The following is a 72,089-nucleotide window of genomic DNA, read 5'->3' on the forward strand; positions in this document are numbered from 1 at the left end:
TCATTTCTGTGTAGTTGTATGTTGGATGGTTTCGACACTTAGTCTTTTAGCAATTTGTTTACTATCATTAACTAGTATTATGTGGGTATTATATTAAATTAAAATACTGTAGACTTTTGTTTTAGGTTGTAGAAGTTATTTTAGGACCTTAATTTAATTGTTTTATGATTTTTGAGAAGAAACTTTTTAACATATGAAAAAGTTCATTGTCATTCTAGTATTTAAATGTTTTATATTATTCCCCAACATTGAAGAGTATTTCTTGAAATCCTCTTGAGTAGAAATTCTAATTTTCCTTAGGTTGGGAATTTTAGTGGAAATTATTTTGTGGATGCTTTTCAAAGGAGTTACTAGAATTGATATAATCTTTTGATCACATTTTTTGTGTCATTGGGTGGAGAATTTATCTATTTATTGGTGTTTCTTGGTTTATGCATAAAAAGTACAAAGGAGAGAGAGAGAGAGAGAGAGAGAGAGAGAGAGAGAGAGAGAGAGAGAGAGAGAGAGAGAGAGATCCTAGCCCCCAATAACCACACAATCGACACATAACAACAAAGCAAGATTTTATACCAAATCACAACACTTTATTCATAGATATAACTCTTTACATGCAATGTGCCACATTGTAAGGCTTTCACGGTTATGACCAATTACAAAGCAAGTAATAATATTTTTGCAAGATCTCTCAAGATCTAATCCAAACCTTAAATCCCAAACCTTGCCTAGTCCAGATCCACAAGTGGATAAGAACACCAAGAAGAATCTACACTTGTACCCTCAGGTTCACCAAGCAATCCTCTGGTTCTCAAGCCTCATCTACTAGCCCTGCTCAGAAACTTACAAGTCCACCACAATCCTGTTGTAAATTGCCTCACATTTGACGCATTTTCCATAGACTCGGGAAAACTCATCCTTCAACTACTCCACGTTGAACTCAAGATCCACTTGATTTAAATGAAACAATGAATCAATGACCAAGACTCCACAAAACACCCCTTACTTATACCCAACTAAGCCACAAGTTGGCCCAGTTCATTACAAATTAAATTAAAACCCTTACATTAAATATATGTTGAGCCTTGTGTTAGATACAACACAAATTAAAATACCCAAAGTCAGCTACAACATGAATTAAATGCCAAAAGTTGGCTTATTGACAACTTGGGACCACAAGAACCAAGACCAAGCTAAACCATGTCGAGGATCAGCCAAACCACAAGCATTGTTGAGCTCCCAATGCATGTTGAGCTCCCAGTGCATGTTGAGCTCCTAGTGCATGTCAAGCTCCTAGTACATGTCAAGCTCCTAGTGTGTGCCGAGCACTACAGTATCTATCAAGCTCCTTCAATGACTGAGCTCCTTGACCAACACCACACTAGTAGCAACCGAGCACCACTCCCTCAATCAAGCTCCAAGCTTATCCACCAAGACCATTTGGTCAAGCCTCCAACCAAAAAACACCATAGAGATGACCAAGAACCTTCATCTTTCCATAAAAATGCCCGAATCCTTAGGAACTTCAGATGCCCCTGCATTAGACTCCCAAGATACAAAGAAAAGTGTGTCCCACACTTTGATGGCCAATGAAAAATTCACAACTATCTTCATCTTCACCAATGGCTTCCACTCCAATAGGGACAAAAGATAAACAACATGCAAATCATTCACATCTGCATCCATCTATCAAACACCAGAATCTCAACCATCCAATCAACATTCTCACTCCCAAGAAAAAATTGAACATCATGCTTCATCAACAAATCCACATCCACAGCCGCAAGTAATGAATCCATACCATCAGCAACAAACTACACATCAACAACATTATGTAGATCTCCATCAACACATTCCAAACTCACAATACCATCGATCTCATTGCTCACAACAAGATGGTCTGCAACATACAATTCACCACCACCAACAATCAAATGATACACGACCAAGTGCTCTGCAATCTCCATGTCAAGCTCAACCGACTGATCATGAAAACCAATCTCCATCCCAGCATCAACAAGGTCAGGAATCTTCTCAGCAACAACCTCAAGTTTCTCTACAAGTTTTGTATCACACTCCACTAACTGATCAACAAAACCAACCTCTTCCACCTTGACCTTACCATGCCATCTTCTCTCTTGAACAAGTCTTCTAACCAACTAGACAAATCTCTTCCAGATTGGTAGACTCCAACTCCACAAACATCTACAAAATGCCTTCCTCATCTCATCCTTAACTTGATCAACCAAACTAGCTTCAAACCGATCAAACACCTCCTTAGTTTGATCTACCAAACTAGCTTCAAATCGAGTAGATACCTCAGAAAGCCCCCTCTCCACCACATCACAAAGATTCATAATCATCCCAGTGTCCAATCCTCTTAGAGCCATCCTCTAAGATCTTCATAAACCCTCTGCAATAAATCCTTCTCACACTCCTTGTGATAAAACCAAATTGTTTGCAAGTCAGGTCACAACCTACCACCTCATGTGAACAATCAGGAACCAAATCACAAGTCTAGGAACACAAATTTGCAATACAAAAACTCTCTATGATCATGCCTCAACAAGATCAATCTTCATTTGCAAGTCCTCTACAATTGCAAGTAAAAACCACTATCTGCCACCTCACAACCAAGAGATCTAGGACTCTAGAAAGAAGAATCTACCACCAGATCAAGATCTTCTTAGATCAACTCCTCTCAACCCAAGTCCTAGTTCAAACTACCTCAACTTCGGCAATCGATCTACACACATAGGAACATCTTCACTCTAATACCACTTGATGTAGTACAAGGCAGGAGAATCCCTAAAAGAGATGTCCTAGCCCCTAATGAATAACCACACAATGGAAACACATTAACAAAGCAAGACCTGATACCAAATCACAACACTTTATTCATAAATATAATTGTTTACATGCAATATGTCACGCTATAAGGCCTTCTTGGTTACAACCAGTTATAAATTAGCAAGTAATAACAATTCTGCAAAATCCCTCAAGATCCAATCCAAACCCTAATCCCAAATCCCAGCTAGTCCAGATCCACAACTACATAAGAAAACCAAGAAGAATCTACACTTGTACCCTCAGGTCCACTAAGAAATCCTTTGGTTCTCAAGCCTCAGCTACTAGCTCTACTCAGAAACTTACAACTCCACCATAATCCTACTATAAACTACCTCAGATTTGGCACTTTGTCCACATACTCAGGAAAAATCACCCTTCAAATACTCCACGCTGAACTCAAGATCCACTCCATCTGAATGAATCAATTAATCAATGACCAAGACCCTACAAAATACCCATAGCTTATACCCAACTAAGCCACAAGTTGGCCCAATTCATTACAAATTAAATTAAAACCCTTACATTAAATATATGTTGAGCCACAAGTTTTCTACAACATGAATTAAATGCCAAAAGTCAGCTCATTGACAACTCGGCACCACAGGAACCAAGACCTAGCCAAGTGTCAAAGAAACCAAGCCAAGCATTAGCCAAACCACAAGAATTATCAAGCTCCCAGTGCATGCCAAGCTCCTTCAAAGACTGAGCTCCTTAGCCAACACCACATCAAGTAGCAACAGAGCACCAAGCTTATCCACCAAGCCCATTCGGTCAAGCCTCCAATCCAGAAAAACCATAGAGATAATCGAGAACCTCCAACTTTCTATAAAAAATTCCTAAATTCTTCGGAACCTCAGAGACCCCTGCATCACAGAGAGAGAGAGAGAGAGAGAGAGAGAGAGAGAGAGAGAGAGAGAGAGAGAGAGAGAGAGAGAGAGAGAGAGAGAGAGAGAGAGAGAGATGAAACATTAGGGAAGATATACATACCATTCATGTGAGAGAGAGAGGGAGATGAAACATTAGGGAAGATATACATACCATGTATAAAATGCATTTTAAAATGAACTCAATATTCAAAAACTTGTTTATTAAATTGAACAATTAATAAAGCTTTGCATAGTAAGTATGATTGATTTGTTGGATTTTCTAGAGCTTAGTATTATACATACATATGATATTCACACTCAAACATATTATGTGGAGACATCACTTACTTGTAATCAATGCAACCAAATCATATGAATTAAAATATGTTAGAGTAAATCAAGAGTTTGAAAGCATATAAACAATCTTCCACTATTGAAACAATAAAATATTAGGACAATCTACCATGTGAATATTGCAAAATATGTATAGTGATACACCTTGCACTTATAAAAAATGATAGTGAGGTGATAAAGTAGGAGTGGAGCTCTAACAACCAATCTAAAAAATTGATACTTCTGAGTTCACTTCAGTAGTGTGTGTGGAATTATCAATCATGAATACAATAGGTGTCTCTAGTGATGAAGGCATGTGACTTGATTAGATAAAGAGAGAATAAAAATACACTAACCTTAATAAACTTACACTAGGTGTGAATAGGTTAATACTAGAAAGGTGATTGGCTAAATATATGGAAAATGTCATTATTTACACTAACAAGCCTGCTAGAGCAGAACTATGGGGGTAATGTATGGATTATGATGAGTATCAACTACTAGGCCATGTAAGGTACTTGTGTACAAAGTTCTCATTAAGCAACGATAAAAGGAGGAAATTTTGAGTGGAAAAAAATATTAAGGAAAAGGTTGTCATTGATGTCAAAGTTGTTGTTTCGTATTGTCGTTAATATCAAGGTTTCCAAAATATTAAAATTATTATCACATCTTGTTAGAGACTTCAATGAAGATAGACTAATCCTCAAATACAACATTTAAAGTTGCAAACAAAAAATTAATAATTATATTTACACATAAGTTTTTTTAAACATACTACAAAAGTATGGAATAAAATACATATATGGTCTTTCATGGCTTCTTAATATTCATCCTTCTTCTCTCCATTTTATTCACCAAATCTATGGAGCTTCTTCTTCCTTCGAATCTACACTTTCTCTCTACATTTCCATTCTCAATATTGTTGTGTACATTTTAATTGCATTCCTTTTATATTTAAAATTCTAGTTGTTTTTGGAGCCCAAAATGGTCCCCTTCTCTTTACATTTGACTCTATTACCTACCCTAACATTTTCTTTAAAAAAATCCATATTTCCTTTATCATTTAAATACACTTTTCTATTTGAAAATAATATTGAGGATCAAATTTTGAATTGATATATTTTTCTAAACAATGCTTAAGAACCTTTTTAAACTATCATAATTTTTTTCCCTTTCCAAATTCAAATGCCCCAATGTTTATATGTAATAAAAAGATAAAACTTAAAGGAGAAAACCCCAATAATTTAATTTTTGCAATCTTTTATAATATGTTACCAAAACTATATGACTGATTCGATGTTGACTTTTAATGTAACTTTTACTCAAAATATTTAACCATTTCTATCCTTTTTAAAAATATTCAATTTTTTTTCGAAAACTTTTTGAGCACATGGAAAATTGTGATTCAACAAAAGTATTGAGTTTTTAAATTCTAGTCATATCAATGGTTGCTTGGTGTTGAGATGCTAATAACTATCATAACAAACTAAAATTGAGTCAAAATAAACCATTCTTTTGGTTAATGCTAGATCACTTATGGATCAAGATGCTCCTGCATTAGACATACCAACTAAGAAGGTTGATCATAACTTTTAAAATGTTGTTTAGAGATTAAACCACTCTTTTTGGTTGTAAATAACCTATAATAATGTCTAGCACTAAAATAGGTACATTATGACACTTCCTTCTTGTTCCAACATTTGGCTTGAATAACTCCACACTTCTTCAAATCCCCTTCTCACTTCGTCTTTTTATATGTACCCATATCCACCATTGGCCAACCTCCTCCAATAAAGTTTCCTTTTTTCATACTCCATCTAATTTAATTAAAGAAAGAATTGCATAATATCGATTAATCATGAAGACCAAACAATCGATATCTAGATGACATGCTAAAAAAGGGAAGTTACATGCATTGACCATTTTAAAGTTTATATGAATATATAAAAGAAATAAATAGTAGGTACACAATGATAGAAGATAGGGGGATAACAGAAAAAAGTCCCACATTTACAAAATGACATATAATCTATTAATATATCTATCTATGTAGAAATACTTCCACATATTTTAACTACCATTATCTTTAAACATGTTCTAAATAATATCCTCAAATTATATACCTTCATTGTTTTCATGGTGGATACTCTATGGAAAAAAAAATCCTATTATTTCTTTCTCTAGTTTCTACATTGTGATATTGAGAGAGTTCATAGGGTGCCTTGACCTTGTGTCAAGTTTTAAGCCTATGATGATTAGTGAGGTAGTTGTTCGAGATCAGTTGAACAACTTTTTGATTCGTAGAATTGTAGTTGAAGTGATTCTTGAGGTGTTTGTTGGTCATTCTTGGTCTCTAATATTTGGAAGATCAGAGAAAGGTTGGTCTCTGAGGATTCCTCAAATTAGTATTAGAGAAGGAAGATGTAATTATATTATGAATCCTTTTTTAATGTACTTGGGTGTGAAGGTTCGTTGTAGTACTGCTAATAAGAAGGAATGATGTCAAATGAAGTTAATGAATTGGTTCTCCATGTAGAGGCTTTGATTTTGATTGTTCCTTTGTTTGGAATCATTGAGTTTAGGATGTTGTTTCTTTATGGGTCTGTGAAAGAAGCTTTGGTGAGTTTTTTCTCCTTTACTGTTGTATGACCTTGTGTGAATTTAGAGAAGATGGATTCCTAGCTTGAAGCCTTTCAACTTTGTTATTGGTTTTCTTAGCTATGGGGAGGTTGTTTTGAATGTTTCCCAACCTTCAGAGTTGGATGATTTCAGGGTTGGCAAAGGAGTGCAATCTTTAGACACCTTTAGTAGATCTATAGCTTTTATCGAGTCTTTTTTAGTGCTCCACTATGTTCTTTCTAGTGTTTTTTGTTGGTTTTTTGTAGGTTTGAAGTTTTAGTGCGATGGAGGTTGCATGGTTGTTGGTGGGTGTTTCATGTCAGATGCAAAGAGAGGTCACCGTTTGTCATCCTAAGCACATTCAAATGGTTTTGGGGACCTGAAAAATTCCACACTGCATTGTAATTTATTATTTGAGAGGTGACAAGTCTTTGTATTTTCATCGAAGGTTTAGGGTCCTTTTGAAATCCCTTGGAAGGTTTTGGGTCCTTATGGAAACCCTTGAAGGTTTTGGGTTCCTTTCAAAAACCCTTTTGATATTTGGCTTTGGTGACTTTGTCTCCTTGGCTTTGCTAGTGTTGTTGTTGGTTTATGTTGCACAGTAAATGGGTTCAGGGCCTTGCCAACTTTCTTGCTATCCTAATCAAAACAAAAGATCCAAAGGCCTGCCTTTACAAAGTATTGCATTGCTACCATTAAGTTGTTATTTTTAAATGATAGAGAAAAGACTAGATCTCCCTCACATAAAAATAAGTTCAAGCATATATGCATAATAAACAAATGGGTAATGCAAATATATAGAAGCAAGTGAAAATATTGATTATAAATGCAACCGTAATGATATAAGATAAATAGACCACAGAATAAAAACAAAATATCAATTCTTTCTATAAAATAGTTTATCAAAATATTTTATATAAAATAACACACCTAAATAAAATTTACCATTTTGAAAACACATTCCCCATAAACTGCCCTCTGATACCATTACTTAAAGTGTGACTAAAATTACTTTGACAAAGCGTGGAAATAATGCTTTGAGTCGCCCAATCTCCCCTTCGATTTGGAAAAATAATCCTCGGATTCTATAGGCTGCAGAGCACAGCCAATAAGCATCTCCAAACATGGAAGCTTTATGCAAGCTGAAAATTTGGCTTTCGGTTTTCCACAAACCTTTAAGCTGTCAATGGTGCGTTGATGACCTTCCTTACAAAAGTAAAAGAACGAGCCATGTGGCAATTGGCTACTTGAATGAATACCTGAAAAGACAGCAAATAGAATCTTGTGTGTGGCAAATGCCGATTCGAAGTGCCCCACAATAACAACACTTCAATTCTCAAATACTCTCCACCAGTTCATTCATTCATTAATTCATACCCATTTCGGTGCTCTTCCTTCTTTCCTTTCTCCATCCCACTGTTAGAACGCCGTCAATTTAGAGCTCCCCAGATGACGCACTCACTCGTAACAACTTGTCGCTTCCTTTTGTGTACCCTCATATTTCCACCGTTCATCCATGATCTCGCTCACCATCGTATCCTATTTTTGTTCCCCGTTTCCCTTTTTCATCTTGCAAAACCAAAACTAGATCTGACGGCAAAAGGGAAAACTGCGATGATGGGTCGCGAAGACCCTGCTTTGCAATACAAGGAAATCAGCAACATTCTGCCGCCTCAAAGGCTGACCAGATAATGGCAAAGTACAGGCCTATTGCTCCCAAACCCCCTCTTCAAACGACTTCCAGTTTAGGTAAGCCGGCCTCTGACTCTACTTTCTCTGCCTTGGATTTTCTTTCTACTTTCAACACTACCCACAAGAGCAATGGCGGCCACAACGGAAGTGGGTATAAGAGGACGGCCTCTGATTGTTTAGGTATCCCAAACCATTCACCCAGAGTCCTGAAGAAGCCCAGAGGAGTATCCCCCCAGTCAACCAAGATATTCTATTTTATAGGGTACAAGTTGATGGCCATACGCCACCTCCTGCTGAAGAGTTGGAGACCATGGAGAGAAGAGAGACGAAAGATGTGGTGGATCTGATGAATGGGTGAGTGTGAAAATGGTGATGGAGTCAATTGGGGAGGTGGGTGTGGGTATGATGATTTGAGTGTGGCTACAGTGGCAGAGACTCATTGTGGTTGTGGATCTTCTGATTTTCTTGTTTCCCCAATTGCTGGTGTAGAGGAAAAGAATGATCTGGTTACTCTTCCACTCCTTCCAAAGACACCACCGTTGCATAATGTTTCATCTCATAAAGAGGACAGTGCTGCTTCTAATAATAATAATAGATCATCTCATAAGGAGGGTATTCCATTGAGACCCTTTGATAGAGATCTACGCCATAGAGAATTTGGGTCATGCCAAATTAGTAGTAATGAAAGCCTAAAGCTTGAAAAGGTTTTATCCATTGTTGGCATTTCGTTCATCTTACTCTGATGTATTGTACCGTAAGTCATTTATTTGTCTTACTGTGTAAAAGTTCTATGGTTCAGTTTTGTCTGGTAGATTAGAGAGGATACCTTAAACCTGTCGAGGCGAAGAGTTTGTACTAGAAATATCATCCTTTGGTCGTCTCTTCCCTTTGTAAAGATGCCTAGATTTGGAGTAAACATGTAGAAACCACTAGGAATGACCAAAGCAAAAGAAAACATGTAGATACATAGATCATGCCTTGCTGTTCATAAAAACATCTGTCTATATCTGTCTATAGACATTATGTAAATATCTGGATCATATCTGACTAGCGTCCATAAGCCTATGCAAGTATTGTTAAATACCAATGTTTCATAATGTTAATTATTGTTAGTTGGACAGCTGTTATTTCTAACCCGGAAATAGCAATAGTATTTATGGGTAGCTTGGACAGTTGTTCGTCCTTATCTATGTATAGCAGTATTAGTTATGGGTAGTTTGGACAGTTGTTTGTCCACTTGCCGAGAATTAGTAAATGGTTATTACAAGGATAATTATTTACTAGTTTTAGTGATTCCCTTTTGGACACCTTGCAACCAATTCTATTATTGGCTGTCGAGTTGTCTTAATCTCAGCCGTTGGTTTTTCCAATAGGGTAGTATAAAAAGGGGTCATTGGGTCATTTGGAAACACAAGTTTTGGAGAAGCATTTTGCAGTTATAGCAAATTGTCTTGCAGTGTTAGCAAGGGCGTAGTGTTAGCGTGGGGATAGTAGTGGGGAATATCAGCAGGAGAAATTAGGAGGTTGTCAGAGTTCTGCCAGTGAGAGGCAAGGAATTTTGTATCTCTTGATTTGTTGAAGTTTAATATAATTTCTCATCTGTAGAACTGGTTTTCCCTTAGGGGTTTTTCCAGGGACAATTTGTCCAAAAATATTGTGTTCATTGTGTTGCTCATTTCTTTCCATATTATATAAGTGAAGTTGTAGTTGTGTTATTTTTCAATATTAGCTGGGAATTTGTTTTCAGTAGTTTAATAATTGTTTACGATAGGAGATTAATAATCAGTGACTGCAATAGTTGAATTTTCACATGGTATCAGAGCATTGTTAAGGGTAGAAGAGTTTTGCCCTAGGAAAGAAATTTTGATCTTTTTAGATTGGATGGTGCCTCAAATTTTGGTGTCTGGAAGGCCAGAATTTCTTTATTGTTGGAAGAGAATGGTATCAAGGATTATGCTACTAGTGTTGTACCTGTACCAACGGATGCAACCCAGCTTGCAGCATATAGAAAGGACGATGCCAAAGCAAGGAGGATTATCCTTGATGGTGTCGAGGATCATATTGTTCCACATATCGCAGAGTTAGATATGGCGAAGAAGATGTGGAACGCCATTCTGAATCTATACCAGAATGCTACCACCAACAGGAAGTTGATTATCAGAGAGAAGCTAAAGAATACCCGAATGAATCAGGGAGAAGACGTCACAAGTTACCTCACCAGGCTCAGACTTGTCAAGGACGAGTTAGCAGCTGTTGGAGATAGCCCTAGTGATGACGAGCTAGTTATAATAGCCCTAAACAGGTTTACTAAACAATGGAGTGTCTTTGTTCAAGTTGTCAATGGACGAGATACTTTACCGAGTTGGGATCGACTATGGATTGATTTCACTCAGGAGGAGTTTAAAGTAAGTCTTGTCAATGGGGCCAACAAGAGTTAGAAAAATGAGGTGGAACAAGAGAACGTTGCCCTAGCGGGTAAAGGGAAAGCAAAGAAGGGATCTAGCAAAGGATCAAATTCACAAAGTGAGAAGAAGAAGAAGGACCTTTCTAAGGTCAAGTGCTTTGGATGTCATGAGTCTGGCCACTATGTCAGTGATTGCTCAGAGAGGAAGAAGGGTAAGAAGTAGGTGGTAGCTTCAGCAAGTGCGAAAGAACTCTCCAGTAGAATGGAAGATGAGTTTGCACTCATAGCTTGTATGGTTAGCTCAACCTCATAGTGTGTTTAGTATATAGATAGTGGGGTGTCATTTCATATGATAGGAGTTAGAGAGTACTTCTCTAGTTACAAGGAGGAGGACACCAACATCCAGATTTCTATGGGAAACTTGTCCAAACTCAACCCTATTGGGAAAGGGACTGTTCAGTTTCAGAGGGAGAATGGAAAGATAATTCCACTTCATGATGTGTTATATGTGCCAGGCTTAGGTATGAATTTGATTTCTATATCTGTTCTTCAGGATAGGGGGTATAATGTACTCTTTAGAGGGACAAATCTGTTGATTAAGCACAAGGATTGGAAATCACCCATAACTATTGGAATTAGGAGTGGTCTCCTTTATAGATTGTAGTTTGATACTCCTAAGGCACTCATGAGCAACAGTAATCCTACAGATCTTGGAGAGCTATGGCATAGGAGGATGGGCCATATTCATCATGGAGCACTTAGATTTCTTCGTGAGACGGTGAGAAGGTGTTCCAAAGGTGAGCACAGAGCATGACGATGTATGTAAGGGATGTGTGTTGGGGAAGTTTGTGAAAGCATCTTTTCCAAGGAGTGACACAGATCTAAGGGTGTTCTTGATCTAGTACATTCAGATGTTTGTTGACCGATGTCAATGAAATCTCTTAGAGGATATGAGTACTATGTTAACTTTTATTGATGATTTCTCTAGAAAGACCTGGATATACTTCTTGAAGACTAAGGATGAGGTTTTCAGTCAATTCGAAGAGTTCAAGGCTCTTGTGGAGAATTTGATAGGAAGGAAGATAAAGGTTCTTTAGTTAGACAATGGAGGCGAGTATAAAGGAAATGCCTTCCAGGAGTTCTGTACCAGAGAAGGAATCAAGAGAGAATGGACTGTTCCTTACAATCCACAGTAGAATGAAGTTACTGAGAGGAAGAACCGTTCTATATTAGAGGCAGCAAGAGCTATGCTACATGACCAGGACATGCCCCGTTACTTATGGGCATAGGCATGTAATACAACAGTCTACATTCAGAATAGAGTTCCACACAAGGTGCTAGAGAAGATGACAATAGAGGAGGCTTTCACAGGAAAGAAGCCAGATTTTAGTCACTTTAGGATATTCGGGAGTTTAGCATATTGCCATATTCTTTGAGATACATGTACAAAGTTAGATCAGACTATAGAGAGGGGATACTTTGTTGGGTACAATGAGACCTCAAAGGCATATAGGATTTTCATTCCAGGGACTAAAAGAATTATTGCCAGACGGGATGTCAAGTTCATGGAGGACAAGGCATTTAGGAGATCCAGAGATTTGCCAGCAAATGATCAGAGTGAGCAACCAGCAAAAGCTCCAAGACCAAGTCAAGGGCAACAAAGCTCAAGTACAGTTACCAGTACGAGTGTAGACTCAGTTAGTGAAGATTCACAGAGTATGGAGCAATAGGTGCAACAGGAAATGCATCTAGAAGACTTAGAGGTTGACATTTCATCCTCTACAGTTGGCAGCGGGAACCATGTGGTTCCAGATGCACAAAGGGATACTCAGGAGTTTGTGGGAGCTCCTAGGAAGAGTACTAGACAGTGAAGACAACCGGCCAAGTTCAATGACTATGTGGCATTAGTTAGTCAGTTGGTAGATAGTGAGCCTTCTAGCTATCAGGAAGCTGCAGAACATCAGGTATGGCAAGATGCTATGGTTGAGGAATATTCTTCAATAATGCAGAATGATGTGTGGGAGGTAGTACCTAGACCAATAGATAGGGATGTAGTTGGATCACGCTGGATCTATAAGATAAAGCACGGTGCAGACGGTAGCATCAAGAAATACAAGGCGAGGTTTGTGGCAAAGGGGTTCTCTCAGAAGGAGGGAATAGACTATGAGGAAACATTTGCTCCAATTGCCAGGTATACTTCTATACGAGCTGTAATCTCACTTGTAGCACAGATGGGATGGCAAATCCATCAAATGGATGTCAAGACAACATTCCTTAATGGTGAGTTGAAGGAGGAGGTATACATAGAACAACCAGAAGGCTTTGTAGCACATAGCAAAGAGACCCATGTGTGCAGATTGAAGAAAGCATTGTACGAACTTAAGCAGGCTCCTAGAGCGTGGTATGAGCACATTGATACATACTTGCAGAAAATGGGCTTTGTGAAGAGTGAAGCAAATGCTAACCTCTACTACTTGGTGGTTGGGGGTGAGATTCTCATTCTTGTTCTTTATGTGGATGACCTGTTTCTTACAAGTTCACTAGGGCTCATAGTGGATTACAAGAGGAACCTTGCAGAAGAGTTCGAGATGAAAGATTTAGGACTTATGCACTACTTTCTAGGCATGGAAGTGTGGCAGACAGATGGGGAGATTTTCCTTGGTCAAGGGAAATATTGCATTGAAATCTTGAAGAAATTCGGGATGGAGGATTGCAAAGCCATGTCTACACCCATGATTACAAATTGGAGGAAGGTAGATACAACTAAAGAGAAGGATGTAGATTCCACTTTATATAGACAATTTATTGGTTCGCTTATATATTTGGTCAACACTAGACCGTATATAGCATTTGCAGTAAACTCTCTTAGTTAGTTAATGGTTGAACCAAAGAGAATGCATTGGATAGCGGCCAAACATATATTGCGTTACTTGCGTGGTATAGTTAAGTATGGGATCAGATATGTCCGAGGTGAAGGTATCAAGTTGATAGGCTATACTGATACAGATTGGGAAGGAAGTACAACAGACAAAAGGAGCACTTCAGGGTGTTGTTTCAGTTTGGGGTCAGGAGTTGTATCTTGGTTCAGTAGGAAGCAAAAGTCTGTGGCTCTAAGTTCAGCAGAAGCAGAATACATAGCGGCTAGCATGGCGACATGTGAAGCTATATGGCTTCGAAAGTTGTTAGTAGCCTTGTTTGGTCATAAGGTTGAGACTACTGTGATACATTGTGACAATCAGAGTTGCATCAAGTTGTTTGAGAATCCAGTGTTTCATGATAGGTCTAAACATATAGATATCAGATATCACTTCATCAGGGATTGTGTACAATGAGGTATTGTTCGACTACAATACATACCTACAGATGAGCAGGTAGCAGACATTCTGACGAAGGCTTTGGGAAAGGCCAAATTTATCTTTTTCAGAGATAAGATGGGTGTCATGCAGAACAACTTCCTCACTAAGAGGGAGTGTTCATTATTGTTAGTTGGACAGCTGTTATTTCTGACCCAAAAATAGCAGTAGTATTTATGGGTAGCTTGGACAGCTGTTCGTCCTTATCTATGTATAGCAGCATTAGTTATGGGTAGTTTGGACAGTTGTTTGTCCACTTGCCGAGAATTAGTAAATGGTTATTGCAAGGATAATTATTTACTAATTTTAGTGATTCCCTTTTGGACACCTTGCAACCAATTCTATTATTGGCTGTCGAGTTGTCTTAATCTCAGCCGTTGGTTTGATTTAATCTCGGTCATTGGTTTTTCCAATAGGGTAGTATAAAAAGGGGTCATTGGGTCATTTGGAGACACAAGTTTTGGAGAAGCATTTTGCAGTTATAGCAAATTGTCTTGCAGTATTAGCAAGGGCACAATGTTAGCATGGGGATAGCAGTGGGGAATATCAGTGGGAGAAGTTAGGAGGTTGTCGGAGTTCTACCAGTGAGAGGCAAGGAATTTTGTATCTCTTGATTTGTTGAAGTAAATTTAATATAATTTCTCATCTGTAGAACTGGTTTTCCCTTAGGGGTTTTTCCAGGGACAATTTGTCCGAAAATGTTGTGTTCATTGTGTTGCTCATTTATTTCCATATTATATAAGTGAAGTTGTAGTTGTGTTATTTTTCAATATTAGCTGGGAATTTGTTTTCAGCAATTTAATAATCGTTTATGATAGGAGATTAATAATCAGTAACTGCAATAGTTGATTTTTCACACATAATAATATGATACCATGTTGTTCGTGCATATGTAGAGAATAGTAGAGGACGATAGAGCATACTTTCAGTCACTCTTATCGTACTGGTCTCTTAGTCTCCCATGTTTTGGGTATCGTGTAATTTTGGTTTACTCTGTTGTGTTTCTAGATTTGAAAGTTTGTATAGAATCTAATAGTAATATGAAATATGTTGTTTTTTTAATATCAATTTTGTATAGTTCAATTTTTAAACAATGTGCTGAATTTTTAGATTTGAAAGTGTGTAGAATTATATATATATATATATATATATATGAAAAATGTAGTTGAGTTTTTAAGCATTGTGATGATCATTATGGACTTCGAAAACTAATATTTAGAGTTAAATTTTGATCTAGTTATTATTATTTTATATACTATTTAATTTAATTCTACAATTAGATTGGTTAAGGTAGGTAGTTTTTATCTTTTTTGATCAAATTTTTATTACATTTCTTCCCTTGAGTAAAATTATGCAATACATAACTATTACTCATCCAAAATACTTTTAGCAAGTCCTCCAATCTTATATTTGATGATAAAACTTAAGGTGTTATTGATTTATCATTGATTATTGAAAGATTCTTATAAAGAATATTATACAATGCTTGCATCTTCATAAATTAATACTACATCATATTCAAAGATATTTTTCTTCTCACTTCAATTTGCCTTCAATATACCACATATTAAAAAAACATTTTAACTTCTAACAAGAGGAGTTTCCTTGTGTATTCTTAGGTGGAGGTAGGGGTATAATAGTATAATGTATAAAGGTGGATGTAACTATCAACATGCAATACAAATCACTCAAGTTAGTTATACTCTATAATACTAATAATTTTTGTAATTAACTATATCAAGTGATGACTAGAATCTAACATTAATATGAAATATGCTATTTTTTTATATCAATTTTATATAGTTCAGTTTTTAAACATTGTGCTAAATTTTTAGATTTGAAAGTGTGTAGAATATATATATATATATATGAAAAATGTAGTTGAGTTTTGAAACATTGTGATGATCATTATGGACTTGGAAAACTAATATTTAGAGTTAAATTTTGATCTAGTTATTATTATTTTATATACTATTTAATTTAATTCTACAATCAAATTGGTTAAGGTCGTTATTTTTTATCTTTTTTGATTAAATTTTTGTTACATTTCTTCCCTTGAATAGAATTATGCATACAAAATTGTATTTCACTCTTTAAGATACAATTAATCAATACATAACTATTACTCATCCAAAATACTTTTAGCAAGTCCTCCAATCTTGTATTTGATGATAAATCTTAAGGTGTTATTGATTTATCATTGATTATTGAAAGATTCTTATAAAGAATATTATACAATACTTGCATCTCCATAGATTAATACTACATCATATTCAAAGGTATTTTGCTTCTCACTTCAATGTGCCTTCAATATACCACATATTAAAAAATGGTTTAACTTCTAACAAGAGGATTTTCATTGTGTATTCTTAGGTGGAGGTAGGGGTACATAATAGTATAATGTATAAAGGTGGATGTAACTATCAACATGCAATACAAATCAATCGAGTTAGTTATACTCTATAATATTAATAATTTTTGTAATTAACTATATCAAGTGATGGCTAGACTTTCATTGGGATTACTTCTTGATTATATTAGTAGGTGGTGGTCTATGTAAAGAAGGTGATTATCACTACATGTCTTGAGTGTTGGGTGTGGGTGTGAAATTATTTTTGCACACTTTTTGAGTTGAATTTATTTTTCTATTCATAGATATAAATCTTGTAATGTGCAATGAAAATAGAGCGTACTTTCAATCACTTTTTGTGGTCTCTTAATGTTTAGTCTCTTATGTTTTCTATGCAATATTATTTTGATTTAAGTTATATTGTGTTTATAGATTTGAAAGTGTCTAAAATGTATTTGCATCATAGAGTGTGATTGATTTTTTGTTTGTTTTTATGTATATCAATTCTATGTACAATTTAGTCCAAAACCATAGTGATGATCATTATAGGCTCTGGAAATTAGTATCTCAGGTCAAATTTTGATTCAATTTATTATTATTCTATATACACTCTTTAATTTAATAATATAATTGGAATGGTTAAGGTCTTTATATGTTATCTCTTTTGTTACATTTCTTCTTTTGAATAGAAACATATATAAAAAATTGTATTCTACTCTTCAAAATATAAATAATCAACACCTAACTAATTATTGCTTGTCCAAAATACTTTCCATAAGTGATATGGTCATTTATTTGATGACAAGACTTAATGTACTATTGATATGTCTTTTATTGTCAAAATATTCTTAATAAAGTTATTACTGAATTCTTGCATTTTTCATAGTTTATCATTAGGTTTATATAAGGGTGCCATATTATAATATATGTAGGTGGATAGTGTATATGAGTAATGTTAGTATGCTAATAGAAACCAAATTTAAATAAAGCTTCTACAAACTAAACAAAATTCATAAACTTCAAGATAGACTAAGATGAACTCTCAATTGAGAATATGAGCCATTAATGGGCTCTCTCAATGAGAAGCTCTCTTGTTGAGTAGCTTTGTCTAAATAGATAGGATGTATGCTCAATATGCTTCCAAAAGCTTCAATGGATGATTGTGGATTTTTGGTGTGGATATATGGCTTTAGTATGGATTTGGCTCTCAAAATAGCATTATAACTTTACTTCATGGATTGTGTTATTTGCAAAGGGGAAGGATCCAATTTATAGGCAAGAGGCTTGAGGGTTTGAGGGCTAAGATGCAAGGATGGGAAAAAGCTTATGGAGGGCTCAGATTGCATGAGAGGAGAGCACATGAATTGTGCTTCCTTACAACCAATCAAGGAGTGACACATGTCACATGGTGAGAGGATGGAGGAAAGGGGAAGGATGAGTCAACAAAGGAGGCTCAAGGGATAAAATCTTCATAAAGACCCTCATAATGACTTGTAAGAGCAATAAAAGGGCTTGTAAGAGTCATTTATGACCTAGTGGACTTCATAAAGTTTTATGGTTGAGATATTTTGAGGGTGATGAGAGCAAATTTGACTTGGACTTGATTAGGAAGGTTTTAAGCTTGCTTAGGCTTGTGCAAATGATTAGAGGATGGATTAGGATGGTTTAGGATTAGCTTAGGGATAGGCAAGTGGATGGCATTTAATGAGGGTGGGTGAAGGAGGAGATATTTGTTAACTTTGGCTTGGGTTAGTAAGTTTTAACCCATGTTTAGGGAATGTGACAAGGTTAGGAGGGGATTAGGATTAGGTTTAAAGACATCTTCTAGAAGAGTCTAGATTTTGGAGGAGGATAAAGACTTTCTAGAATAGTCTAGAATTTCCTAGGATGAGGATGAAGACTTTCTAGAAGAGTCTAGAACTTCTTAGGATGAGGATAAATTAGATTTTTAGAAAATAAATAAAGTTTTATTTATTTCAAGGGTTTGGGTTGAGGAGATATTTATTAAAACTTATTTAATAAACATGAGGATTAATATTTAATCTTAATTAAATATTTTGAGTTGGGATTAGGGGTAGGAAATGATGAGATTAGCCTTTAATCGAAATTAAAGAAGGATTAGAAGATTTTGGAAGAGGTTATTGGTCATAAGGAAATTGGCCAAGTTTTGGGCAAAAAATAAATTTTTTATTTATTTTAGGATTTTTGGTCAATTTATTAATTAAATAATTAATAAATAAGGAAATAATGTTTAAATAAGATTTAAACATTTTTGGGAGGGATTCCTTAATTAAATATTTTTAATTAAGATAAAGGGATTTAATGGAATTAAAATTAATTAATTAATTAATTAAATAATTAATTAATAAATGATGATGTCATCAGGACTTTTTCAGAAAATAAAAATACTTTATTTTCTAAAGGATTTTTTAGGTGTCTACATTTTGCCCCTCTTTGATGTGATGCCGCAAGTGGCATGACATCAAAGATAAGAAAATAAGATGCCCAAGGCTAGAGCAGAAGAGGAGAGAATGGACTATGAGATGCCCCCTCAAGAAGGCAGCAGGGAGAGAAAGCGAGCCTTGGTGGCTTCTTGAAAAATACAAGAATCTCGGATGAGCAAGGAAACTCAGATTGGCAAAGAGAAGGGGCTGAATTAGCTCAAACTCTCACTATGGGAGAATGATAAAGGAGAATCAGATGCACAAGAGGAAGCAAGCTTAAGACTTTAGGGAAGGTGGAGGATGAAGGAGCGGAGCGCTATAAAAAAGAATCCAGGATAGGGATATGGATGAGGGGATTATAAAGCTGATGCAACAGGATTTCAAAGAGTCAGATTGGTGGAAGATGGGTTTCGGAGATCCCTAGGACTAGGATTGTGGATCTCGAAAGATGAGGCTTGGTGGATTGATTTGGATTGGTGGATCCCTAAGACTAGGATTGTGGATCCCTAAAGCTAAGAGTGATGAGTGATTCAAAGAGATACTGATGCATAAGCTAGGGTAGGAGAGACGGATGCTGGATATGGATGGGGGATAATGGAGATGAAGGAAAACCATTGAAGCTTTTTGAGCGGGGGGGATACTTCAAAGAGAAGTACCACCACGTAGTTGAGCACTAGATTTGCTATAGGACTGTTGGTTAATTGCCAAGGTTACCAAGAACATCAAGGCCTTTTCACCAACTATCTAGAGGACTGATGGACTGACTCAAAACAAACACGCAAGGATTGCCCCAGCATCACACATGAGTCCTAGAGGAAGCAGCGTGGAAACGACACTGGAGAACCCACAAGCAGAAAAGAAAAATAGATGAAAGACCTGATCAAGACCTTACGCTCTAATTGCCCCATTCACAGTATACCATGATATGGAAGATCGTGGCAACCTTGAGGAGGGAACAAGGAGATTGCTTGGAAAAGATACTTCAAGACCCAAAAGGGAAGATCCCAAATCAAAAGAAAGTGAAAATCCAAAAGAGAACCATTTGCCAATGAGATGGGTAGGACGAGGTACTAATAGACCAAGATCAGACATGAGGAAAGCTATATCCTGCAAGGACCGATCGGAGAGCACCTAAGCTGGTGGATTTGGATGAGTGATGCGTCTGGCAAGCTGAACTAAGAAAGATAACACTTTGGTGATAGGAAATCTAGCTAAAGGATGCATTGGAATAGCTAACCAAGGGTTGTGCGATGTGTGCAAGATGCTAATCAAGGAGGAATGAACACGAAAGTTGGATAGATACAACGGTACTAAGCTAAAGAGGATGTACAGGTTGATAGACCAAGATATTTACAAGCGGGCTAATCAAGATATGGTACAAGCTAACAGACCAATGATAGGTATGATACAGATGGATAAAAAGCTCAGGATGAGAGGATAGCGGGATGGTTCGATGTTGTGCAAGATGTGAAAGCTAAGGGTGGGGTGATAGCAAAAGATATGGATTTGGCAGGATGCATCCAATGATGATGAGAGATTTTGTGACCAAGGATAACTAGAGGAGCAGGATGAGATGGCTGGATAGGATGGTAGATAGCTAGGATTATGATGGATATAAAGAGATGACATTGGGTTTGGATGAGGATAGCCTAGAGCTAGATACCAATGACAAGGGAGGATGGACAAGACAAGATCTCCAAGGAATATAGTGCCCCCAATTAGAAGGTAACATGCGGAAGGAGGTCTTATGATGGATGTGATAGGATTGAAGCTAGGATGGAAAAAGCTGAAGGGGCTAGGGAGATGGATGATAGCTGAGATGATTGGCTGAAACTGCATGAGATTAGTGGATGGTGTGAGATGGAAGCTGGAGGATGGAGGATAGGTGGATAGATTGGAAGATGGAGCTGGATGGCAAGATGTGACCAAAAGCATGAGGATGATAGGCTAAGCTGGGGATGGCTAGATTACGCATGATGCTGGTTTGCCAAGTTTTCATCATGGTACTTGTCCAAGGCGCTTGAATTGCCAAGTTTTCACCAGTGGACGATTTTTTTTTTTTTTTTTTTTTTTTTGACTTTGGACTTAGCTGGAGTGATTTTGGCTTTCTTCAGCTATTTTGGCTTTTTTGGGAATTTTCACTGGCTGTTGGAATGTTCAATTTTGTTGCTAGCTGTTGGTACACCAGATGTGTGATTTATGCAATAGATCGGATTAGATGGGATTGATGGTAGGAGATGGAGGGATGAAAATGCTTGAAAGGAGCATGAGATGGGGATGCTTGCAAGAGCAACATTGGCACATGTAGGGACGGGTGTGAAAAGAGCATATGGGGGATAGATGGTAGATGCGGGCGTGATGGAGGATTTTTGGAAGCGTGCTTGGGGATATAGGCACCCAAGATGGAGTTAGGAGATGGGGGACATGAGTCACTAGATGGGGGATTAGCAATGGTGGATGCCATTATGCATTGGGTTTCAACTTTTTTCTTGGGGATTCACATGGTTTTGGATTTTCTTTTCATAGGCTGTTGCATTGTTTTGCATTCTTTGATTGGATTTTTCCTTTTTGGAGTATGTCTTTTAGAATAGACATATGATTGCCTAGGATGTGGATTTTTAGCTTTATGCATTTTGAAGTTGGCATTTACATTGTTGTGGTAAGCTTTGGGAAGATGGTTAGGAGAAGCCTTGTGAGATGGAAAGGATATGAAAGAGCATGTAGGGGGATGATGATGGATGATGTGCCCTGATATGTGCCTTTGTTGATCTTGCATAGAAATGGATGGAATAGGATTTTTATGATGGCTGATAGGAGGATGGAGGATGGTAGATTTTGGGACATAGGGACCCAAAATGGATTTAGCGGATGAAGGGGGGATATGGTAGGTTGTTTTGGGTTGCAAAGATGGTGGAGGGGGGATGACATAAGATTTCTTGAAGGAGTGATGGGAGGCTAGCATGGTGGGCTTGGAGATAGGCTTGGTTTGGGGGTGTGGTGTACCAACACCTTTAGATGGTGAGCCTTTGGATACATATCCAAGACCATGAAATCCTAGATTTTTTTGTGCAATAATAGGCTCTTTGATTCCTTGCTCTTGTGGTCCTAAACCTTGACCTTGATAATGCCATCGATTGAGCATTTGAACAAGCTGGGGAAACTTTTTGCTTGCAGAAAATGGTAGAAGTGATTTATTAGGTGTATTGTAATGGGGAGATATTGTTCTTAATTCTTCTGCTGAGAGAGGGCCACCGTGGATGAATGTAAGTGAACCAAGAGGGTAGATTATAGATGGTGGAATAGCTTGGATAGGTGGTAAGATGGAAGCATGGAGCGGGGGAGATGGAAGGATAGGATCTTGATGTAGCTGGTGGGATGACAAGATATCTTGTAGTGGAGGAGATATGGCTCGAGGTTTTGGAGATGGAGGAGATGGTGACTGCACTATGGATGGAATACATGGTACAATGATATCTTCATTTATGCTTTGGGGGATGTCAACATGCTTTTGGGCAGGATCTTGATAGGATTGGTTTGGAGTGGGTGGTGCAATAGGAGGTGAAGGGATGGATTCTTCAAAGGCAGCGGATGGATAGATGGGAGATTTAGTAGTGGAGATGGGTGAGTAGAAGATGGATGCATAAGGGTCATTACGAGAGATTTGGGAAATGCTTGGAGGCGATGTGGATAGGATTTGGAGGGATTTGAGAGGTGGTGGGATTTTGATGCTTGTGGGAAGTGGAAGGATTTTAAGCAATTTGATGGATGGTATGGGGATGATAGCTATGGGAGATGGAGGTGATATTATAGATGGGGAAGCTTCATCACTGACTACTTCACATGGTTGGATTATATGACATGGCTTATCGACTGTTGGAGGCAACTTTTCTTGTATTTCCTCTAGGAGATTCCTTGGAGACTCGTGTGTCGAAGGTGGAGGTGGATTGACAGGAATAGCTAGTGTGATGGGGGTGGAAGATTGGAAGCTTGGTTGATGGGGTGATGGAGGGGAAGCTGGAATATCAGATGGCATGACTAGATAGTTTGGAATAACTCTTGGATTTTGGGGGATGCTTGGGGGAATGTTTCTAAGGCTTTCAATATACCCGTCATAGTCAACAAGATTTTCATCATCATTGGAATAAGAGGTGGCAGGAGCAAGGACAATGCGACCAAACACATCATGATAGGATTGGTACTTCATGCTTTGATGATGAGTTTGATGGGGATGGGGTCTTGCATATGGATGAACACGGAAGCTCATGGTTGGATTTGGATTAAGCATAGATTTTTGATTGGTTGATGAAGGATTTCCTAGGGAGAGTCAAAGCTGTATGACAGACCTAAGGAGGATTGGCTGGAGATTTTTGGCTTTCCTATGGATGGAAGATTTCAAGGGCATGTTGTCAAAAGGTGAGAGTTTTGCTTTCCTATGCGCTAGATTTGGTGGTGGCTGTGTCAACTTGAGGATAGACTAATGATCCTATGGGCATGACACGAGATTGACCACTTGTGGATCCCAACATTTAGCTCAAGGTGATGAGGGATACAAGTGACAAAGCTAGATTACCCTAGACAAAGCTCTATCAAAGGGATAACCTTGGTGAGGCTGGTGGATTGGTTGGATTGATTAGATAGCAAATTCTAGCAGAATGACAACAACTCTTTAAAGGCTTGGGTGTGATTTTGGATTGGGTTGCTAGCTGGCTGGGGGGGATGATTTGGATGGACTTTGGATTTGAGATTGTTCTAAAGCAAAGAACTAGATAGATTTGGTTGCAATGGGGGAGCTTGGATGATTTTCTGATAAGGCAGTGACTACGCTAAGTATGCCTTGAGCTGGGAGATTTCTACTTTTTCGGGATTTCGACCAAAATTGGCAAACATTCATTCAAAAGCTATGAACAAACAAGTAGACAAAAGTTTTGAGCAAGCACGTCAAATACACAAACATCCTAGGAAGCTTTCTACAAGGATGAAATTTGGTTTAGCTAGGGAGTCCTCGATATACGACAGGTACGTGAGGCCCAAATCCGTAGATGAAACCAAAAAGATGTCACACAGCCGAGAGGAGGGGTAACCCACTTCACCTCTTTCACTTCTCAAGGGTATAAAGTTCCTTGAGGCTTAGCCCGAGTGACAAAATTTTGATCCCAAGAGAGGTGTCTTTGGATTCACCTCCCGATCTTTATACTCCACCGGAACGCTGGAGTTGAGGTCGTCCCAAGGGGTGATGAAATCCCCAAGCAGGCCTCCTAAAAAGCTAAGACAAGATTTTTGATCCTAATCTTATGCACCCAAGATGGCCTCGAAAGACGACAAGGGGAGAGAAGACTTGGATGATCTTGGGCTAAAAAACATGCTTGTTCTTTTACCAACTGGCACTTAAGTTTTCTGATCTAGACTTTGCAAGCACTCATGTTTAAGATACAATGTTTATTCCAACTTTGAAGCGTCGACAAAAAGAAAATTGATCGAAGAATGCAAACAAGAAGAAGAGTTAGGGTCAACAAGAAGGTAAACCCGTGCGCCCGGAGGCCCTCCACGTCAAGTATCGATTGATTTTTATTTAAGGCATTCAAGATTGAGTGTGAGTTTATTTTAAGCCCAAAACAAAGGTGTGTGAGATTTGATTTCAAGCGCGCACCCGGAGGCCCTCCACGTCAAGATTTGTCCAATTTTTATGCCCAAATGAAGTGTGAGCGAGATTAATGTGCATTCAAGGAAAATTTGATTTTAATCCATGGCATTCAAGAGTGATTTTAGCAACATGCATTCAAAGACAAGTGGTTAAACATTCAAGTGTTTTCTTTTGAGCATTCAAGATTGAGATTTTGTGTGTTGTTTTAAGAACTTTGAAGTTCTTTGTTTTAACCTTAGATCATTCAAGATTGTTTTTGGACTCAAAAGTGAAAATGACTCTTTGGACTTTGCTTTTCATTCAAGATTTTGTGTTCTAGTTTGCATGTTTTAAGCTCAAAAATGATATTCCTAGATTGTTTTGATGCATAAAAAACCTAAGAAACATTCAAGATTTTGCAACAAGACATTTGTTTGGAACAAATAACAAAGCTTTTAGGACAATTTTTGGCAACCATTTAGGACTCTTAGTTTTCATGAGATTTTTTAAAAGAACTTTAGTGTGCACTTAGTGTTGATTTTGAACCTTTTGAAATGGAAACTTGAAGTTCTTTTTAAATTCCCAAAAATGAAGTGTTCCTAATTTTGCATGAATGTATCTAAAACCTTGATGTTGCAAGGATGCAAATGATTAGATTGGTTTAGTTTCACTTGTTAAAAGATTTTTTCTTTTTTGCAAATTTTTAATTTTTCAATGGATTTAAGTATGATTTGGGGGTTCATTTTAAGCACTAAAAAGAAGTGTGTATGATTTTTCTTTCTTAAAAAAAAATGGCCAAGATCTCCCACAAGAAGAAGAAGAAGAAGTAGATGGAATAAGAAGAATATAGACAAGAAGAAGAAGAAGAATTTCAAGTTCTTTGTCCACCTATAAGCTTGAAAAATCTGCAAACACTATGAGATAGATTATGAGTTCCTTTGTCTTCTTCATGCTCATGTGGACCTACAAAACCAATTTATACAATCCTACCAATCACAAAAACAAGAAAAATTAGCCAAAATCAGCAAATGACATAAAAAACTTGACTAAAAAAGCTAATGAAGATGACCCATGCGGGGTCCCACTGGGCGTGCCAAAATGTATATGAGTAATGTTAGTATGCTAATAGAAACCAAATTTAAATAAAGCTTCTACAAACTAAACAAAATTCATAAACTTCAAGATAGACTAAGATGAACTCTCAATTGAGAATATGAGCCATTAATGGGCTCTCTCAATGAGAAGCTCTCTTGTTGAGTAGCTTTGTCTAAATAGATAGGATGTATGCTCAATATGCTTCCAAAAGCTTCAATGGATGATTGTGGATTTTTGGTGTGGATATATGGCTTTAGTATGGATTTGGCTCTCAAAATAGCATTATAACTTTACTTCATGGATTGTGTTATTTTGCAAAGGGGAAGGATCCAATTTATAGGCAAGAGGCTTGAGGGTTTGAGGGCTAAGATGCAAGGATGGGAAAAAGCTTATGGAGGGCTCAGATTGCATGAGAGGAGAGCACATGGATTGTGCTTCCTTACAACCAATCAAGGAGTGACACATGTCACATGGTGAGAGGATGGAGGAAAGGGGAAGGATGAGTCAACAAAGGAGGCTCAAGGGATAAAATCTTCATAAAGACCCTCATAATGACTTGTAAGAGCAATAAAAGGGCTTGTAAGAGTCATTTATGACCTAGTGGACTTCATAAAGTTTTATGGTTGAGATATTTTGAGGGTGATGAGAGCAAATTCGACTTGGACTTGATTAGGAAGGTTTTAAGCTTGCTTAGGCTTGTGCAAATGATTAGAGGATGGATTAGGATGGTTTAGGATTAGCTTAGGGATAGGCAAGTGGATGGCATTTAATGAGGGTGGGTGAAGGAGGAGATATTTGTTAACTTTGGCTTGGGTTAGTAAGTTTTAACCCATGTTTAGGGAATGTGACAAGGTTAGGAGGGGATTAGGATTAGGTTTAAAGACATCTTCTAGAAGAGTCTAGATTTTGGAGGAGGATAAAGACTTTCTAGAATAGTCTAGAATTTCCTAGGATGAGGATGAAGACTTTCTAGAAGAGTCTAGAACTTCTTAGGATGAGGATAAATTAGATTTTTAGGAAATAAATAAAGTTTTATTTATTTCAAGGGTTTGGGTTGAGGAGATATTTATTAAAACTTATTTAATAAACATGAGGATTAATATTTAATCTTAATTAAATATTTTGAGTTGGGATTAGGGGTAGGAAATGATGAGATTAGCCTTTAATCGAAATTAAAGAAGGATTAGAAGATTTTGGAAGAGGTTATTGGTCATAAGGAAATTGGCCAAGTTTTGGGCAAAAAATAAATTTTTTATTTATTTTAGGATTTTTGGTCAATTTATTAATTAAATAATTAATAAATAAGGAAATAATGTTTAAATAAGATTTAAACATTTTTGGGAGGGATTCCTTAATTAAATATTTTTAATTAAGATAAAGGGATTTAATGGAATTAAAATTAATTAATTAATTAAATAAATAATTAATTAATAAATGATGATGTCATCAGGACTTTTTCAGAAAATAAAAATACTTTATTTTCTAAAGGATTTTTTAGGTGTCTACAGATAGAACTGACAGTTTTTTTGTAATTAATTGTATCAATTGATAACTAAACTCTCATTGATATTATTTCTCCATTATATTAGTAGTTTAACACCACTCCAAACCCGTTCCAATAATGAGGTAACATTATTTTGGAGCTTGTCTTGAATGTGATGTAAAGTAGGTATAGTTGATTTTAAATGCTAATTATTGTAGCTATAAGTGTATTCACTATACTACAAATTATTACAATATTAATTGGTGGTGGGATAATTTGATTTATGAGAAGTAATTAGATATTTCATTGGATTATTGTTGTATCTTTTTATGTATTGTGGTATTCGTGGTTTGATTAGGATGATAGGTTAATGTAGGTAAAACATGGTATGTTGATTACTTAAATGTTTATGTAATGATCATATACGCAATGTGTTTATTAATAAGCATTATGATGTTTCATGAGGATGGTTTATTGCATGCATCTACTAATGGTTTATCATGATTATGTTTATTATAATGGTTATGGTTAATCCTATCTGATGTGCTTGTATGAAGAGATTTGAAGTTGTAGTAACTCATTTATGAGATCACACAATGCATTGATCTTCATTATTTGATATTGTATATATACACATGTACTTTGACTACATTAGTACCCTGGACAAGTATCATGAATTGACTTCACTTAATTGGCGGGGATGAATGTGCCTAAAAAGATATGAATATCAACATCAAAAGTGGTTAAAATTGGAGTTAATCATATGGCCAAAACATTCCCCTATCTACAATTGTTATTTCAAGTTTGGTCAACAATTGCCATATTATTTGTTTTGGCCAGTCAGTTACTGAGTGGTAACAACTAGTTGCCTTCCTTGGTATGTTGAAACATGCGATTTTGTTTTGTGGTTTAATTTGTGATGTTCATTATGATCTCCAATTAGTGTATGAGACAATTTATGTATAGTTGTATGTTCGATGGTTTCGACAGTTAGTGTTTTAGCAATTTGTTTAGTATCATTGAGAAGTATTATGTGGATATTATATTAAATTACAATATTATGGACTTTGGTTTTAGGTTTTAGAAGTTATTTTAGGATTTTAATTTAATGTTTTAAAGTTTTTTTTTTGTTTTTTGAAAAGAGCCTTTTTAATATATGAAAATTTTCATTTTCATTTTAGTCTTTATGCTTTATACTATACCCAACATTGAAGAGTATTTCTTGAAATCCTTGAGTATAAATTCTAATTTTCATTGGGTTGGGAATTTGAGTGGACATTATTTTTCCAATTATTACTAGCATTGAGAGAATCTTTTCGTCATATTTTTGTGCCACTGTTTGCATAATTTATCTATTTATTGGTACTTCTTGGTTTTATGGATACCAAGGAAAGTATCTTAATTTTTTTGCAAATCTTGATTGGATTTTGTTTTTAATAAATGTGAATTTGTTAAGTTAGTTATGGTGGATTTCATTCCATTATGAATTGTTTTGATGGATTTTGATGAAGATTTAGTTATTTCCTGTGCATGGGTTTATAGGTGAATGGGGGTTTAACACTCATATGGCAATAAAAACAAAAAAGTACACAAACAAAAAAATGAGCACACACGCGTGTGTGCACATGCACACGCACACATGCAAATGCACACACACACACCTACGCATGCACAACACACACACACACACACACACACATACACACACACACACACACACACGTACACACCCACATGCACACATGCACACACACACGTACACATGTGCACACACACACACACAAACACACACATAGACACCCATACATCCACACACACACACACACATCCACACATGCACACACGTGCATATGTACACACAAACACACATGTACATGCCCACATGCACACATGCACACATGCACACACACACACACACACACACACACACACACACACACACACACACACACACACACACACACACACACGTATACGCACACACACATGCCCACACGTACAAGCACATGCACACACACATACTCACATACATGCATGCACAAACGCACAAACACGCACACACTCACACACATACATGTACACAAACACATGTAGGTGCACATAGACACATGCATGTACAATACGCACAGACACACCCACACCCACACACATGTATAACACACATAGGCACACACACAACACAAATACCCAAATGCATACACAACACACATACACACCTGCATGCATGCACAACACACACACACCCCACATGCACACACAACACACATGCATGCACACATGTGCGTGTGCGCCCAAATGCACATGCCCACACACATGCACACATGCACACATACATGCCCATTCGCACACACACACACATGCACACACATAAAACACACACACAAATACTTGCACGCATATGCACAAACACTCACACACACACACACACACACACACACACACACACACACACACACACACACACACACACACAGGTGCACATATGCACACATGTGTGCGTGCAAATTGACTGAATTCATTAGATATATAATATAGACATGTATTCTTATTAGATGTAGAGAATAAGAATGTATGATAGGGAGGATACAAGTTATCTCCCACATAATGTAGAATCACATGTCCATCAAAGGTGGATCATACTCTATTATGCAATGAATTATGTGCAATGTGTGGACGATGATAATGTGTTAAGTTGATGCAGGAGCATCATGTGTGTAAGAACAATCTTGCATCATGCAAAAATATTTTCTTTTTGGTCTTTTCTATTTTAATAAGGACTAGTAGATAGGTTGGTTACTATTTATGGGAACTTGCTATTTTTAGTACGTTTTTCATATGAGTTCAGAATGTTCTCATTTTCTACAGGAAGGTTCATTTTAGAGTTATAAGCCTACAATAAAAATCACATTGGTCAAGCTTAAGTATTGGAGAAGTCATCGTTGATTTTTGGTGGAAATATTTGCAAAAAAATCTTTAGGCTCACCATTGGAGGCCTTAGAGTGCTCGGATGAGGTCCAAAAACTTGATAAAAGGGGACTTGCACTATTTTAAGCTTGTAGATTACGAGATGGAATTTCCAAAAAGTGGTTATAATAGCCAATCAGAGTAATAGTTTGAGAGTTATGGCCTTCTGAAGTTGGGCTACCTGAAATATCTAAAATAATTGTCAAAGATGTATTTGGCTGACTCTATATGTATTGTTAGGGTTTGTCAGCCCTAGGTATTATGTTTTATTTTCTAGAACCTTCTCTGGTGACATAAAATTTCCTATTTAAGAAAGTCCCAAACATTGTCTAGGACAGCTCTAGGTGGTAGTTCACAACTTAGTCTTGCAGATTACCATAATGAAGGCGCCCATGTGGGTTAGCATTTTGTACTTGTGAATTTTGTAATTCCACATTTGTAGTGCAAATAAGAATTCCATATTTTTTTCTCACATTTTTTGTTGTTTCTTTGTTTCTATTATGAGTTTATGGTTTTTAGGGGAGCACCCTTCATCAAGTGGTATCAAAGCTAGGGTTCTTGATTGTATGGATAGATCACCAACTGTGAGGCAGTTTGCACCAGGACCATGGTTTAGGCTGAGTGTGTAGACAGATTACTGATTGTGAGGCAATTTGCACTAGGGTTTTAGTGGAAGCGTGAAAATGCCTCCATGAAGAAAGCATGGTAGAAGAGCTATAGGTATTACACCTAAGGGTTTCCTAGCCCTCCAAAAAAAAAATGCAAGCATTGGAAGAACAAATGCACAGAGTAATAAATCTTCCCATAAGAGATGAAAGCGAGGATGAGGATGAAGTAGAAGAAAATGTTGAAGCATAGGTAGTTCTAAACCCAGAGGAAGAAAGGCTTTTTAGGGCCATCTCCAAGATTGGAAAAAGACCTAAGTTTGAGGTTCCCATATTTTTAGGAAATCTTAACCTAGAGGAGCTAATCGATTGGATCAATGAACTGGAGGAATAGTTTGAGTATGAACATATTGAGAAGGCAAAACTGAAGGGACATGCGAAGATCTAGTGGTAGGAGGATCAGCTGGAGAAAAATAGAAAGGGAAGGGACAAAATCACTAGATGGGAACGGATGGTAGGTAAACTAAAGTGACAATTCATTCTCATGGATTATGAGCTTGATCTTTTGGAGAAAATGCAAGGGTTGAAGCAAGAAAAAAAAATTGTTCACGAGTATACCGAAGAGTTCTACTGAATTCTAATTAGAACTGGCCATGTAGAAGCTAATAAGGAAAAAGTGGCCCATTATCTTCGTGGGTTAAGGCCAAGCATATTAGTATTGAGGAGGCAAACTAGTTTTCCCTAAAAGTTGAGGAGAAATTGAGCAAGAAGTCTGACAACAAGATTAGCGGAAGAGGTCCCAATGGAAGATCTAACGGACAATCTTATGGTGGCCATAATGATGATCAAAAGAACAAGGATGAGGCTAGAAATAGTAGTGAGAATTAGAGGAGAAACAATTCCAATCATTTGCATGATTAAAACAATAGAGATCAAAGAGGAAGAGGCATAGGACAAGGATCTGGAAGAGGAGGCTTCCATGGGAAATGTTTTCACTGCGAAGAAGAAGGGCATAGGGCATTTTAATGTACCCAACACCAAGGATGGATAGATCAAAGAATAGAAGGCCAGGCCAGAGTTGCACATGTTGATGAAGATGCCATATCCTCACATTCTAAAGATGCTAAAAGAGGAGAAGTCCTAGTTAATAGAACAGTCATGCTGAGTGGTGAGAATGAACCTAATCAAAGAAGGAGCTTGTTTTGCACAAGGTGCAGATGCGAAGATAAGTGTTGTGATGTGATCATTGATGGTGGAAGTACTGACAATCACTTGTAGAAATGATGGTAACCAAGTTGAAGTTGAAGAGATAGAATTATCTACATCCATATTGTATTTCTTGGGTGCAAGATGACCACAAGATCAAGATCATGGTAAATGAATATTGCTCAGTGAAGTTCAAGATTGGAAGCTACCAAGATGAGGTACTATGTGATATCATACCTATGGACATATGACATATGTTTTTGGGTAGGTCATGGTAGTTTGACAGGCATGTTGTGTTAGAAATACTTTAGAATAATTGAGAAGGGGAGTGAATCAGTTATTCAAGGTCCAAATGTCCAATTCAAACTTTTCATCAAGCAAAGTGTGCCCATCAAACTATTCATTCATCCAAGCTTTAAACTTTCCTACTTAGAAAGTTACTGTATATCAACATGCAAGCATAACACATCAAAGATCAACACATAACACAGTGATTTATGTGGAAACCCAATTTGGGAAAAGCCACCAGTAACATGCTACTCAATTCTCACTCGTCTGAAGTGATGCCCTATTAAAGGCTACAACACACTGTTAAATGTGACCTAGTTAAAGGATTTAACCAGCTTGTTAGAAGTGGGCCTGGTTAGAGGACTTTAGAATAGTCACTTGGAATGCCACCCTGTTAAAGATTTACAAATGGCTATTAAACCGACCTCAGTCCATAGGATTTAACCCTAACTGACACAATTTCTAGAGAGTAACAATAAGGGGTTTTGACTTAATTACAATTCACAACTTATCTTGCAAATTTTAGATCACTCTTCAGCTCATAACACTTTGCCTAGCTTTTAGTCTCTGCAACTCTGACAACTTGTCCTCCCCTCAAGCTTTGTCTCCTTGAGTCTTCATGCTCAATGTACCAGTGCAATCATCTCTCTTTGATCACTCATTGAAGTAGAGTCTATATGCTATGTTCTTCCTTCTCTTTGATGTCTTCTCCTTGACACCCTTCAACTACTTCACAATTTTGGCACACCAACAACTCTTGCTTCTTGGCCTACGACTTCTTAAATAGAAGTCTAGAATCCTCTTTCCCACTCGATTCTTCCAACCTTTAATTTCAGTTCAAATGGATTAGGTAGGATTCATTGAATCTAACCCATATCTTGTTCCTTCTATAAACATCTTGAAGAATCCTTTTGAATTTGCTCAAAAATGGTTTACATAAATTTTGTGCCTCTATCTCATCATCCTTATCCTCCAAATAGTTCACAAAATTCAATGTAACAACCATATCGGCTCAAATTTGGTGAATCTTAGACTTTTCCAATAATGCAGTAGCTTGGTACTATTGAAATTCTGGTGCTCGACACATACTATGTTGCTCGGCATCAACTACGTTTTACTGATGCTCGACACCTACTGTGGATTCACTCGGCATCCATGAAGTTTTTCATTTACTCAATACCTTCTATATTAGTCGGCACTTGAACTTCACTCGGCACACACTAGATTTTTCATTTGTTCGGCTCTAATTAAAAATTTTCTTGGATCTAACTAGCTTACTCAGCACTCACTAATGAACTTAGTTAAGCTTTACATTCAATCTTGTTACAACTTATTCTTCTAAAGTTTCTAAGTGTGGCCAACCTCTATATTTTCAAATATATTATCAATACATCATTTTATCATTGTCTTAACTGATCCTTACACTTCGTTACAAAACTATAACTTAAACTTTCCCTTAGGTGCTCTTGTTACATCTTGTTGATTAAATCCTCTTCATCAATCAACTAAGTGATAGTACTTGGATCTTATAAGCAATTGTCATTCCAACAAATAGCAGGTTTGGCATCAATGCCAAAACAATGTTTGAAAACATTCTTTATCAACCAACTTCCTTCTTTACAAAAATCTCCCTCTTTGATCTTCAACATTGATCTTTTCAAGCAGATTTCCAACAATCCCCCTCTTTGGCATTGATGGAAAACCAAACTGATTGACCATCAAACCAAACTATTCAACCAACTTTATCAAGATGCTAACTAGAATAGAATAGTAAGTCAAATGTCAAAAAGAAAAATTTGTTACCATCAATTTTCACATCTCTCAACTTTGATCTGCTATCTTGATTACTTTACTTCTGCTTCTCCCTCTTAGCTGTTGTTTCCTTTCTCTTTTTCTGTTCACTTTGATCTTGTACTTCTCCTGACTTTCTCTTACATTATTTCTCCCTCTGTCCATTTGATCCTATAGATTTGGTCAGTTTCTTGCTACTTCTCCCTCTATCCAATTGAATTCTATTGATCAGTACTTCTCCCTCTATCCAATTGAATGCTATTGATCAGTTTCTGATATTTCTCCCTCTTTCACAACAATGCCAAAGTCATATTATTTCAGCATTTTATCATGCAAGTGTAGCATCTTATGGAACTTCAACTTTCTCCCTCTATCACCTTGCTTATGACTAATTTTGAATTTCAACACTTTAATTACTTCAGGCATGATCCTAAAGTAAATATCCTCTTCATCAATTTGTAGTACTTCAACAATCAACTTATTTGATGTAGGGAAATCTTTGTTTTTGCCTCAAACAACCTTGGATAGGGGTATCACCCCTAATTTACCTCTAAGATACTCAAAAGCATATTTAGGTAGTGCTTTTATGAAGATGTCAATAATTTGTTCCTTTGAGCTAACATATTCCATCCTCACTTGCTTATCTTCCACCAATTCTCTTACATAGTGATACTTAATTGCAATATGCTTTGTTTTGGCATGCATCACAGGATTCTTTGATATGTTGATGGCACTTGTGTTATCACAATAGAGTATCACAGGCTCATTTACCTCTTCCTTCATACTTTGTAATAGATGTTTAATCCATACAATATTAGTGCAATTGATAGTAGTTGCAACATATTCAGCTTTTGCTATGGACTGTGAGGTACAACTTTGCTTTTTGTTGGTCCAAGTAATCAATCTTTTTCCTGAGAAAAGTGCTCCTCCATTGGTGGTCTTTCTATCATCAATGTTACCTCCCCAATCTACATCAATGTAGGCTCTCAACTCAAACTTTTCACTCCTCTTGTAGTATAAACCAAAGTCATCAGTTCCTTTTAGATACCTCAGTATTCTCTTTACTGCCATCAAATGATTTTTTCTTGGATTTGCAAAAAATCTTGCTACTATTCCAACTACTAATGCAATGTCTAGTCTACTATGTACAACATACTGCAACTTTCCAATCATTGATCTATACAATGTTTGATTCACTTTAGCTAACTCATCATTCTTGGATAACTTATGTGTTGTTACCATTGGTGTGCTGACTGATTTTGAGTCTTCTAATCCAAATGTCTTGAGTATCTCCTTGATATATTTGGATTGGGTTACAAATATGTCATGCTTCAATTGATGTACTTGCAATCCAACAAATAATTTGATTTCTCCAAATATTGACATCTCAAACTCATGTTTCATTTGATCAGCAAAATCTTTGCATAGAACATCTTTTCCTCCAAATATTATATCATCAACAAAGATTTTAGATATCAAAATGTCTTTACCTTTTTCTACCTTGATGTACAAGTTGCTATTTCCATCTGTTCTTTCAAATCCTATCTTGTCATGTCCCCTTTTCAAATAATTAAAAGTAATAATTTTTGCTAAGGCGGGCAGGCCCAAAAAGGTGAAGTTTCGGCAAAAGGGGCTAATCTTTGGAAACCAATGGACTAATAAATGAAAATTATAATTAAAATATATTTTATTAACCCCTCTTGGACATGAGTTAGAGTTATGCCCTCTTTTAAGGGATTTGGAGGCATTTTGGGCTTATTCTAGAACTTGATTTTTGCTCATTGCTTTGTTGTTCTATAGAGGTTTCCAAACCTGTGGAGAAAGAGACCCAAGGATGGGAGTTTGTAGGTTTCCAAGAAGGCTAAGGATGGGAGTTTAAATCTATTCCATGTGCAAGCTCATGTAGATTTTTTCCTTGTGCTGAACAGTGTAAATTTGTGGGTTTTCGGGTGTTTTTTTTGCAAGAGTTTGGTGTTTTTGGTTGAGTATTTCATATCAGTTTGGTTTGCTGCTATATTTCAGACTTTTAGATGTTAAAATAGAGCTAAATATATGTATTGGGTCATGGTTGAACTTCTGTGATAGATTATTAGTGTTTTCTGGTGTTTTTGAGCTATTTTGTGTTATTTTCGAGAGCCCAATGAGCATTGTTTTTGTCCTCCGTTTGGGAGCTGTTGTGTAAATGTTATAAAAATCTAGAAATTTCATTTTGTAGGCTATTATGCTGCTAAAATTTCTATAAAAATGTCCACTTTCAGATTTATTAATAATATGTGAAGCTGTGAAGTTTTTGGCACTATTTCGGGCATACCCGATTTGGGGTTTATTGAGAAATCGGTGGATCTTTGAAATATTGGTTGTTTGATTTTAAAAATCTGATTAGAGGCTTGAAATATCATATAAAATTAGAGAAAGGGACATTTCAGTGGTATCAGAGCTATGATCTTGCCAGCCTGAGGGTTTGTAGAAGTTTGCATGCAACTAAGTGAAAGAGAAAAGAGATATTTGCAGTGATAAAAGAATAAAGAAATTTTGATCAAACCTCCAGTTGAAAGTAAAAGTACAAAATCCAAGGAAAGAAAAAGTATGGCTGATCCAGATGAGATGGCAAAGAAATTCTTCCAAGACATGCAAAATACTCAGAAGCAAACAGTGGATAGTTTGGCAGAAACTAGAGAGGCTTTGTGAATATTGACAGAAAAATTGCAAGGAGTTGCATCTATTAATGAGAAAGGGAGCACTTTAGAGGAGGCAAGAAATTTGAAATTCACACCCTCTAAATCAACAAAAACTATTTTTCTGCATGCAGATGAGCCACCAGTGCCAAATCTATCCCTTAATTCCATGGAATAGGTTACAAGTAACTTGATTGCATTAAGAGCTACTTACAATGGCTTAGATGATGACTTTCGCAGTTCGGTTCCTTTTAGAGAATATGTGGATATGATGAACACTTTGATTCCCAAGAAAGAGTACATGAGGGAGCATGACATAAGTGAAAGAGAGCTCAAAAATAAAATGAGCAAGTTTACAACACCTACTTTTGATGGAACAAATAAAATTTCAGCTAGAGCATGGCTACAAAAATTATAGACCTTCTTCACACTTAACCCCATGAAGGAGAGTGATGCTATTCAATTTGCAAGTCTACTCTTGGAAGATGCAACCTATGATTGGTGGTATCATGGAATGACTACTCAAGGTCATGATCAGGTAACTACATTTGATTATTTCAGTCAAAGAGTGATAGATAGATTTGACCTCAAGGATGATGAAGAGTATTTTAAAGAATTGTCAAAGTTGAAGAAAACCAAATCAGTTAATGAGTTTATAGAAGAGTTTCAAAAAGTGGTTGTTATGGTACCTGATATGAGTGAAAAGTGGATTGTTTATCTTTTTCTTGATGGTTTGGAAGATTTTGTTAAGGGTTTGGTTAAGGCTTTCTCACCCTCAACCTTACAAGAAGCTATCAAAAGAAGCTTGCAACTTGAAACTTGCATGCCTATGAGACTAGTCACTAATCAAAAACCCCCAAATCTTTGGCAACATAAGGAAAATTTTCAGAGAAAGACTTTTCCAACACTACCACCAAAACATGTGATAAATGTGGCAAAAAAAAAGGTAGATGAAGAGACTAGGAGTGAATTACAAAGGAAAAAGCATTGTTTCACTTATAGAGAACCATGGGTTCTAAGACATAGATGTTTGGGGAAAGGTCAAGTGCACTATATTGAAGTTGCTTTAGAATCTAATTCAAATGAGCATAAGGAATTTCATGACACTAAGGAGGAGGAATAAGAAGAGAAAGAAAAAGAAATCAGCAAGGATGGCACTTTAGCAGCATTATCAGGAGTCCCAAGATACCATCCCTTTCGAATTCAAGGGGTACTAGTAGGGCAAAGGTTGACAGTTCTTCTTGATAGTGGGGCAACTCACAATTTTATTGATGAGGGATTTGTCATGAAAAGAGGGCTTACAGAAAAAGATTTTGAGGGATTCAATGTTACTGTAGCTGATGGATTCACTATGCCTTGCACACAGGTGGTGAAACAACTCAAGATGACCTTAGGAGGTTATGAGTTATGTGATGACTTCTATGTTGTTGGCATTGGGGGGACAGATCTTGTATTGGGTGTTCAATGGTTGCACTCTATTGGAGGCTATTACATGAACCATCAGACTATGGAGTTTAAATTTCATTCCAATGGGAAAGAAGTCTTATTGAGAGGCTTATCAAATGGAGCACCTAAGGCGGTCTCTACAAAGAGGATGGAGAGGAATTTTCAAAGAGGACAAGTAGCATGGGTAGCAAGAGTCATAATCCATCCAACAAGCTCTCCAAAGAATCAAGGTAATTTTCATTTTGAAATTCAAAATATTCTTGATAAGCATAGTATAGTTTTTGATAACTTGCCTCCTGGATTACCACCAGATAGAGGATTTGGGCATGTTATAGAGTTAGAACAGGGTGCCAAACCAGTTATAACAACCCAATACCACCATCCAAGAGTTTATAAGGAAGAAATTGAGAAAACTATTAAGGAACTCCTGGACATGGGATTCATAAGGCCTAGCTCTAGTCCATTTTCATCATCTGTGGTACTTGTCAAGCAAAAGGATGGTACAATGAGAATGTGTATAGACTATAGGGCTCTAAACAAGAAGACCATAAAAATAGGTATCCCATACCACGCATAGATGAACTCATTGATGAGTTACATGGTGCTGTATACTTCTCAAAAATTGACTTAAGAACAGGGTACCATCAAATCTGAATGAGGAGTGAAGATGTGGAAAAGACTACTTTCAGATGTCACTATGGGCACTTTGAATTTCTTGTTATGCCATTTGGCCTCACTAATGCACCTACAACATTCCAATCTTGTATGAATAAGGTATTCAGCCAACATCTTCAAAAAAAAAAATTGGTATTTTTTGATGATATCTTGATTTACAGTAAAACATGGGAAGAGCATCTAAAGCACATATACACTATTTTGAGAATCTTGGAGCAGCAATCCTTCTATGCTAAGCTATCTAAATGTGAGTTTAGTTTGATAGAGATCCTATATTTGGGACATATTATAAGTTCTAAAGGAGTACAGGTTGATCAACAAAAAATTCAAGCAATTTTGGATTGGCCTCCACCCACTAATCTTACATAGTTGAGAGGGTTCTTGAAGTTGTGTAGCTACTATAAGAGATTTGGCAAGGGATTTTCTCATCTTGCTACCCCCTTGACTGATTTGAATTAGAAATGAGCTTTTTTTTGGACAGAAGAGGCACAAAAAACATTTGATAAGCTTAAGGAGGTAATGAGTTCATGCCTTGTGCTTGCAATTCCAGATTTCTCTTTACTTTTTGTTGTTAAATGTGATGCTTCTAGAGAAGGTATAGGGGCTGTCCTAACTCAAAGGGGACATCCAATAGCATTTGAGAGTAGAAAACTAAATCAATTAGAGAAAGGTTACTCCATTTATGATAAGGAAATGTTGGCAATCATGCATGCACTTCATAAGTTTAGACAATATTTGGTATGTGGGAGATTCATTGTAAAGACAGACCATAATAGCCTTAGGTTCTTCTTGAACCAAAGGGATTTGAATGATCGTCAACAAAAATGGGTAAGCAAATTGCAAGCTTATGATTTTGCTATTGAATACATGAAATGAAAGAATAATGTGGTTGCTGATGCTCTCTCAAGAAAGCCCACTTTGTGTTCCTTAACATCTATCTCTACTGATTGGAAAGTCTCTATAATTTTAAAGTATGTTAAAGATTCCTTTGCCACCAAGATTTTGGATAAGTTAGTGGATGATAACAGGTACAAGGTTGTTGATGAAATAATTTATTACAAGAACATGATCTTCTTAGTGCCAGGATCAAAAACTAAGGAGAGGATATTGAGGGCCTTTCGTGACACACCTTTGGCTGGTCATCAGGGATACTTCAGGAGATATAGGCAAATTTGAGAGCAGTTTACATGGAAGGGTATGAAGGAGGATGTCCTTAAACACATTAAGGAATGTATGGTATGCCAACAAAGCAAGAGTGAGCAAAATTTTCCTGCAAGGTTGTTGCAGCCACTTCCTGTTCCTGAACAAAAATGGGAAAGTATTTCCATGGACTTCATCACTGGGTTGCCCAAGGTTCAAGGTAAGGATTACATATATGTGGTGGTAGATAGACTAACTAAGTATGCACATTTATTTCCTATCACATCTGATTTCAAGGCATCACAAGTGGTCGAATTGTTCTTCAAGGAAATTTTTAGATTACATGGCTTGCCTAGAAACATTGTTAGTGACCGGGATAGTAGATTCCTCAGCTCTTTTTGGAAGGAGCTCTTTCATTTGGTAGGAACTGAACTCACTCCCAATACTAGCTATCACCCTCAAACAGATGGACAAATAGAGATATTTAATAAATGGATAGAGGGATATTTGAGGAACTATGTTTCAAATCAACAACATGCTTGGGTGAAATGGTTGTACCTAGGGGAGTATTGTTACAATACATCTCATCACATGTCTATTGGTATGCCTCCTTTTCATGCGCTTTATGGTTATGATGCCCTTTCCTTTGTTGATTTAGTACTTTCAGATAGCAGAGTACCTGCAGCAAGTGATTTTGTCAAGAAAAGCCAAGACATAATAAGGTCCCTCAAGGATAATCTACAACATGCACAGAACCAACAGAAGTTGTATGTTGATAGGAAAAGGACCAAAAGATCTTTTGAGGTGGGAGGTTTGGTATTTTTTAGGTTGCAGCCATATAAGCAAAGCACCTTGAAAAGGAGTGGGGTAGATAAACTCAAGCCAAGGTTCTATGGGCCTTATAAGATCACCAAGAAGGTAGGAGAGGTAGCTTATGAATTGGAGCTCCCACCAAATAGCAAAATACATAATTTTTTTCATGTATCTTGCTTGAAGAAGGTTCTAGGTGAGCAAACCATAGTATTTACAGAATTACCACCTCTTGATGATGAAGGGAAATTAGTTTTGATACCAAAAGAGATTTTGGATACAAGAGAGAAAAGATTGAGAAATAGAAGCATCATAGAGCATTTGGTCAAATGGAAAGGATTACCACTGGAGGATGCAACTTGGGAAGGAGCACATATTGTTGAGCATTCCAACCTTCATTTCTTGAGGACACGTAATATTTGGGAGGGGAGGACTTGTCATGTCCCCTTTTCAAATAATTAAAAATAATAATTTTTGCTAAGGTAGGCAGGCCCAAAAAGGTGAAGTTTTAGCAAAAGGGGCTAATCTTTGGAAACCAATGGACTAATAAATGAAAATTATTATTAAAATATTTTTTATTAACCCCTCTTGGATGTGAGTTGGGTTTAGGCTCTCTTTTAAAAAATTTGGAGTTTTGGGCTCATTCTAGAACTTGATTTTTGCTCATTGCTTTGTTGTTCTTCAGAGGCTTCCAAACCTGTGGAGAAGGAGACCCAAGGATGGGAGTTTGCAAGTTTCTAGGAAGGCTAAGGATGGGATTTTAAAGCCATTCCATGTGCAAGCTCATGTAGATTTTTCCTTTGTGCTGAACAGTGTAAATTTGTGAGTTTTCGGGTGTGTTTTTTTGTAAGAGTTTGGTGTTTTCGGTTGAGTATTTCATATAAGTTTGGGTTTCTGCTATATTTTAGACTTTTAGATGTTAAAATAGAGCTAAATATATGTATTGGGTCATAGTTAAACTTATGTGATAGATTATTAGTGTTTTGTGGTGTTTCTGGACTATTTTGTGTTATTTTCGGGAGTCCGATGAGCAATTTTTTTGTCCTCTGTTTGGGAGTTGTTGTGTAAATGTTATACAGATCTGGAAATGTCATTTTGTAGGCTGTTATGCTACTGAAATTTTTGTAAAAATTTCCACTTTCAGATTTATTAATAATATGTGAAGCTGTGAAATTTTTGGCATTATTTCAGGCATACCTGATTTGGGGTTTATTGAGAAATTGGTGGATCTTTGAAATATTGGTTGTTTGATTTTAAAAATCTGATTAGAGGCTTGAAATATCATATAAAATCAGAGAAAGGGACATTATATTTGTGTAGTCTCTCATACCATGCTCTAGGTGCTTACTTTAAACCATAGATTACTTTATGCAATTTGCAAACCATATCCTTGTTGTTGTTATCAACAAATCCCTTTGGTTGCTCTATGTAGACTTCCTCTTCCAGTATGCCATTCAGAAAAGAAAACTTCACATCCATTTGGTAGACTTTGAAACCTTTGTAAGCAGCATATGCAAGTAATGTTCTTACTCCTTCCATTCTTGCAATAGGGGAAAATGTTTCCCCATAGTTCAATCCTTCTTCTTATGCATAACCTTTGCAGACTAGTCTTTCCTTGTTTCTTGTTATCTCACCATTCTTGTCAAGTTTTTTCCTAAAGACCCATTTGGTACCAATTACATTCTTATCAACTAGTCTAGGAACTAGGGTCCAGATTTTGTTATTCTCAATTTGATCTATTTTCTCTTTCATAGCTTTATACCAGTCATCATCTTATAGTGAATCTTTCACTATTTTAGGTTCAATCTTGCTCATCAGACATGATTCATTCTTTAGTATGTTCCTTGTCATTGGTCTTGCATCCTTGTCACCAATGATTTGTTTTGTAGGGTGATTTCTTCTCACATATCTAGATAGTCTTGATTCTGTCCTTCTTTCCATGTTTGGTTCTTTAGCTTCAAAGTCAATTTGCACATCACTTTCAAGAGTTTTATCATTTCTTCCATGTGTACTATTTTTAGAGTCAGGGTGTGCATTTTCTTCATTCTACAACTCAGCTTTTGAATGTAGCTCAACATTCACTGGTTGTGACTTGGTTGATACTGAAATTTGTTGTTGATTCTCAACTTGATTGGCATCTTAATATTCAATAGGCATTCCTTCATAGAAGTATACAAAGGATCTGTACTCTTATGATTTCCTAGATTCATCAGCTTAGATTTCTGCATGCTCATCAAAATTTACATTTGCACTCTCCACAATCTTGTTAGTGTTAGTGTTCAAACACTTGTATGCTTTACTTCTAGTGGAGTATCCAAGGAATATGCCTTCATCTCTCTTAGCATCAAACTTGTCATTTTTAGTATCTTTAAGAATATAACATTTACAACCAAATACTTTGAAATATTTTTCATTAGGTGAGTGACCATACCATAATTCAAAAGGTGTTGCATTTGTACCTTTCTTGACTTAGACTCAATTTAGGGTGTAGATTGCAACACTTACAGCTTCTCTCTAGTATTTGAGTACAACATTATTCTCCATTATCAATGTTCTAGCACTGTCTATCATTGATCTATTCCTTCTCTCTAAAATGCCATTCTGAGGTGGAGTTCTAGGTGCTAATTTTGTCTCTTGATTCCTTTATTATTACAAAATGTCTCAAATTTTTTTGATGTAAACTCTCCTCCTCTGTCTGATCTTAAGCACTTCAAACTCTTTCCTATTTCTTTCTCAACTCAGGCCAAATACCACTTGAACATTTGAAATGCATCATATTTTTTTCTTTAAGAACATAGCAATCATCATCCTAGAGTAGTCATCCACAAACAACATTATGTATATATCTCCTTGGTAGCTTTGTACTTCTATTGGGCCACATAAGTCTATATGGAATAGCTCTAATACTTCTTTGGAAGTGTAGGTTTTTCTTTTGAAACTTGACTTGGTAATCTTCCCTAGTTGACATTGTTTGCACATTGTATTTTCAGGCTTCTTCTATTTTGGCAATCCCCTAACTTTCTTCTTCTTTTTTATACTAATCAAATTGTCAAAGTTAACATGACACAACCTTTTATGCCATAACCAAACATCATCAAGCTTTACAATGAGACAGGTTGCATCTTCCATATCTAGGTAAAATAGATTACTCCTAGTTTGTTCACCTTTTCCTATTAGATTTCCATCAGTGTCATAGATTTTGGCAGTTTTGTTTTCAAACTCTACTGTGCAACCTACATTGCCTAACTGTGACACATTCGACAAATTTGTCACAACCAACTTCTTGTTGCTGAATAATCTACATCACATTTCCACGTGGATGACAAAATGAAACAATTTTATAATTATAATTAATGATTAGAAAAGTGTTATCGTCATTTTTGGATATAGTGGATTGGGTCAGTTATAGAGGGAAGGAGGTATTCTTCCATTGAAGCCGTTTCATCCAAGTTAGAGGAGTTTGTTACACATTATGGGGATATCACCTCTGAAATTTTGGGAGTCGCTTGGGGTATCCAGGGGCATGTGAAAAAGTTTAAAGTACTTTTGCTTGTCTTTGTCACAACATTTAATTTGCATTCAATTTCATCCAAACATTTTTTTTGTCAAATAACTTCCGCCCAACTACTCTACAAGAATTGGCGATTGTGGAGATTTCTATCAGCTTCTCTGTTGAGCGTTTGGAAAAAAAATGAAGGGAAGGGAATCCATGAAAGAGAGATTAAGACGTGGATGATTCAGGTCTTGTAGGGAGTCACTGATTTCCATGCAAATTATGTTGTCCACCATGACTTGAAGCCTTCCAATCTACTAATTTTGGCTGATGGAGTTCTCAAGGTTACTGTTGTTGGACAAGAATTTCAGCATACAAAAAAAAAACATGGAACAAAGGAGAACGCTTCCAAGAGCCTGCAGTTATTTGAATCTCTAAACAACGAACAAAAGTGCTAGGTTTCTCTTTGTTTTATCCTCTCACTGGAAAGATTAAGGAATAGATATAGATGTTGAATGAAATGATGCTTGTTGGATATCATGTTACCCCACCTTCTCTTTTTTTTGTTTCCAAAATGTAGTATAATACATTTTTGTGGCACAATGAGTTTTCTTGGGATTAGTTCAGTTTTCTTGAGAACAAGCATAAATCTTCAAATGATAGTTAGAAACTATAAACCCTCATTTAAGCTTGATAACTATGTTAGGGTAAGATGTCATGTGGAACCATATTTTTCATCAACAATAGATAATATAATTTCCAGTTGGACTTACTCTATTTGCACAAAGGCTTGGGCTCCAACATTGACAAATGATTGTATTTTTTTTTTTGGAAACAAGAGAGGGAGAGGGCCATAGGTCCATTCTTTGAATCTAGGTAGAACCACATTTACTTCCTATCACCATGCCATTCTGTTGAAATTGATAGCAAATTTTCAACAACTGAGACTCGTAATTCCTTAGCAGAAAATGAAGCCAATGAAGTTGTTTCCAATCTTTATCTTGAATATCTACCAACAATGAGAAGACACAATAAATTCTTGAGATCAATCCACTAGAACACCTTGAGAGTGGGACATCCCTTGTTCAAATAAGTGCTTAACCAAATGATGAATCAAACATTGAGCTTCTCTTTCTAGTTGTTATGTAATGCTGGATGAAATGATATCTACATGTTAAAACTATGTGATTGCTGCTCTTCTGAATTTTGATTTTCAATCAATTGTTTCCTTATATAAATAAACTTTTCTTTTAACGCAGAGAAACATAGTTCACTTCATGGCAACACATGTTTGATTATTCTTGATATAGGTGCTCAATTGGTTTGATAAATAGACTAAAGACAAAGTTTAATTGAAAATAAAGAGTATTGTAACCAGGACTGAGACTGACCTAGATAGTTGTTTTCATCTTTGAAAAAGTATCTTCTAATTTGGCAGAAGAGGAAAACACACTTAGTGAACTGAATTCAACTTAGTTGTAATATTGAAACTATTCTGATGTGATATCCAAATAAATTCCAAATATTAGAATGTACTACTGCCTAAAAATTTTCAGAGTTCAAGATGGAAATATGTTTTCTTGTGGTTTGATTGTGGAAGTTGTTAATACTAACTGCTATTGATATGGATATTCGTGTAAATGGAGTACATCTTTTTGAAGGATATAAAATGTGTTTTGAATCTTGTTTGACTAGTCAAAGAATGAACACCATGCTTAATGATCTAGACTGAATGTAAGCATCAAGGTTATGTAATTCTAAGCAACTTTGTTTTACTTGTATGCCTATGTGATGGTAATGCACAGTGGAAGTAATGGTGTAATATTTTTTGTGTATTTATGTTTTATGAGAGGAATTCAAGATAGGATAACATACTATGAATGCTAATTGATGGAGAAAGGGTTTCATCATTAGCTATGTGAATGGCTTAATATATGCATAGTTATAACATGTGTAAATAGAGAATTGTTGGTAATACTTGTATTTCCCTTTGAAAGTTGGATTAAATTTCTTGCTAGAGATGAGCTAAGATGTTGTAATTAATTGTTCCATGATTAATGGACTTTATGGTTTTATCTTTGTATGTAGATGGGTATATGGAGCTCAATGTGGATAAACCTTGTCGTGTTTTCACTTATTATAAATGATGGCAAAGGGTCTGTGATATCTAAAAAAATGATATTTTCTATCTTGTTAACTGATTAATGTGTAGCATGATTCCATTACTCTTCTAAGTTTTACTTGTTTAGACTATCTCGATGCTGGGCTGGGTATCTTTCATGTTAGGAAAGATTCTGGGGAAGTTTAATAGCTTCGTGGTAGGGTGGTAAAGCACTCCTACAATATTCTCGCCCTTGTGTTCTTAGATAGGTTCTGGAGCTCTTTTCAACTTGGTCATCATGGTTATACCACCTAGTATCTGGTATTTGGTATTAGTAATCTAGTAACAAAATTATAGTTTCTTTTAAAATTTGAGCATATATGTATGTATCAATTTAATTAACGTTAATGATAGTTAATCGACTAATGTTGACTAGTCAAGATTCAAAGGACCTTGACTCTCATTGATTTTTCTGCATTTTATGGAGACTGCTGATGTGGCATTGGTTTTGCAGGGTCAGTCCTTACAAAATTGTAGTTCAATCCTTCAACATAGTATGCATTATCACATTATATTTTCTCTATAAGTTTAATAGAACCTTTTTCTTTGATTTGTCATGGAGTATCATTACCAAATCTAACATTATTTCCATCATATTGAGTAAAGGTAATAAACTTACTTTTGTCTCCTGTCATGTAATGTGAGCTGTTGGTCTGATTTTTCACAGTATAGAAAAATTCTAAAAATTTGGGTGAAAAATCATTTAAGTCTTTGAATTAAGTAGATTAAGGTTTTCATTCCTCATATTTTTCAAAATTTTAGGTTACCCTAGTGCCCTGTTTCATGTGTTGTCTTTTCCTTTTAAATTCTCAAGGTTTGTCTCTCAGCTTAGCCATTAAAATACCCTAAGTGTGAAAAACCCTAGGTCTCTTTTTTTTAATTTTTGAAAAGATTTGTAGAGTGCTTAAAATTTTCCCTTTACGGTCTTACGGTGTAGGGTTGAGCAGGTGAGCGCAAAGGGTTTGAAAAGGCATTCTCAGGCATACACTTAAGGTGATTTGTGAGTAAGCGTAAGGGTTTTAAAGGAAGATGTTATATTGCTTTACAGGGATATGAGTAAATAGTTGAACGAAAGGGTAGAGAGGTATTGAGTTATGATATACACATATATGTTTCAATGGATAGCTTAAGGGCGTAATACCCCGACATGGCTTAAAGCATGATCTGAAAGGGTGCATGAAAGGTTTTATGGTTCTACGGGTAAAAGGATTCTATAAGAACGAAAGTAAAGTTTAAATGTGATTACGTGCATACATTTTTTGAGCTCACAGACAACCGTAAAGCCATGTTTTAGCAGTAAAAGTGTCGAGTGGGACCTCTTGAATTGTCAGATGGGCCCTGGTGCAAGCGAATTAGATGAAGACACAACATCCATGTCACATGGGCCTAGCCTGCATGGCATACAACTTAAGGTCTAAATTTTACATGTGCACAAAATCAATGGCGATGTTATTTTTTAATTTTTTGAGATCAAGTCTGGGTCATTGATACTTGAAAAGGATAGTTTTTTCATTACACCATTATGCTTGCAAGCTAAGCGTATGAACGAAGAGCCTTTTATCCTTTCTCTATGGTTACAAGTTGAGTTTCAGCGTATAAGCATAGAAAGGTAGATAAAGGAGATGAAGAGAAGGCTTTACGCTTCTACGAGAAAGGGTAAACGTAAGAGCGAGATATCATCTGAGAAGGCTCTTTGAGGTTACGAGGTAAAGGCAACTCGTAAGGGCATAAAGGAGAAATAAAAAAGGTAAAAGGAAAGCCTTAGCAAGGGTTTTACGCTCATATGAGGAATAGTTGAATCATGAGATCGAAGGTGTCAGTAAAAAGGTTTCCGATGTTGTGGTGTAAAGGGTTGTGTATAGGCGTAAAGGGTGAAGAAGGCTATGATAAGGGTTTTACGCTTATACGATGAAAGTCTAAATCGTAAGAACGAAAGTATCAAGTGAAAAGGTTTGAGGTCATATGGGGTAAAGGGCATCATAAGAACGTAAAAGGGAGTTTCAATATAGTGCCAAGACATCATTACGTTCTTACAATTAGGGTATGCTGAAGCATCTCTGAGTGAATGTAGAAATTCATCAGGGGTATCTCCGATGTTACGAAGATTGAAGGTTTGACTTAGCATAAGAATGGGAGACCATAATTTGAAAGAAAGCAGCTGATGTGTCATGCTAGGTAAGCAGGAAAGATAAAATTTCCATAGCCAAGTAAAATAGAGCTTTGAAAAGTACATCAAAATCAAATTTTGCGGCTAATATACCTTGATGAAAACTTGCATGACTGATTTTAAAGCTCGTGCATGCTAAATTTATTGAAAAAGTTGGTAGTTTCATGATTAAAACATCAAGGGTTTAATTAAATAACAAAATATTTTCCACTTTGAAGAATTTGTTTTCTGTTCCATTTTAAAATCTACCAGTTGCAAAGTTTTGTGTATCCTATGTAAAGAGTCACGGGCATACTTATAGAGAAGATGGAAGACAAGGAAGTTGAAGAAATGCACGAAGAAGTAGTCAAAGTTGAAGATGAGGGTGACGATGTTGTAGAGGTCACACCTGAAGGAAAAGGAAAGAAATCTACTGCTAAGACTAAGAAGAAGACAAGGGTTAGGAAACCAAATAAGCATGCTAAGGATTGGCTGAAAATTCTCCCAGGATCATCGAATGTGATTTCAGAAAATGATCATGTTTTTTGAGACCCATATGTTTTTGTTCGAGATGTTGAATACCCTAGAGTGACTGGTTATGATCTTTTTATGTACTTCTATCATAATAGAATAGAAAATGTGCCAGTGTGTAACCCATGGAACATAAATATGGAAAAATTGATATTTCCAAAAATGTTCATTGATGTTGATTTGTTGAAAGCCCTGATGAATTCCTACAATCCAATAACCAGAATATTCCATAGGCATAATGGGAGTATACTATGCACGTTGGACAAAACTTCTTTTGTTGAGGCCTTTGGATTAATGGGACAAATGGATGTTCCTATTGACATTGCAGATTTGCTGGGAAAGTTTGACAGCAGTAAAACATACTTTGTGAACAATGTTATGCTGCCACATATTCCTTACAAGGTAAAAAAGGCAAGGTTACTTCCAAAAAAGCTGGGGTATTTTCTACCTTTGAGTTGATTTAAGAATTATTTCAAAAACACAGTGTATGGGTTGCACAAAGTGATGGGAAGTGATGGTGCAGAAGATTGTGTGTATGGTTCCCTTTTTTTGATGGCATGTGATAGACAGGACCCTTTCCACCACAAGGAGTATGATTATGTAGCCTTCATCATTGATAGTATGCATATGCAAATTTGTAATGCAAAGAAGGGAGAGATGAAAGACTTTAAGTTCCACCATTATTCACTGTTGATGCACCTTATCCTATATAACAACATTGGATACATCAACGGGGACTTCATTGATCAAACTTCTGATGAATTTGGTGAGTTACCTGTGCAACTCTAGACTCATTTTTGGTATAAGGATTTCTATTATTAAAATGCCCTTGTGTTCTTTAATTTTTTTAGTTCTGTTATTATGAGGATGGTAGACCATACCTTTTCCAGAGCACCAAATGTTTTAAGACATTTTCTTCGACCTACTTTCCTAGATGAGAAAAATATGACAGATCATAATTGGGGGGCATCTTTTTGTTTAAGGAGTGCACATTGATTAGGGTATATGCATGTCCACAACCTCCTCACATTTTACCCAAATATTTATCCCCCAGATTGGCCATTATTGAATTCTTTTGGTAATTTCTATTGATGAACATAAAATGATCCCTCCTACCTTACACAAGCCTGCATTTGTTTGTAGAACTTTTAAAATAGGGGATTTTGAAATTGGGAAAAATGCATATGAGGAATTGAGTGAGTATTTGAGCTAACATAAATTTGCTACTAGGCCATATAGGATGTATGACCCTGAAAATTATATTACCAATGAGGTCAAGGCCATTAGAGGATATGTTCTACCTCCAAGAAAACCTATTCCTATCAAGGATTTGATTGCAAATATAGTAGCAACCGGGGAGGCTGATGAGCTACTTGAAAAGTATGGTGAAATTAGGAAGGTAGAAGAGGCTTTGAGGAGAACAAATCCTGATTTTAAGGGTTTTTACACAAAAGTGCCCTATCCTAAAAATTTAAAGAAATGGTGGAGAATTTTGACTATATAATGTCCCAAATGCCACATGAACCAGAAGGAGAAGAAGCCACTGTAAATAGGGAATCACCTGAACCAGATGTGTAGCTAGAGGTTGAGTTAGAAGAAGAACAACCATTAACCTCGGCATGGGTCCCTAAGGGAAATAAAAGACAAAAAACAATGCATATCCCGAAGAAGGTAGTGAGTAGAGCTTTGTAGGTAATCCTAGGAAATGATGAGTATTTTGCTAAAATTAGGCAAAATTATCTATATCAATGAGCTACTGAAGCAGGAAAGGCTTCCACTAATTTACAAATTGCAACTTCAAGACTGGATGACAGGCTCATCCAATCAGAAAAATTCATGGAAGATGATGATTTTATTAAATCATTAGAGTTTAAAAGTTTCTTGTATAAAATAAAACAAAATGAGCTCACTTTGAGCCTTATGCTAGAAGAAGACCCTGAGAAGAATAAAGAACTGGTGGACAAACTGCTTGCATATGATCCCGAGACTGAAACAATGACCCCCGTAGAGGCTAGGGAGTTGGTACATAGGATATTGAAAGGGCTTTTGTTTTGGATCAAATGAGAAGACAAGACAAAGCTATCAGTTATGAAGCATCTAGCAGTGAGGGTTTTAAAAGAGGGTCAGGGTTTAATATAGACACAAAAACTCTAGCAGTGTGGACTATGGCCCCTAACACTAAAAAGCCTAAAGTGATGGATATAGAGGAAACTACACAAGGCAACATGATTGTGTGGACCTTGGAGAACACTATGGGAAAAGAAATCTTAGCTTAGTCAAACACTTTGCTCTCATGAATGATGTAAAGGTGGAAGAAATTGAAGACAAGCTAGCTTCAGTGTATAATGAATGTTTAGATATAAGGAAATTGTATGAAGAAGAGCTCATGATGAGCCATGTGCAAAAAAAAAAGATAGAAGAGTTGGAGGGGAAGATACAAAATTTAGAAGCAGAAATAGTATCCCTCAAGGAACAACTCAAGGTGGCTTTAGAAGTAGAACATGCACCAACGTAGGAAATAGAAGGAAGGCACATTGTAGAAGCAGAGGCCCAAACAGAGGAGATATCTATAGGGGTAACAGTGCTAGTGCCTATGGGTAGTGTGAAGATTGGAGCTTCCCAATCTGACAGTGCCACCAAGAAAAATGCTTTGATAAATGTATTAAATCATAGAATAAGCACTTTGAAAAGAATATCTCAAGATGCTTATAATTCATTCATCAATCTACAATCCGTAGAATAGGTATGCAAGGATGCAATTGGATGGCTTGAGCCTATTTTTCAACAATGGGGGCCATATATGCAATTCTTTGATAGGTTGATACCCTTGTTAGCCAAGAAGCTAGATCTCCTAGATAAAGTTATTACTGTGAATGAAGGTATGGATAAAGTGAAATACTTATTACAAATTTTCACAGGATAGCTAGCAGTAATTCAAAGCAAAATGAAAGTGTTGACAAATGGTTTTTATTCTTTAATTCTTTTTGTTACTAACTCTGATGACAAAATGAAGGATTTCAATGAATGGTCTCATTCTTTGGACCATATTGTAGACTTTCCATAGGTGGCACCCATTTTTCAGAATGATATTGATGAGTATGTTTTTACTTAACTAATTGATACCCTATTCAAGGTTGAAACTGAAATGAATAGGTTTTCCATAGAAGGAAGGGTAATTACTGATGCTAGGTGGTAGAAAACTATTAATGAACTAACAATAGTCAAGGAATGTGAATGGCCCACCAAAAGAGAAGTATTTTTCTGGGAAGCGATCATAGAAATCAAAGCCATACCAACAAGGAGTAGTTAAAGAAAAAGACAAAATTAAAGATCTTAAGCTCTAGCTATCATCTACAAATATTTTTTTGTTTCTTTTTGAATTAAGGTGTCTAGATATTTTTGAAAAAGGTTGATGTACTCATTTTTGTAAAAGGACACCTATCATTCACATTTCCCCTTTGCTTGTTGCAACTCATGCCTATATAAATGAGTTTTCAAGGCAATGTGAGGGTCTGAATTTTGTATAATTTTTAGTCTTTTGAGAGAATACAGTCAGTCCAATAGTGTGTAGTTGTTTTGAGTTTATTTCTAGTTGTACTTTCTGATGATATATAGAAATGACAGAATCAACAAGGTATTCTGGGCTTTCCATTCTATTGGTCATTGTATTAGTCATCTAAAAGGATAATACAAAAGGGTATTTACACTATATCTGTGTCATTAATTTCTGTCTCCATTTTATGGGTTTATCTACTTTGAAGTCATTTAAATAAGGTTTAAATTGACTGAATGCAATCCGGATGGGTTGTATACTGATCTCATTGTTTCTTTTAATTCAAGAAATTATAGAAATGCTTCAGTGAATCAGTAGGGTTAATGAGTTTATAGAAAGGATACTTCATAAGAATGGAAATGGGTGATTGCAATTGATTAATTCATTTACAACTTATTTGAATTAGATCTCCAGCCAATAGTTAATTTTTTGCTTGATGGATAAGGCACTAGTCACATAAGTTAGAAGTAAGCAAGGGTGAATTCTGCTGCCACATATCAAATCATTTTTAAAAAAAAATCAAAACCATTTCATTCCATTTTGTTTAAAGTTACATATGCTGGTTACCACTCATTTGCATATAATTTTTTGAGTCTTAGATAGCCACTAATTCCAAGAATACTTGTAAACCATAGGAGATTTATAACCAGATCTGCTTATAGGGGATACATATAGATTTGAGAAGCTTTCAAAGAAAATTGATAAACTATTTATGTGCCTGAGGGTAAAAGATGAGAATCAGAATGAAACTAAGATAACTTCATACCACAGTTTGCATTAAAATCATCCCTAGGTATACTCACCTTGGTTTAGCAGAGCCTAAAGAGTAGAAAACCATTTTTGGTTTTGTTGAAGTTGGGTCAAAATGGTTTATTCATATAATTTCTATTAGGAATTGGCTAATCCTTAGATTGTGTGAGTAATTTCACTATGATATTGAGCATTTTGTTGCTCAGTAGTTTCAAACACCAACATGAGCATCCACTATCTATGATCCACTTGTCATTCTTGTTCACATAGGTTACCAACATTTTTGCCTCATCTTCATCTAATTAATCTTTCATGGCTACATAGACTACCTCATCATCAGTCTCATCAAAATCTTCTTCAACAATGTAGCATCTTTTGCCTTTGTCCTCGTAATCTCTACTACCATCTTCTCTTTTGTTCTTATACTTGTTTCCTTCTTTGTAGTTTTTCTTCTATGTACACCTTGCAACAATATGTCCTACTTCATTGCAATTAAAACAAATGATAGGCAACTTACCTTTGAATTTATCTTTGCCTCTATGAAATCTTTTGGCCAACAGTGCTTCCAATTGTTCCACATCTTCTTCATCTATGCTGCTATCACTGGATGCATGTTTTCCTTTTCTACTCTTTTTCTTTGATTTCACCTCCTTAGTGTCTTTCAATGTCAGCTTGGCCTTGAAAGCTGATTCAAAAATTTTAGGTCTATAGTTATCAAAATTGGACAGCTCAAATGCAGTAAGTCTTCCCACTATACCTTCAAAAGTTAGTGCATTTCTTGGTACACATCTTAACTCTTGGATGGCTGAAACTCTAATAGCATAGATAGGGAGAAGGGTTCTTAAGTATTTTCTATTAACAGTATCATCTTTCAATTGACCATCCAGAATTCTTATTGCACTTACCACTTCTTTCATTCTGGCAGCATACTAAGCAACATTCTCACCTTCCTCCATTTTCATGTCATCAAACTTTCCTCTGAGGCTTTCTCTTTTTGCCCTTTAAACATTCTAATCTCCTCCATAGATATCTAACAAGGCTTTCCACATCTTGAATGCAGAATCACATCCCTTGATGTCGTCAAATTCAACATAACTGAGTGTAGAGGCAATCTCCAACATTGTCTGATTGTGCTCCTTCCTTTTGCTCAAATCATCTGCAATAAGGGGTCCAGTTGGGTCTATATGTTCCACTCTAATTGAGGTTTTTGCATAGTCACCTATTGATCCAAGGTTTAGCTTCATTAAACTTTTCCATGCAATGAAGTTATCTTTATTATGCTTGGGAACTTCTCTCTTGGACATATTGTTCTTCCTACTTCTAGTACTTTTAAACTAAATCATCAGATGGCTCTGATACCAATTGCTAGAAATACTTTAGAATAACTGAGAGGGGGGGTGAATCAGTTATTCAAGGTCTACATGTCCAATTCAAACTTTTTATTAAGAAAAGTGTGCCCATCAAATTGTTCATTCATCCAAGCTTTAAACTTTCCTACTTAGCAAGTTACTATAAATCAACATGCAAGCATAACACATGAAAGACCAACACATAACATAGTGATTTATGTGAAAACCCAATTTTGAAAAAACCACTAGTAAAATGCTACTCAATTCTCACTCTTTTGAAGTGATTCCCTATGAAAGGTCTACCCTATTAAAGGCTACAAGACACTATTAAATGTGACTTGGTTAAAAGATTTAACCACTCTATTAGAATTGGGCCTAGTTAGAGGACTTTAGCACATTCACTTGGAATGCCACCCTGTTAAAGAATTTACAAATGGCTATTAAACCAACCTAATTCCATAGGATTTAACCCTAATTGATACAATTTCTAGAGAGTAACAATAAGGGGTTTTGACCTGATTACAATTCACAACTTATCTTGCAGATCTTAGATCACACTTCAACTCATAACACTTTGCTTGCCTTTCAGTCTTTGCAACTCTAACAGCTTGTCCTCCTCTCAAGCTTTGTCTCCTTGAGTCTTCAAGCTCAATGTACCAGTGCAATCATCTCTCTCTGATCAATCATCGAAGCAAAGTCTCTATACTCTGTTCTTCCTTCTCTTTGATGTCTTCTCCTTGACACCCTTCAACCACTTTGCAATTTTGACACACTAGAAACTCTTGCTTCTTGGCCTATGACTCCATAAATAGAAGTTTGGAATCCTCTTTTTTGCTCGATTCTTCCATCCTTTAATTTCAATTTGAATGGATTAGGTAGGATTCATTGAATCTAACCCATATCTTGTTTCTTCTAGAAACATCTTGAAGAATCCTTTTGAATTTGCTCAAAAAAGGTTTACATAAAATTTTGTGCCTCCAGCTCATCATCCTTATCCTCCAACTGGTTCACAAAATTTAATGTAACAACCATGTTAGCTCAAAGTTGGCAAATCTTAGACTTTTTCAATAATGAAATAGCTCGTCACTATTGAAATTCTAGTGCTCGACACATATTGTGTTACTCGGCATCAACTACATTTTACTGATGCTTGACACCTATTGTGGATTCACTCAACATCCACTATTTTTTTCATTTACTCAGCATCTTCTATATCACTCTGCACTTGAACTTCACTTCGCACAGTTTAGATTTTTCATTTGCTCGACTCTAACTGAAAATTTGCTTGGCTCTAACTAGCTTACTTGGCACTCACTAATGAACTTAGTTAAGCTTTACATTCAACCTTGTTACAACTTATTCTTCTAAAGTTTCTAAGTGTAGCCAACCTCTGTATCTTCAAGTATATTATCAATACATCATTTTATCATTGTCTTAACCGATCCTTGCACTTCATTACAAAATCATAACTCAACCTTTCCCTTAGGTGCTCTTGTTACATCTTGTTGATTAAATCCTCTTCATCAATCAACTAAGTGATAGTACTTGGATCTTATAAGAAATTGTCATTCCAAAAAATAGCAGCTTTGAATAGCAAAACAATGATTGAAAACATTCTTTATCAACCAACTTCCTTCTTTACAAGAATCTCCCTCTTTGATCTTCAACATTGATCTTTTCAATTAGATTTCCAACATGTTGTACACGATGGATGATCAAATACCTATACTCTGACCAAGGATGGAGTGAAACATAAGTTGAAGCCATTGAAGGAGAAAGAAGAAAAGGAATGTAGTGCTACCAAAATATGTTTTTTTGATGGAAAAGAGTTTCTCAGAAGTATGAAGCGTGAGCATATGTGTTTTTCTATAATTCGAAAAGATAGTAAATAAGAGGTAGAGGAGGTACCTGCAGAAGTTGTATATATGATGAGAGAATTTTTTGATATTGTATCAGATAATGTACCTGATGGATTGCCCCTAATGAGGAAGATCAATCACTAAATGGATTTGGTTCTAGAAGCGAATTTTCCAAACAAGGCAGTGCATAGAATGACACCAGTAGAAAGTGAAGAGTTTAATAGAAAAGCTCATGAGTTGTTGTAGAAGGGGTTGATTCAAGAGAGTCTGAGTCCATATTCTTTACCAGTCATATTAGCACTAGAGAAGAATGGAGAATGGAGGATGTGCATAGATTCTTGTGCAATCAACAAGATCACAATTAGGTATAGATTTCCATTGCCAAGGATGGATGATATTATGGATTTTTTGAGTAGAGCTAAGTATTTCACAAAGATAGGTTTGAAGAGAGGGTGCCATCATATTCATATCAGAGAAGGTGATGAGTGGAAGACTACTTTCAAGACCAAAGAGAGATTGTATGAGTGGTTAGTCATGTCTTTTGGGCTAACCAATGCATTGAGCACTTTCAAAGTCTCATGAATGAGGTATTGAAGGAGTTTCTAGGTAAGTTTGTCATGTTTATCTAGATGATATATTGATCTTTAGTAAGACATTAGAGGAGCATTTGATTCATATTCGCAAGCTGTTTGATAAGTTGAGGGAAGAAAAGTTGCTAGTAAACCTGAAGAAGTGTAGTTTTGTAAAGGAGTTGGTGTACCTAGGATTTTTAGTCTTGGAAAAAGGTCTAAAAATGGATTCAGAGAAAGTAAAGACTATCCTTGAATGGCCTACTCCAAGGAGTGTGACAGAGGTAAGATATTTTCATGGACTGACTAGTTTTTACAGAAAGTTCGTAATAGGTTTTAGTAGTATTTGTGGACCCTTGACTAAAACAATGAGAGGGGATAGGAAAGAGTTTAAGTGGAATATAGGAGCTGATAAGAGTTTTAATCTATTGAAACATAAAGTTACTAAGCAACTTGTTTTAGCACTTCCTAATTTTAACAAGGTGTTTCAAGTAGACTATAATGCTAGTGGTACTGCAATAGGAGCTATTATGAGCCAAGAAGGTAGATGTTGTGGTGTTCACAACACACACCCCATTCCTTACTAGGAATGGGGACCCCCTACTTTTTTTGACTCCTGGACTCATAGTTCAGGAGTCAGGAGAAGAAGAGTCTTATTAGACCGTAAAATTCTAGAGTCAAATATTCAAAAAAATACAAAAAAATAAAATAAAATTTGAAAAATAAATAAAAAACAAAAAATTGAAAAACCAAATTTTTTTTTTTGAAAAAATGCCACACATTTGTTCGTGTCGTGTCATGCCTCGCGCGTTCGAGCCATGAACGTGTGCTCGTGCACATTTGCGCCATGCCTCACGCGCGAGCGCTCACACTGAGCCTCACGCGGTCACCCTCACTCCATGCCTTGCGGGGTCATGCCACGCATGTGCATGCCCACACTCGCGCCTCACTGCACCTCACGTGTTCACACCGCGCTCACGTCATACCGCACCTCACGTGTTCACACTATGCCGTGTCATGCCTCGCCCGCACTGTGATCCACTGCAGTTTGTAAGTGTGTACGTGTGCCACCAAGGGCCGTGTGTGCTTTCCAAGCTGCCCTTTCACCTCCAATTTTGTCTGAATAGCCATAAAAGGGGTTTAAAATATATCGTTTAAATATAATTTCTTATACTTAAGATATATTTTAATATATGCGATGAATGTTTTGAGATAGGTTTTAGACCTGCCCGAGATAAGGTAAAGATTTTAGGAAATTTCAAGGCTTCAGAAATCCAAACTTAGCCAAATTTTAGGGCTTCAAGATTTCAGGCTTAGCTAGATTTCAAGATTCAATTCCAGTTTTGTTTGAGTAGCTAGTGTGTCTTTACTATGCATTGTTAACTCTACAGACTAATGTTTGCTTCTTTTGTAGGTAAAAATGGCATCCTCAACTTGTCGAGGTCATAAATTTTGACTCAGGCCTCAGAATTCAGAACTGCTTACATCGTCAGAAAGAAGAACTGAAGATCTAATTTCAATCCCTAAAACAGTGAGCCTTTGGCTATCCAATTTTAGGGACCAACTAAGCAAAAGACCTCCAAAAAGGTTATTTAAAAATGCCTAGAAAATTTGTGAAAAAATATGAAAAAGTTGCAAACATTTGATCATCTTGGATAATTTGGATCACTTGGTTTCTTGCCGGGAAGGATTGCACAGGTGGAGAGAAGACAAAGGTCAAAGATACAGAGGTTGGACACATAAAGAAAATCAGGTTCCTCATCTTATGTAGCTATTGGGGACAAGATTCAATGCAGGTGCCTTGAGATTTTTGATTGAAAAAGTGAAGGGAGTGCGAGTTTGTGAAAGTAATTGGCTATAAAGAGGGTGTAAATCATCATAAAGGGGCATGGAGCATATACAAAAAGTGATCTAAAACCTCATTTGAGAAAAACCTAGAAACCATTTTCAAAATTAAGAACTTTGATTTTTTGGCGAATTGAGCTCCACAGGTCCACAGCTCTGCAGGTTCGCAGCTCCGCAACTCCACAGCTCCGCATTTTCATGTAGCTTCGCAATTCAGAGGTGTGCTGATAGTTGATTGCCAGTTCCAAAAATAGCACTTTCCATACATCGAGAGTGCATTCTGATGGCAAGTAAACTCTGACACATGCCTAGTGAAGGGATAGGTTCTATTTTTGATGTCTCCGTGCACTTCTACTTCGATTGATGGCTTCCTCCTACTTTCTCTCTCATGCTTTCACTATTTTTGACATGTAAAGGGCTCATGCATCCAATTAATGAATAAAATATGGATGAAGTCCCTCTAAGCACCAGTTAGATTGTCAGTTTGTATATATTTAGTTTGTTTAAATGTTTTAAAAATATTTTATTGCGTCAAGATATCTCTCACTCTCAACAAAAGTTGAGGAGATGATTTCTTATAAATACCCCATTGTAAAATGTAATAAAGGCCGCCGTTATTATGCAATAAAGTTATGCTTTTGGTGCTAGCTTTCGGAGTGTAGTTATTCTTGCCTGAATGTGTCATTGTTTTGTAAATTTTATTCATGAGATCATGATTGAGCCACAGGTTTACTGCATTTTTTTTTGGTTGTGCAATCTTTTAGTTTTGGTGTTTGCTACAGATATATGAATTTCATTGATATAACGAGCTTGAGAAGAGATCACCCGATTGTGTCTACATTGCTTTTTGTCTCGCATGAGTGCACTTTCCATGGCCTTTCCATTTGATGAAGAGTGAAACATCATTCAATTTGTTAAAAATTCTGACCGACGATTGCATCAGTGGATTCTAGGAAGTGTTGCTCCTATTTTCATTGGTTTCCTACCGATTTCTTCAAAGGTTTAATTTGCAACGTATTATGTTCTATAGCTTATGTCTATTTAGGAATTTCAATTTCAAGTCATTTGATTTCATGTTATTTACTTTTAGTTTCATTATTTGCTTTGCTAACCCCCTGTTAGAATAGGACCTCATAGTAGTTGCATTGTTAGAATTGCATTCATTAAAAAAATGAAAAATACAAAAATATTGTTCTTTTGGGTGTGATATTTTAAGATAGCAAATAGATTTTACTTTGATTCCAAGACAAAAGAGTTCTTTTAGAACCAGCAAAGACCTCCTCATGAACATTCACATTTATCTTCCATTGAGCAGATTTTGGTAGGTCGCAAGACAAACACTGAACCTTGGAGTGGATCCTTAAAAAGATTTTTTTTTCAAGAGAGGAATTACACTATGGATTCCTGTCGTTGACCTCATGCAAAATGAACGCCCAACAGAAGTGGTGCTAGAAGGAGGGCCTAAAAACAAAGAACCTACTATTGGAAACAAGAAAGATTTGATAAAGTTTCAAAATTTTGCACCCTTGCAATAATCTGCACTTTGTAAAAGTTCAGAAATCACTTCTAAAATTTTCAAAAATTCAGCTCCACAGGTATGCAGCTCTGTAGGTTCACAGCTCCACAGGTTTGCAGATCCGCAGCTTCACAAATCCACAAAATTTTGTGGTGCACTATTTTGAGAAAGTGTGCTTCTCCAGAGGTGAGCTTTTCTAGAATAAACAGAAAGTTGTTACAACTCAGTCACTGTCATAAGCATCACAGTGATAAAGGGATACTAAGAACTCGACCCATTCACACTACACATTTCATCAGCATCATTCGCTTTACATTCCACTTCAAACATTTTTGTCATTATGCACCATGTCTTTCTTCAATGCCCAAAGTTCACCTTTGAACCTAATTGGACCATTACATGACTTGCCCAAAAATCTTGAAAAGTTTTGCCCACGGTTCATCTATGGAGAATCACGAACAATAGAAGATCATATCAAAATCTTTAAGGAGATCTGTAATCGAAACTAGATTCAGCATATGGATGTGGTATGCCACCTTTTTCCTTACACTTTAGGGGAAATGGCATTCAATTAGTACCTCAATCTGCCACTAGCATCAATAATGGATTGGAACTCCTTTGAGAGCAAGTTTCTGGAACAATCCAAGATCTATGTTGATCCAGCTCTCCTATATCATCTGTTGATCTCAATTAAGAAGGATCCCCATGAGACTATTTCATATTTTAATCATCGCTTCTATAGGATGTATCAAAGAATGGAGTTTCCATACATTGTACCATAGGAGGCTGCCATCCAGATCTATTTTGGAATAATGGATTTATTAACTTCTATTTTTCTAAGAAGGCTCTCACCTAGAGACATTGATACCATTGAAAAGGTTTTCAAAGAGGTTGTTACATTCACAAATTAGGTTATTGTTGCTCCAATGCCAACAATTACATATGCTAGATATGGCTCTCAAAAGACTACTTTCTTTGAGCAAAAGACAGTTGCATCCGTTGAAGTAGAAAATGATGTGGCTAGATAGCTTAAGGCCATGAAGGAGACGATGTCTCTTTTATTGAATGAACTCATCAAAATAAAGTTGAATTCTTCAAGAGACCAAGGCAATCATCCAAGACAACTTGCTACCCAAAACAATTATTCTCAAAATCAGAGTGGAAATTTTGGCTTTTACAACAACATCAACAATGAGAATAATCGTATTATAGGAATGAGTCCAAGTAAAAATGGGTATGGGCACAAAGATGTTTTGGATCACCCTCACCAAACCATGGAGGAATGACCCTTGCAATTTAGTGCAATGGTGTTTGAATCACATGATAAGTCCACAAGAGGAAAAATTGATGAAGATGATCAAGAGGAGTTTGCATTCCCATTCAATGAAGAAATTCTTCCAAGTGTTGATGTCACAATAAGTGTGGATATGCCAAGAAATCTTGAGGGTCTAGGAAATTCTGAAGTTCCAAAACTCCATGAAGTTTCAAAAGGTGATGAAAATGTGGAGGGTCCCGAGGCTGGTGAGATTTTTGAATCAGAAAGTCATCAAGAAGAAGATACCAATTCTTCATACTTGATATCGATTCCCCATTGGATAAAGATAAGAAATCTCCCTCAAAACAAGATTTTTCATTAGAAGAGATGGATAGAGTGTTCAATTTGGTCCCAAGCTTGACTGAGGAAATGTCTATTTGTGGGTATTCTACACATATATCAAACCATGCAATAATTGAGTCATGTAGAATCCATCCATTTGAGTTCCATTCAGAAGAAAGTTGTTTGGATTTCCTATTAGCTTGGGAGATTGCAATGGAGGGAAAGTATGATTTTGAACAAGCTTCTTTGGGATACAAGGCAGAAAACATCTTGGTCGATGATAGTAATGAATCCTATAATTCGAAAGGGAGGTTGGGAATTAAGTTTCCTAGCCTAAGGGAGCCTAGAGTGGAACCTAAAGTGTTTTCATGTGTGCGTGAAGTGGTGTACCATGAGATGAGACCACCAGAAGGAGAAATTACAATGTGTGAGTGTACCCCTATGGTGGGGGACTTGCTGGATCAGGTGATATCTTTCCATTATCCCTCTCAGTTTGATGATTTTCAATTTGAATATGATGCTAAAGGTAAGAAAACTTGTTTGTGGATTAATCATGGCCATAAAGAGTTACCACAACTTCTAATTTTGTGTGATTTGTGCCCCAAATTTGAACCAAGATTGTCCAAACTTTATTTTTCTGAATACAAAGACAAGTCGGCATTTTTGAGAACTATATGGGGTGGTTCATTACTATTGCACATAATGAGAAATCCACTAATAACTACCCCACATTCTTATCATTCTAGTTTTTCTATAAATAAGTTTTTGTTTTTGTCTTTTTAGTCTTTCTAGTTAGGTGTTGTGTGTTTGCTTTCAGTCGTATGTTCATTTTTTTAAAGTAATGTCAGTCCTAGGGGGTAAAGTGTACTTGGGATTTTTCTCAAGAGTTTACTAACCACTCTTTGGTCTGATTTCAAGAAGAGGTATTTCTTTGTCAAAACATTTGGACGATTGTGTGTTTTATACCAACCAAGCAACAAACATTTCTTGTGGAATTAGGGGACTTTCAGTCTGAAAATCAGAAGCCTAGACCAACAAGCTCTCAACACTTTGAAAATTTTAAGATTTGATCATTTTGGGTGCTATTGAATTAAAGTCAAAGATGATGAGGAATGATCCAAACTTCAACTAGTTCAAGCAGGAGGAGTCTCCTTGAAAGGTTACTGAGATCATTGTTTGGCGTGAGAGTTTCCTAAAAAGTTCTAAAAGAGGAACACAAGGGATGTTTATAAGAGATCAAATCCAAGAAATGACACTGATGTTCTGGCTACACAATCTAAGCGTAGTCAAGATATAGAACAAAATTTAAAAAAAAAAAAATAGAAGAAGAAGAAGAAGACGGTGTTAAGACTAAAGGATTTCAAGATCTAAAATGGTAAAAGATACGTTCCTAAAATAAAGTATCTTCAATTCAAATTATTGCTTCATCAAACGTAACATTTTAAATGATATGGAGAAATTATGCAAAAAGCTAGAAATTAAAAGAACGTGACATCCTGCCAAGAGCCCTCGAACTAATTCTCTCACCTGGTCAAGCAATTGATTGATAAAGAGCCTTCATGGAGATTCTGAAAGAATGAGCTGGGAGGAGTGGAAGATTGTTTTGAGTTATCAGAAAACTTTGATTGATTGCATCTTGACACTTCAAAGGGAACAAATACACAATGCACACACTGAGTTTAAAGGTTTTGACTTTTGAGATTTTGATTGCAAAGTCATCTGAAATACGCTTGGGATGTTCAAAGCTTGGTTGGTGTTTGATACACATCGGAGGAATGTTTGCTGATAAAGAAATGCCTTGGTCATTTCTTCCTTTTTTTTTCGGGGCTATTTGTTGTGGTGTTCACAACACATGCCCCATTCCTTACTAGGAATGGGGACCCCCTACTTTTTTCGACTCTTGGACTCATAGTTCGGGAGTTGGGAGAAGAAGAGTCTTATTGGACCATAAAATTTTAGAGTCAGATATTCAAAAAAATACAAAAAAAAATCAAAAAATAACAAAAAAACAAAAAATTGAAAAACCAAAAAAAAAAACTTGAAAAAATGCCACACACATTTGCTCGCGCCATGCAAGGCCTCGCGTGCACTCGCTCACACCGAGCCTCACGCAATCGCCCTCACACCACTCCACATGCATGTGTGCTCATGCTGTGCTGTGCTGCACCTTGCACATGTGCGCTCACTCCATGCCGTGCCGCATTGTGCCTCGCATGCTCATACCGCACCTCACGCGGGCTCTCACTCGCGCTGCAGTCTACCGCAGTTTGTAAGTGTGTGCGTGCACCACCAAAGGCTATGTGTGCTTTCCAAGCTGCTCTTTCACCTCCAATTTTGTCTAAATAGCCATAAAAGGGGTTTAAAATATATTGTTTAAGTATAATTTCTTATACTTAAGATATATTTTAATATATGGGACGAATCTTTTGAGGTAGGTTTCATACCTGCCCGAGATAAGGTAAAGATTTTAGGAAATTTCAAGGCTTCAAAAATCTAGACTTAGCCAAATTTTAGGGCTTCAAGATTTCAGACTTAGCTAGATTTTAGGATTCAACTCCAATTTTGTTTGAGTAGCTAGTGTGTCTTTACTATGCATTGTTAACTCTACGGACTAATGTTTGCTTCTTTTGTAGGTAAAAATGGCATCCTCAACTTGTCGAGGTCATAACTTTTGACTCAAGCCTCAGAATTCAGAACCGCTTACACTGTTGGAAAGAAGAACTGAAGATCTAATTTCAATCCCTAAAATAGTGAGCCTTCAGCTATCTAGTTTTAGGGACTGACGAAGGTTTTGACTTGATATTTTGAGCAAAAGACCTCCAAAAAGGTTATTTAAAAATGCCTAGAAAATTTGTGAAAAAATATGAAAAAGTTGCAAACATTTGATCATCTTGGATAATTTGGATCACTTGGTTTCTTGCCAGGAAGGATTGTACAGGTGGAGAGAAGACAAAGGTCAAAGATACAGAGGTTGGACACATAAAGCAAATGAGGTTCCTCATCTTATGCAGCTATTGGGGACACGATTCAATGCAGGTGCCTTGAGATTTTTGATTGAAAAAGCAGAGGGAGTACAAGTTTATGAAATTAATTGGCTATAAAGGGTGTAAATCATCAGAAAGGGGCATGGAGCATATACAAAAAGTGATCTAAAACCTCATTTGAGCAAAACCTAGAAACCATTTTCAAAATTAAGAACTTTGATTTTTTGACGAATTGAGCTTCGTAGGTCTGCAGGTCCACAGCTTCGCATTTTCATGTAGCTCCACAATTTAGAGGTGCGCCGACAGTTGACTGTCAATTCCAAAAATAGCACTTTCCATGCATCGAGAGTGCATTCTAATGGCAAGTTAACTCTCACACATGCCTAGTGAAGGGCTAGCTTCTATTTTTGGTGTCTCCATGCACTTCTACTTCGACTAATGGCTTCCTCCTACTTTCTCTCTCATGCTTTCACTGTTTTTGACATGTAAAAGGCTCGTGCATCCAATTAATGAATAAAATATGGATGGAATCCCTCTAAGTACCAGTTAGATTGTCAGTTTGTATATATTTAGTTTGTTTAAATGTTTGAAAAGAATTTTATTGCGTCAAGATATCTCTCACTCTCAACAAAAATTGAGGAGACAATTTCTTATAAATACCTCATTGTAAAATGTAATAAAGGCTGCAATTATTATGCAATAAAGTTATTCTTTTGGTGCTAGCATTCAGAGTGTAGTTATTCTTGCCTGAATGTGTCATTGTTTTGTGAATTTTATCATGAGATTGTGATTGAGCCAAAGGTTTATTGCATTATTTCTGGTTGTGCGATCTTTTAGTTCTTGTGTTTGCTATAGATATATGAATTCTATTGATATAACGAGCTTGAGAAGAGATCACCCAATTGTGTCTACATGGCTTTTTGTCTCGCATGAGCACACTTTCCATGGCCTTGCCATTTGATGAAGAGTGAAACATCATTTGATTTGTTAAAAATTCTCATTGACGATTGCATCAATGGTTTCTAGGAAGCACTACTCCTATTTTCATTGGTTTCCTACCGATTTCTTCAAAGGTTTAACTCACAGCGTGTTGTGTTGTGTAGCTTATGTCCGTTTAGGAATTTCAATTTCAAGTCATTTGATTTCATGTTATTTACTTTCAGTTTCATTATTTGCTTTGCTAACCCCCTGTTAGAATAGGACCTCATAGTAGTTGCATTGTTAGAATTGCATTCATTAAAAAAATGGAAAATACAAAAATATTGTTCATTTGGGTGTGATATTTTGAGACAGCAAATAGATTTTACTTTGATTCCAAGACAAAAGAGTTCTTGTAGAACTAGCAAAGGCCTCCTCATGAACATTCACATTTATCTTCTACTGAGCGGATTTTGGTAGGTCGCAAGACAAACACTGAACCTTGGAGTGGATCCTTAAAAAGATTTTCTTTTCAAGAGAGGAATTACACTATGGATTCCTGCCATTGACCTTGTGCAAAAAGGAACACCCAAAAGTAGACCTGTTGTTTATTTTAGTAAGAAGTTGAATAATGCAAAAGGAATATATTCTATTTATGATCAGGAATGTTCTGCTATAGTTCAAGAATTGAAGAATTGGAGACACTATCTTCTTCCTAAGGAGTTTATTTTGTATACTAATCATCAAGCTTTGCAATATTTAAATAGTTAAGGAAAATTAAATGAAATGCATTTCAAGTGAGTTGAGTTTTTACAGAGTTATACATTTATTTTGAAACACAAGAGTGGAAAGTCTATCAGAGTTGTAGATGCTCTTATTAGAAGAAAACTTTTACTAATAGAAATGCATATAGAGGTGGTTGGGTTCAAGGAACTCAGTATTATATATCCAAATTATCCTAATTTTTGTGAAGTGTAGAAGGCTTGTATAGAAACTATTACACTTGATAGGACAAAGTGGTTGGATTTCATGATTTAGGATAGCATGTTGTTCAAAGGAAGCAAGTTGTGCATTCCCAGAAGCTCAACGAGAGAGAATCTGATCAAGAAGAAGCATAGTGGAGGAGTGGCTAGACCTTTTGGCAAAGATAATACCATTGCTTTGGTCGGTAATAATTATTACTAGCCACAGTTGCAACAAGATGTGAAGCAGTTTGTACAAAGTTGTAGAGTATGTCAGATGGAAAAAGGAGTGAAACAAAATACGGTGTTGTATCATCCATTACCTATACCAGAGAAGCTGTGGGAGGATGTCAACATGGATTTTATTCTTGGATTACTGAGGACACAATGTGGGGATGATTCTATTTTTGTGGTGGTTAACAAGTTCTTAAAGATGACACATTTTATTCCTTACAAGAAGACTAGTGATGTTGTTCATGTAGCAAAGTTGTTTTTCAGAGTAGTGAGACTACATGGTCTTCCAAAGAGTATAGTTTCAGATTGAGATACCAAATTTGTTGGGTATTTCTAGAATACATTATGGAAGAAATTGAAGATAGATTTGAAGTTCAGTTCATTACATCATCCACAGACTGATGGATAAACAAAAGTTGTGAATTGCAATTTGGGAAACTTGTTGAGATGTTTGGTTGGAGACAAACCAAAAAGATGGGATTTGATTTTTCTACAGGTATAATTTGCATATAATAATTCTATGAATAGGAGTACTAGTAAATCACCATTCCTCACCATTCCATATTGTATATGGGATTAGTCCCAGAAATGCTTCTAAATTGAGGTAGTTGGATAAAGGAGAGATAAGTAGTGTTGAAGTAGAAGAATTTGATGAACACTTGAAGAACATCCATGAAGAGGTGAGGAAGCACAATATAAACATGAATACATAGTATAAGGCTAAAGAAGATGTGAAAATGAGGTATAAGGAATTTTAGATTGGAGATGAATTCAAAGTTCATTTGAGAAAAGAGTGTTTTCCAGTGGGTACATATAATAAGCCGAAGATGGAGAAGTTTAGACCTTGCAAGATAGTAAAAATGCATGATTTTGGAAATGCTTATGAAGTGGAGTAGCCTGTTGACTTGAATATTTCACTAGTATTTAATATTTCAAATCTGATAGAGTATTGTGAAGGAGGTGATGGAAATATAGTTGCAGAAGTGTAGTGGAGTATTCCAGTAGCTAGTTCAATTTACAAAGGAGATTGAGAAGATACTAGACAGTCATGTTGGCAAAAGTGCCAGGAACAAAACTTATGAGGAATATCTAGTCAAATGGAAAGGGAAGCTAGTTGAGGATTCATCATGGCTAGCAAAGGAGGAGGTTAATTATCTTGGTTTTCCTCTGAACACCTAAGATCTGATGAAGTCACTTCCCAAATCACCCCAAGTGGCTGATGTAGGAGCATCTTGAGTTTAAGAGCAATCTTGTGTCACCCAAAAATATTTTCTTTTTAGTCTTTTTCTATTTTAATAAGGACTAGTAGATAGTTTGGTTACTATTTATGGGAACTTGCTATTTTTAATAAGTTTTTCATATAAGCTCAAAATGTTCTCATTTTCTACAAAAAGGTTCATTTTAGAGTTATAAGCCTACCATAAAAATCACATTGCTCAATCTTAAGTATCAGAGAAGTTATTGCAGATTTTCAATAGAACTATTTGTAGAAAAATATTTAGGCTCGCCATTGGAGGCCTTAGAATGCCCAAATGAGGTCTGAAAACTTGATGGAAGGGTGCTTGTGCCATTCTAATCATGTAGATTAGGAGCTGACATTTTTGAAAAGTGGTTATATTAACCAATCAGAGCAATGGTTCGAGAGTTATGGGCTTCCAAAGTTGGGGCTACATGAAATATCTAAAATAATTGTCAAAGATGTATTTGGTTGACTTTATATGTATTGTTAGGGTCTGTCAACCCTAGGTATTATGTTTCATTGTCTAGAACCTTCTCGGGCAGCATAAAATTGCCTATTTAAGAAAGGCCCAAATATTGTCTAAGACAACTCTAGGTGGTAGTTTGCAATTTAGTCTTGTAGATGACTGTAATAAAGGCACCCATGTGGGTTAGCATTTTGTACTTGTGAATTTTGTAACTCTGCATTTGCAATACAAATAAGAAGTCCATATTTTGTTCTCGCATTTGTTGTTGTTTCTTTGTTTCTATTATGAGTTTATGGTATTAAGGGGAGCACCCTTCATCATAAGTACACTAAGGTGGAGACAACACAAAGTGGAATGTGATAACAACTTTCACTACCTAAAATAGGATTTCTCCTATACCATGTGCTAATAAATTTGCAAACTCTTAAGTGTCTCATATACTATGTATGCATTATCCTAAGTAGCCTTAAGTAAAGTGTTAATAAGAATATTTAATTACACTAACAAATGCTTTTGACCATGTAAATAGTAAATTTTCCATTTCTCTATAGTATTATCATATTGTACAAAGTGATATTTCTTGTTAGTGGTTAATTTTTCCCTTTGAAGATTTTTATTAATAGTTGACTCTATTCGCAAATTGAGGAAAAATTGTAGCACCAACAAGTGATTTTCTTTGATACTAAACTCCCTACATTTAATAGGTGTAACTTTCTAGCTTGAAAGATATCACAATTAAATCTTATTTAGAAAGAATAGTTTCTAAAAATACTTTAACCATAAAGACTAATGTAGAAATATTCAGTTCATCACTATGAAAAGAATGTGCAAGTTGAAGATCAACTCAAATTTCACAATAATAATGAGAAACATGACTAATTACTATAATGGAACAATCTAATACTAAATAATAAAAATAAAGGTCACTCTATTGTTTTAGATATGAAACCAATATATAGTGCAAAATATGAACTGACTTCACATAGCATCCATTCACACAAGACAATGAACAATGTGCTTTTATACCATACGATTCACCAACCAACATTCATATATAAAACCATAAGATTTCATATATTAATTGCATCATACATATAAGTATCATAGATCCAAAACTAGATAATCAAAACAACATATATTTAGTATCTAGAGAGCCGATCCTCTCCAAATCATAAAAGCATAGTAATATAGCCATATAAGGCTTCTAGATTTGGTTTTTAAAATTAACTGCCATCATTGTTGATAAACTAATAAGTTTAAACATAGTTTTAAGATAACTAACTAGAAATAGGAAACATGTTATTAGCTAACAACCCTTAAATCCTACTAATTTCCAGTTGTGTCGGCAAGATCAATTTGCTAGTCTATTTTATCTGGAACTCCACTACCTGCTTCCTTCCACCTTTTACACACAGCTACAAAATTGATTAGTTCTTTCTATTGTGGTACCTCAATGTGCTCCAACCTCAATTTCCATGTGCTCTTGACTATTTAAACATGGTACATCTTTTTTCTTGTGTGCTTCCATGTGGTCTCTATAGATGATCATAATAAAATCCACTCTAGAAATGGTGGTGAAATTCTTAACTATCATTTCTCTAATTTCCTTCATGATCTTCATCTTGTCTTGAAAGGATGCCAATACTTGTGTTCCTTTGTTAGGCTTATCCTCATTCTCCATAATTCTAACATCAATACATTTGATGTCATTATCCAAAATTTTCTCAAGGCATTCCATCTCCCTTAAGAGCTCATATGTCTCATCTAGCCCCTGTTCCATCACTATGTTCCATTATTCTAGATTAGACCTTGCAACAAAAAAGAAGTCAACATCAATGACTACATTGGGTATATTTGATACAAATTTAGGAATACTGTAGGTCTAAACTTAGTTAACTTGGATGATATACTCATCTCATTTCACCTTTTTTTGCCTCCCATGCATTTAGTTCAGATTCCAACTCGGTCATTACTTTGTTTTCCCATATTTTAATTTCAGTGAATTTTTAAATATAGTTTATCCCACTATCCACAACTATATCTATCTAGTCATAAAAAACTTTAACAACATCCATGGTCCTTTACCTAATCTAGAAACTTTTGGTTGGTAGGAGATGAAACATTTACTACAAATGAATTACCTAGTATGACCAACACATCAAGACTCTAGAGAGCATGAATGTATTCAATGATCAATTGTATGGTCTTCTTCAAGTCTCTTTTGTCTTTCTAGTCTTTCCAAATCCCATGTTCAATGTTCTTGTTTCTCGCATTGAAAATTTTCTTATGTCTTGTTCTGGTAGCTAGCCCAAGATAAGTTATATCCATTGTAAAATCTTGTGGCAGAACTTCATCATGATTTTATCATTGATAGGCTTATAAATGTTTTCCATCCAGTGTCTTTTTTTATTATCTAATTCAAGCATGGCCTCTACTTTTGGCTTCTTTCTTTTTGGTGTCTTACCAAGGTATTTGTTGGGTGATGCAACATGCTCCCCTGCCCACAGGTGGTTAATTATGTGGTGGTCCATGTTCACTAACAGTCATGGCTTTTGGTGCAACAGTAAATGGGCCCAACAATTGGTATCAGAGCCTGGTCATGGGTTCAAATCTCCCTGGTGCCTTCCTGACCCACGTAAGCACCTGGTATGCACGTCGAGGGGGATATTTTTGGGTGATGCGACGCGCTCCCCTGCCCACAGGTGGTTAATTATGTGGTGTTCCATGTTCACTAATAGTCATGGCTTTTGGTGCAGTGGTAAATGAGCCCAACAGTATTTACCATCCATGTCTTGCACTAGGATAGTTATGGGTATTATACTTCTCTTTTTATTGATAGAAATGTCAAACCAATTGGGGGTAGAAGGGCTACCATGTGCTTAAGGAATCTAGGATCCTATGGGATTCCCAATAGCCAATGTGTCTGAGCTCATAGTGTTCATACTATCAACTGCTTGTTTATTCTCTTGATCCATGACTCTAGTAAGACTTTATGTAATGTATTTCATTATCGGTTTACCCTCACTAGGTTCCTTGTCCATAACTACTACAACTTCCTCCCAATTCTTCCTCCTTTGGCTTCGCAAATGAGTGGTCCTTAGTAAGGATTGAACACAAATGTAAAATGGCTCTTTTGTAGAGGGTTCACCTTCTTGTTCACGACCTTGATCAACTACATAGGAACATGTCAAGACCTTATCAATATCTGAAGAA

The 72,089-nt window shown here is 36.2% G+C and overlaps 1 long non-coding RNA gene across 1 annotated transcript; it reads left to right on the forward strand.

Moving 5' to 3' along the window:
- Nucleotides 1-8,122: 8,122 nt before the first annotated feature.
- Nucleotides 8,123-46,737, forward strand: LOC149559448 (uncharacterized). Its single transcript, XR_016365155.1, has 2 exons — nucleotides 8,123-8,411; nucleotides 46,285-46,737. It is a non-coding gene; the product is annotated as an uncharacterized LOC149559448 (long non-coding RNA).
- The last annotated feature ends 25,352 nt before the right edge of the window (nucleotides 46,738-72,089 follow it).

Source organism: Cupressus sempervirens, chromosome 5 (assembly GCF_028749045.1).
Source record: "Cupressus sempervirens isolate cs-2001-9-10 chromosome 5, ASM2874904v1, whole genome shotgun sequence".
Classification (NCBI taxonomy): domain Eukaryota; kingdom Viridiplantae; phylum Streptophyta; class Pinopsida; order Cupressales; family Cupressaceae; genus Cupressus; species Cupressus sempervirens.